The sequence below is a fragment of the Nuphar pumila genome, chromosome 13, assembly GCF_984573655.1.
Source record: "Nuphar pumila chromosome 13, dmNupPumi1.hap1.1, whole genome shotgun sequence".
Taxonomy (NCBI): domain Eukaryota; kingdom Viridiplantae; phylum Streptophyta; class Magnoliopsida; order Nymphaeales; family Nymphaeaceae; genus Nuphar; species Nuphar pumila.
Window position 1 is genome coordinate 88,609,149 of NC_143261.1, and position 55,603 is coordinate 88,664,751.

General features: G+C 39.1%; 2 protein-coding genes across 2 annotated transcripts; one reads left to right on the plus strand and one right to left on the minus strand.

The window, feature by feature from the left end:
- The first annotated feature begins 1,228 nt into the window (after positions 1 to 1,228).
- LOC149819059 (acyl-CoA-binding protein-like) lies at positions 1,229 to 20,265 on the plus strand. The gene is made up of 4 exons (XM_089984572.1): positions 1,229 to 1,348; positions 17,392 to 17,509; positions 19,262 to 19,324; positions 19,889 to 20,265. Exons 1-4 carry the CDS (start codon positions 1,337 to 1,339, stop codon positions 19,963 to 19,965), a joined length of 270 nt encoding a protein of 89 aa, XP_089840698.1. The 5' UTR covers positions 1,229 to 1,336; the 3' UTR covers positions 19,966 to 20,265.
- Positions 20,266 to 23,054: 2,789 nt separating this feature from the next.
- Positions 23,055 to 27,940, minus strand: LOC149819060 (uncharacterized). The gene is made up of 4 exons (XM_089984671.1): positions 26,165 to 27,940; positions 24,409 to 24,464; positions 23,673 to 23,865; positions 23,055 to 23,466 (listed from the first exon to the last, which is right to left on the minus strand). Exons 1-4 carry the CDS (start codon positions 27,938 to 27,940, stop codon positions 23,113 to 23,115), a joined length of 2,379 nt encoding a protein of 792 aa, XP_089840797.1. The 3' UTR covers positions 23,055 to 23,112.
- Between the last annotated feature and the right edge of the window lie 27,663 nt (positions 27,941 to 55,603).

Genomic DNA, 55,603 nt, shown 5'->3' on the forward strand with positions numbered 1-55,603 from the left:
TTCTTGTTGATAAAGTGGTTCATAGGGTTTGCAAACTTATGAATCAATTTTTTTTTCTTAATAGAAAAATGGCAATCGTCCAAATTTCTGCTTTCTCAAAGCAAACATTTTGCTAAAGAAAAGGGAAATGACAAACATAATCCATGTCACAATCATCTCACCGTAGTTGTACTCATACCTATCGTTTTGGATACGATGTTACCGAACTTTTTGATCAAAATTAATATACCCAATAAAGTCTTGACACCTTATAATGGTCCCAAACTTTTTCCAACTTTAAGAAATGTCTTCATCTCCACCTTTAAGGTTTTGACACTTTTTTGGTGCACTTGAATCCAAATCTAACTAGCTAAACAGATTTATTTTATTTGTAATTAGGACGAACCATCTGTTGGATTCAATTTCAGTTCAGGCATAGATTTAGAGGAGCGCCTCAAGTGACCTTTGGCCAACTCCACCATTGCCGCCACCGGCGATAGAGGTGGAGGAGAGGGAGAGGGTGTTTTGGAAAAAAATTCACACAATCAAACAAACAAAATGTTTTTTTTTTTTTTTTTGTATTTTTTCAGACTATTTTTCTCATGCTACATAAACAAGAGAAAAATTTTCTTTTAAAAACATTATCATATCAAATCTTCTTATAGGCAAAAATATTTTTTTTTCGTGAGATCTTTTCTTGCTTCCAAACGTGCCGTGTAAATCATTTTATACCTCCCCACTACAATAGCTTTCTTGTGATAAGCCTTTTCATGGAAATTGTGTGCCCTTGTGGCAAAAAAGCATATTCCAGGTCCGATGCGGACCTGTTTGGTAAGTACCCAGCTCATTCACAGCCTTATCCAACTTAGACGTGTTGTGCATTGTGGACCAGTCACTTTTCCTTTCTTTCTTTGGTAGTATTTCTTTGTGATAGGCTGCAGGGTATTCTCTAGAGCGATTCGAACCAGAGATCACACAGATAAAGAAGATGGGAACCACGGAATTTTGGGAGAGACGCAAACAGGTTGGACCCACATGGATCCCAATCCGGACCAAAGTCAGGACATGCCTTAACCCGAATCTGCCCTTGTTATAGGCGAAAAATCGGATCAGGGGCCAGACCCGAACCGTGGACCAGACAATCAAATGACGACAGTACAGTGTCAAAACACCCGCAGTCGCGGAAGACGAGAAAAGGGCGGGAAAATCTCTCCGCCCGTGCGAAACGTGGGTGCCGTACGCCACACGTGCCAAGTTCAACAGCAGTTGGTATAAATAGTCGGTCTCTCTCAGCCTCATCGTCGCGGAGGGAAGAGTGAAAGCGAGAGGAGGAAGAAGAACGAGGAGCGCTGAGGAAATGGGTCTGGAGGTGAAATCTTTTTCCTTCTTTTTTGTTTTTTTATTCCCCTAACGCTAACCCAACTTTGCAAAACGCTAGATGATTTGTCCTCCGTATTTTGTGGATTTGTCCTCCGTATTTTGTGGATTTGGTCTCAGCGATCGGTCCGTGAGATCTGATCTCTTCTCCTGCAATCAGATTTTGAATCTTCGATCTTTGTAGGAGAAGAAATCGATCTGGGATATTAGTTCTTCTTGTTGGACATTATGGGTTACGGGTCCAACCCGCAGTCTGACCCGGTTTGACACCCTCTTAGTGGGTCACGTAACTGCCCAATTCCTCCATTATATAAAGGGCTTAGGGGTTACTAAGATGATGAGAATTCGTAACATTTCTCTGCCAAAATACGGTTCCGCATTCAGACTCTGCGGAAAGGGTCCTGCTCACCATCGACATAAGGCTTGGGCTCATTGTGGGCGTCGACCAGTTGAGGAGAACGCCGAACTACCTACACGGACAATGACGAATCCAGGTACGCTCCCTGTCATGTTGTTTTTACAGGGTTTCGCCCAACATTGGGTTATGGGCCCACGGCCACGCATTTCTGCTGCGCGCGGCCGTGTAGGCCGTTTCGGCGATTCGGCGTCGATGGAGTCACCGTGGATCGACAACCACCGATTAGCTGCAGATTGTCACCGTGGGGCGACAGTCTTCACCGGCTACTGTTGTAAAGGGCAACATTATATTCCTGGTTCAGGCAAACCTCATAAAAAAAATATGATCGTTTTATACCTGTGGCCGTTGGGCTATAAGGAGGTTTTTTCCGTCGCCGGGAGCATCGCCGGAGCTGTCACCTGAAATCCCCTGCACCGTCGGGTTGCAGGGTGGTCGGCATAAACCGGAGGTGTTGCCGGGGTTGAACGTCGGATGGCCGGCGTCTGGGGTTTGATAAAAAAACCCTTTTCTCGGCCCGAAGTTCCATCAGCCCGCCATGGAGTTGCTGTCGCCGGGACGTCTGCAGGCGATTCCAGCCTGTAGCCGGTGCCGGCAATAGGACGTCGCCGTAGGGCGCCGTCAGTCACCGATGGCCTTGCTGGCGCCACTGGGATGTCGCCGGCGGATTTAGGGCATCCGAAAATGGCAGCCGCCGTCTGGAACTATTGGAGCAGGGGCGTGGGGTTGTCGCCGGACCGGCGTCACCGTGCGGTGACGCAGGTCGCCAGGGTCCGGCACCGGTCGCCGTTACGGTGACGTGGGTCGCCGTGGAACCGAAAAGGGTGCGGAAATGGCAGCCGCCGTCTGGAACTATTGGAGCAGGGGCGTGGGGTTGTCGCCGGACCGGCGTCACCGTGCGGTGACGCAGGTCGCCAGGGTCCGGCACCGGTCGCCGTTACGGTGACGTGGGTCGCCGTGGAACCGAAAAGGGCGAAAACCCTTTTCGGTTTCCCTGAAATTTCAAACAGAAACCCGATGGGTTTCTGTTTAATTTCTAACAGGGGACCGAATCGGGTCCCGAGTGAAGACCCGATATCAGGGCCCGATCCAAACCCTAAATGGATCGAGCCTACTATTATTTTTGGATCTGACCCAGACCCATAATGGGATCGGGTCTGGGTCTGATTCGAAAAAGATCGGGTCTCCATTTAGATCAGGTCCGATCCGGATCCATTATGGAACGGGTCCGATCCGGACCCATTAAGGGTCGGGTCGTACCCGGGTCCGGTTTTGACCGGGTCAGACCCGGATCCCATTTAAAACTGGGTTGGATCCATAAAAGTAGGATCCAAACACTATTGAGACTGAATCGGATCAGGAACCTGATCCGACCCCTTCTGGAACCGGTTCGGAGTCATTTTTGACCGGTTCTTTTCAGTTTTTTCACCGGTTCCGAGATGCTGAGACCCTGTTTTCATAAATACGAAGAAATACAAGGATTTTGGCATATGGTTATAGGGTTTTATGAACTTTTGTTCATATTAAGTATCGGTTTATAAGGTTCTGAACCGGTTCGGACCCTTAAATGACCGGTTCGGGGCGGTTTCAGACCGGTTCAAAGTGTTTTTAGACCGGTTCCTACTTAAGGACCCTGGGTTTTACCTATATGAGCATGCTTTTGTTATTTTTCATGCTTTATAAAGTATTTATTTTGAATAATGCATGACTTATGCATATTAATTCATGTATTTAGTCTTGGTTAAGTTGTGTATGATAATTTTAAGCATGAATTGTAACTGAATTCATGAAAAATAGTTTATACATATTTGTTGAAGTATGAACTGATATTATGTCATGAATATACATGCATTAAAATGTGTGCATGAGCGTACTCCATAATACGAATAGGTTTTTCGGTAAAAGATTTTGATTGACCGATTCATGTAATCACCAAAGTGATCTGAATCGTGTTAATTAAGGATTCTTTGGACCGTATTAAGATTCGTAATTATGATTGTGTGTGAATTTATGAAACATCGATTCTACCCAAAGGTAGGTCGTTGTGTTCCAAATTTACACAGGGTGTGATAGTAGATGTGTATTCCAGCCCATAAAGCATATTCGTACCCAAAGGTACAATGTTGAATTGCCTCTGGATTCATGATCTACTAGTTTCATCAACTGAAGTCAATTCCTTTAGAATTAAAGAGACGGAGCAATTATGAGTATTGTAGTTTTCACCAAAGTGAAACGATAATGGCTCAACTATGCTTGTCTCAGAAAAGGTGAAAATAAAGGGTCTCACTTTTACCTTTTCAACACGAGTCTCGTCTAAGCAATAATAGTAATGTCTTTCCGTTTTTTCGTTCCTTTGATTTATCAGGTTCATTCCATATCGACGATTCAAGTAGTATCCCTATCTTAGACGGATCAAATTTTTCTGATTGAAAAGAAATCATGTTATTCACTTTGGGCTATATGGATTTAGATCTGACCCTTAGAATTAACGAACCTCCCGCTCTTACAGAGCAGAGTACAACCGATCAGAAGGCTGCCTCTAAGAAGTGGGAGCGCTCGAACAGACTTAGCCTGTTGCTTTTGCAATCTCGGGTGGCTAAGAATATTCGAGGCGTCATTCCTCATTGTAGGACGATTAAGGAATTTTTGGGAGCCATTGAGGCTCAATTCGTCACTTCTAATAAGGCAAGGGGCCAGTACCCTCATGTTCAAATTAGTATCTATGAAATATGCTGGTGACAGTCACATCCGACAACACATTTTGGAAATGAGGAATATTGCGACTCAACTGAATGACATGAAGTTCGCCATCTCTGACTTCTTTTTAGTCCATCTGATCTTAACCTCGTTACCTACTGAGTATGGACCCTTTAAAATCTCCTACAACACACATAATGATGAGTGGTCTTTTAATGACCTCTTGAGTAAGTGTGTTGAGGAAGAGGAGAGATTGAAGGGTGAGAGGGTGTCAAGTGCACATATGGCCTCTCATAAGGATAAACAGAGGTCGAGGCCAAAGAAAAGCTCCTTCAAAAAGAAGAATCAGAAGAGAGCCACTGGGGAGAGTTCAAACTCTCAGGCGAAAGCCAAATCCCAGTTAGATGGCCCTTCTATAAAATGTTTCTTCTGCAAAAAGAAAGGGCATAAGAAGGTGGATTGTTTGAAGTTCAAGAAGTGGCTCGAAAATAAAGGTAATAACTCATTCGTTTCTCATGAGTGCAATCTAATTCATGTTCCATTGCATAGTTGGTGGATTGATTATGGTGCCACGGTGCACATTGCCAACTCTCTGCATGCATTTCTGAACAAAAGGGAACCAACGGAGCATGAAAGATGCATCTTCTCAGGAAATAAGATGCGTTCGCATGTCAAGAGCGTTGGAACCTGCAGAATTGTGTTGGAGTCGGGATTTGTATTGGATTTGGTCGATACATTTTATGTTCTATCTTATAGTCGAAACCTAATTTCAATTTCAAGACTTGACAAGTTTGGTTTTGCTTTTAAATTTGAAAAATCTGAACTTATTGTTATGAAAAATTCAATGAATATAGGTTCTGCATATATGTGTGATGGTTTGTATCGATTAAGAACCAAACTCCAAATTCAGGAATCTCACTCCATTGAGAACACAAAGATTGACAATAAACGTGGTCTAAAGGATGATCAATCCTATTTACTTTGGCATCGGAGGTTAGGACATATCTCGAAAGAGAGAGTCCAAAGATTCGTGAAAGAGGGAATCCTTGGATCCTTTGATTTTACGAATATAGAGCCATGTGTTGACTGCATAAAGGCTAAGCAGTCTAACACATATAAGAAAGATGCCAAACGTAGCAATGAAAAGTTAGAAATAGTGCATACGGATGTCTGCGGCTTTTTTTCACCGTGTTATACGGGTGAAAAATATTTTGTCACCTTTATAAACGATTACTCACGGTATATGTATCTTTACTTATTATCTGAAAAATCTGAAGTCTTTCAGGTTTTTAAGGACTTCAAGAAGGAAGTAGAGAAACAAACTGGTGAAGTTATCAAGGTTGTCAGGTCAGATAGAGGTGGCGAATATTATGGTCGTTTCACTAAGATGTGACAAAAGGAAGGTCCATTAGCGCGGTTTCTAAAAGAAGAAGGCATTGTACCTCAATATACCATGCCTGGTAGTGCTTACCAGAATGGTGTAGCTGAAAGGAGAAACCGTACGCTTAAAGAAATGGTTCGAACGATGTTGAATCACTCAAACCTCCCTTTGACCTTGTGGGGTGAAGCTCTTAGGACAGCAATGCATATTTTGAATAAGGTTCCTACGAAGGTTGTTCAAAAGACTCTTTACGAGTTATGGACAGGTAGAAAACCTTCTTTGTCATATATGCACATATGGGGATGTCCAACAGAAGCTAAATTGTATAACCCACATATAAAAGTTTTTGATCCTAGGACAACTAGTGGTTTCTTCATTGGTTATCCAGAAAGATCGAAAGGCTTTAGGTTTTATTGTTCATCTTATACACCACAGATAGTGGAAACTGATAAAGCAAGATTTCTTGAAAATGGTTCTGTTGGGATAGATGCGTCTCAAAATATTGATTTTGAGGAAATGCAGGATTCAGGTTCTACACCTGCTGAGGATAATGACCCAATTTTCTCTATCATTATTCTTTCGAGTAATGTAAGAGAAAGTCCAGTCAATGAACATCAATCCCAACTAGATCCGGTTGTTGATGAGGATATACAACAACAACAGGATACAAAGGCTCATTTTGAACCACCTGTATGAAGGTCCACCAGAATTAGGAAATCTGCTATCCATCCGGACTATGTGGTGTATTTACAAGAGTCAAATGATTTCATAGACATTGATGAAGATCTCTTCACATTTGCAGAAGCCATTGAAAGTGAAAGATCAACACATTGGATCAATGCCATGAAAGAAGAGCTTGACTCTATGGCAAAGAACCAAGTGTGGGATCTTGTACCTCGACCTGATGGAGTTAGACCTGTTGGTTGTAAATGAGTTTACAAAACCAAAACAGACTCTAAAGGTCATGTGGAGAGGTGCAAGGCTAGGTTTGTTGCAAAAGGTTTCACACAGATAGAGGGCATTGATTATAATGAGACTTTTTCTCCTGTCTCAACTAAAGAATCATTAAGGATAATCATGGCCCTCGTAGCTCATTTTGATTTAGAGCTACATCAGATGGATGTGAAAACTGCCTTCCTGAATGGGGATCTGGATGAGGAGGTATACATGCAACAACCTCCTGGTTTCAGTAAAGATGACTCGAATAACTTAGTTTGCAAGTTGAATAAGTCAATTTATGGACTTAAACAAGCCTCCCACCAGTGGTATAAGAAGTTCAATCAGGTAATAATGAACTTTGGATTTACTGAAAACATTGTTGATCAGTGTATTTACATTAAGACTAGTGGGAGTAAGTTCATAATTTTGGTTTTATATGTTGACGATATTCTTCTTGCAACTAATGATTTGAGTCTTTTACATGAAACAAAAGACTTTCTTTCCTCTTATTTCGATATGAAAGACATGGGTGAGGCCACTTATGTCCTTGGAATCGAGATCCGTCGTAACAGAACTAAGGGTGTCCTTGGCCTATCTCAGAAATCCTATATCCTTAAGGTTCTTAAAAGATATGGGATGAAGAATTGTTCTTCTAGTTCGGCACCTATAGTGAAAGGGGATAAATTGAGTTTGAAGGACTGTCCTCAGGATGATATTGCGAAGGCTCAGATGTATGCTGTCCCATATGCTTCAGCAGTTGGGAGTTTACAGTACGCGCAGACCTGCACTCGACTTGATATAGCATTTGCTGTGGGAATGCTTGGTAGATATCAGTCAAATCCAGGCATTGCGCATTGGAAGGAAGCGAAGGTCATGCACTATTTACAAGGAACGAAAGACTATATGTTGATCTACAGGAAAGTTGATCACCTAGAGGTCGTTGGATACTCTGATGCGGACTTAGGAGAGTGTATTGACAGTAGAAAATCCACTACTGGATACATTTTCCTTCTAGCGGGTGGTGCTGTCTCATGGAGAAGCGGAAAGCAGTCTACCACTGCTGCTCATACCATGGAGGCAGAATTTATTGCTCTATACGAGACTTCGTCACAGGCCATTTGGATAAGGAACTTCATTATGGGTCTTGGTATAGTGGACTCTATTGAGAGACCACTAAAAATCTTTTGTGACAATGAAGCAGCCGTGTCCTTTTCAAATAACAACAGGAGCTCAACATCGTGTCGACACATGAAGTTAAAATATTTTGTTGTTAAAGAAAGGACTGAGAATCATCTGGTATGTATTGATACAATTGGGACGAAGGAAATGACTGCGGATCCCCTTACTAAAGGGCTAGCACCGGGATTGTATTCCTAACATGTAAAGGGGATGTGTCTTTTTTATTCCTTCTGATGTATGACAATACATTATGTAATCACATTTGTGTTTATGTTTTGATTCTCTGAGGTTTTGTGTTATTGTTGATTTTGCATAAATAATCTCTCATATGGGTTAGAAAGAATAGCAGAATAACAATATTAAAGGACCAATAAAATGGGTGAGAGACCAACCTATTCATAAAGGTAATTTTTTTTACATGCCTAAACACTGAAGGTGAATTGTAGTGTAGTACAAGGAAATATGACATTTCATAAAGGGGTATTCATATCCTTGACTCATACGATTCATCATTGTAATAAAGGGTGGCATGTGAACCCACATGAAGAATTAAATCGAGATAACGGTATACACCTTGATTTAGTACACTTTTGGTGTCAATGGGTCAAGTGGGAGAATGTTGGACATTATGGGTTACGGGTCCAACCCGCAGTCTGACCCGGTTTGACACCCTCTTAGTGGGTCACGTAAGTGGCTGAATAATGGAGATAGTGGGTGGGAGTTACGTGAATGTGGAGAGACCACATTCACATAACTGCCCAATTCCTCCATTATATAAAGGGCTTAGGGGTTTACGAAGATGATGAGAATTCGTAACATTTCCCTGCCAAAATACGGTTCCGCATTCAGACTCTGCGGAAAGGGTCCTGCTCACCGTCGACATAAGGCCTGGGCTCATTGTGAGCGTCGACCGGCTGAGGAGAATGCCGAACTACCTACACGGACAATGGCGAATCCAGGTACGCTCCCTGTCATGTTGTTTTTACAGGGTTTCGCCCAACACTTCTTTCCTCTTTTTCTTTTTCGAAACTTTGCTTTTCCGTGTTCCTCTTCTGTGTTTTACACCCCTTTTATGGATTGCTCGTCATTTCTTTGGCATGCATACACTGATTATTGTTGTTGCTGTTATTAGTATTTATTCAGTTTTATGTTTGATCTGGCACGGTTAGATCCTCTTGCAGAGAGATCGTGAAAAGGTATTAATTTTTGGAAGTGAGAATCATCTGTTACTGAATCTTGTGGTATGTCGTCTTTGTAGAATGATTTCCTTTCTGGAAAATCGAAGTAATGATCAGGCCGTAGTGGATAATATTGTTTTTTACTCGGGAATAGTCTCTACAGACTTGTTCTGGGTCAGATAAGTGACTTTTAGTTTAGTAAACGCTCTATCAAAGTCCAGTAGCCAGGCCAGGGTTTAAGTTTCAGTTGTTGGTTTATCCAGATAAGTGAGGATAGGGTTCTGATGGCATGGTTTTGGTTTAGTCCTAACTGTCTAACACGATCAGCTGTCTCTGGTTCCAGGCCACATTTATGTCGGATATACAGCCAAACAGAATTTGTCTTCACTCGGTAGGATGGGTTCATAGAAGATCTGTGTATAATATTGCCGTTCTGAATAAAATTAGTCCTTTTTAGTTGGGTGTCTAGATCCTATAAGTCTCAGTGAGATTAGCGAGATAGTCCATTGAATTCAGTTGGGAGCACACAACTGATGTGTAAGTACCTATCCAACTCTGGATTTGATGATGCTAATCTGAACAGGTCAGATTCAATTAGGGCTTGATGAAAACTGAAATTACTTGGGAGTCTAGATCCTGTAAGACTCCATGAGATTAGAGAGATAGTCCATTGGATTCAGTTGGGAGCACATAACTGAAGTGCAAGTACCTATCCAACTCTGGATTTGATACTGCTAATCTGAATAGGTCAGATTCAATTAGGGCTAGATGAAAACTGAACCATCTGACCAGGCTTCTTGTTTGCATCCATGTAAACAATTCTTGGCTGGGATTCAGCTATATATTCACACGAGCTTTGACACTTCTGTTACATGCAATATTTGTTATAGTTATCTTGGTGGCTTTACCATCTATTTTATTTTTAGATTATATTTTAAAAGGGGATGCTTGATGAATATGAATCAATATGTAAATTTATGCTATTAAAGTATTAATTACTCATGCTTTTTTGTACTTCACAACAATCTTGACCTGCGTCACATAGGCACTTCGCTTAGCATGCATGTCTTGTGTTGACAAAAAAACCTATGAAAATCTAGATACATACCAGCAAACATATTTGGTTGGTAAACATATTCCAGTTTATATATATATATATATATATATATATATATATATATATATATATATATATATATATATATATATATATATATATATATATTTGGTGCTATTGAAGGCATGAAACTATTGAGCTGAAAATCATAGGTTCAAGATTTACTGACTCAATCTGAACGCATAGATGTGTTCAACAATGTATGTTTGCTAATGATCAAACCTTCAGTTGTTGTTTCGATTGAAAAATATGATGTTTTGTCTCATGAAATTTTAGTTGCATTGTGGTCTGTTGAGGTTTGAAGCCTTTGAAAAAACATGCTTACATGTCTCAATCACATGACTCAAACTCATTTTCACTAAACAAACCTTGTTGATCACATTCATAAGGTTCGATATACCAAGAAATCTAAAAAATATGAATAGAAGGTTATTTGTACACCACAGTTAGGTATATATATATATATATATATATATATATATATATATATATATATATATATATATGTCACATGGGTGCGGGGATGCGGCACTTCCAAAAACCCCAGGTGCGGGGGTGCGGCAGGGGCAAAAATATAAAAAAAAATTATATATATATATATATATAATTTTGAAGTTTTAACAGTTTAACATTTAACAGTAAACATTGTCATAAACTCATAATATGATTCATCATGCATGCAATATATCAACCTAAATATCAAATTATCAATCAAATAAGTAAAGCAATTACATAAATCGACCTAAATATCAATCAAATAAGTATTGTATAAAAGAACTAAATTACATACCAAAGTATATCCTGATGAAGTAATGGATGTTAATAATTTTCTTCATCATCATCAAATGCATCATTAGAAGGAATATTGGGCTCAGCTAAATCCATGTTTGTTACGTTGAATTCATGTTCTCCCTCGAAGTCACACTCTTTTGGGTTTACATCCCCAAATTTGGATGTTCCTTGTCTGCGTTATAAACCCAATTTGAAAATGATAAATACAATACAAGTATATTTAAATGAAAACTAAGAAATAATCAAATAACTAAGAGAGCAAATTAGTACCTGTATTCATCATTGCTTCGCGAAAGTAATGGAAGATTTGAATGAACATATACTAATCCTCTGCACGCTTGCTGGTGAGTTTGTTTCTCTTCGTGTTGTGGATTTGAGAATATGTGCTCCAATTTCTTTCACAACAAGATGAACTAGCAGACTGCGATAGCAATCTTAATGCAAGACGTTGCAGAAGAGGTGTTTCTGATCCAAATGTTGACCACCATGTGATAGGATCTATATTATCTTCTTCTCTCGCGAATAATGCCGGTGCATATAATCTCGAAGATGAAAATTTTCCAAACTCTTGTGTGACTTGATGTAGAAGATATGCTTCTGGAAAAAGTCTTGTCATACACATATTTTTATGTCTTGATAGCTCTGAGTCTAAATTTGGAGGGACACTACCAATACCACCAGCCCGCCACTTATTTGCATAATATTTTGGATTAAGAGAATGTGCCATGCAATGTAAAGGAGTGTTGTTCTTATCCCATCTTCTGACTAAAATTGAATGAATATGATTAAAAAAATCTGAATCAATGCAGGATTTTTTTCTTCATGCATGAAAACTATAGCTTGTATTTTTTCAATCATATTATCCCACATTTCATAAACTCTGTGAAGCATGGGTTCATCCTTATCAACTTCTCTTAACATTTCCCAAATAGGTTGCGTAAATTGAAGGAAGTATACCAATCTGTCCCAAAACTCATCATCAAGAATGAATTTCTTAATTTCTTGAGCCTTGATATCATCATCAGCATGATAGAATGTCCAATTTTCATCAGTCACCATGTTAATCAAAGCATTCTTCACTCTTTTAATCCTCTTCATCATCACAATGATGGACGCAAAACGTGTTTCAACGACCTTCAACAATTTCAAATCAGAATGCCTATTAAATATAGCATTAGCACGATGGTGGTTACCAACAAAATTCCTAACGCTTTTGACATTTCTTTCTAAATCTTCAATCTATGAACATAAAGCATATGTTTGTGAATTTTCTTCTTCTTTGGGGTTGCAGATGCTCTTTAGGGCTAGATTTAAGCTGTGTGCTACACAGGGAGTCCAAAAATTATGAGGGTACTCACTCTCCAAACTCAACGCTGCACTTTTACAAACTGGAGCGTTGTCTGTAATGATTTGTACCACTTTCTGATCACCCACTTCTTTTATCACTTCTATAAACAATCCCTTCAAATACTCTGCATTTTTATATTCCCCAGATGCATCAACTGCTTTCAAGAATATTGGGCCACTAAGTGAACAAACAATGAAATTGATTAATGGACGCCTTTGAATATCTGTCCATCCATCAGACACAATAGAAACTTCATTTTGCTCCCATGAATATTTTTTAATCTCTAGCAACCTCTCCACATTTGCCCTCTCTTCTGCAAGAAGTGTGGTTCGTATTTTTTCTGAACTTGAAGGCACATAACCACTCAAATTACAATTTGCCAAGGATGTTACTAAATCCTTCCAATAAGGATTTCTAGTCGCATTAAATGGGAGTGCACCAGAATAAAAATACCTCCCAACTTTTCTATCCAATTCTTCTCTTCCATATGTATTGAATGCTGCTTGTATCATTCCTCTACCTCCTACATTGACTTTTCTTTTTTTTTCAGCATCTTCTTGGTGGCTTGCAAATGGCACACTGACTGCAGAAGAATCAGCCATTGCCTTTCTCTTCTCATATTCTTCTTGTATTTTCTTGTATTGTCTTCGCATTGCCTCATCAACTTTCCTGCAAGCTGAAATGCCATGTCCTGGTATCTTCAACAAATGAGCCTTCACTCTTGTGTAAGACCCAACAAAATCTCTTTCGCAGAGTTTGCATCAAAATCTCTTGTTTCCACCACCTCCTCCAGTTTTTGCAAGTTTATCTACATGTACCCATAGTGGCCCCACATCATCGATTCCACTGCAACTATCAGCAAAACTAGCAGCAGAACTCACATGTTGGGATGAGGATGACGCAAGTCCTTTCCCTTTATCCGTCATTTTTATCTTGAAATCACAAAAAAAATACATTAAAATTTTCAAATCAATTTGAAAACACAGGGAGAAGGGGGGCCCAGCCCCTCCCCTGCCAACCCAACAAGAGAGCGAGAGCGAGGGGGGCTCGGACCCTCCCCTGCTGAAAACAGAGAGAGCCAGATGGGGGAGGGGCTCGGCCCCTCCCCTGTCGACCCAAAAAAAATCCAGATGGGGGAGGGGCTCTTGTCGACCCAAAAAAAGAGCCAGATGGGGGAGGGGCTCGGCCCCTCCCCTGTCGACCCAAAAAAAAAACAGACAGATGGGGGAGGGGCTTGGCCCCTCCCCTGTCGACCCAAAGAAAAAAACAGATAGGGGAGGGGCTCGGCCCCTCCCCTGTCGACCCAAAAAAAATCCAGATGGGGGAGGGGCTCGGCCCCTCCCCTGTCGACCCCCAAAAAAAAACAGATGGGGGAGGGGCTCGGCCCCTCCCCTGTTGACCCAAAAAAAAAAACAGATGGGGGAGGGGCTCGGCCCCTCCCTTGTCGACCCAAAAAAGAAAACAGATAGGGGAGTGGCTCGGCCCCTCCCATGTCGACCCAATAAAAGAGCTAGATGGGGGAGGGGCTCGGCCCCTCCTGTGCCGAAAAACGAGGGAGCAGGGGGGGCTCAACCCCTCCCCTGCTGACCCAACAAGAGACCGAGAGGGGGGGGGGGGAGTGCTCGGCCCCTCCCCAGCCGACCCAAGAAGAGAGTGAGAGACATACCTGCGAAAGGAGAGGAGGAGCCGAGAGGAGGAGCCGAGAGGAGGAGCCTGGGAGGCGGAGCTGGGGCGGCGATCGGAGAGCTCGAGCTCAGGGGGAGAGAGAGGAGAGATTAGGGCAAATTTTTTTTTTTGCCCTAATCCTCCTTTTCATCGGCGATTTTTTTTTTACACCCAAATTATGGACAAAAATGACCCTGGGTGCGTTGACCGCACCCAGGGTCGTGTTGACCGCACCCGGTGCCACACCCGCACACGCACCCGCGTCGCGTCGATGCGGGTGCGACACCTGTTTTGCCGAGTCCCTGTGACATATATATATATATATATATATATACAAGAATGCAGATTGTGCTCCCCTCTTTTATTTGTTAGGTGACTATAGGTTCCTCCAAAAATCATAGTTTTAGGTATTTTATGTTACGTCCGTTACATGTGTTTATCATTGTTTATTCAATAGAAAACATGTTTATGATTAAGCATCTTTATGTGCAGATGTGCATTTTGAAGAGGTAAAAAATCAATGTTGATATTGTACTGAAATTTGATGATAAAGTATTTGCATTTTCACATCAAATCAATTTGAAACAAAGTTTGATTCTTAATAAATAAACAATGATAAACACATCTAACAATTCAGATCTAGCATAAAACACCTAAAACTATGATTTTTGGAGGGTCCTAACGTGACCTAGCAAAAAAAGGGGGAGAACAATTACCATTCTCTCTCTATCTATGTATATATATATATATATACATATATGTATATGTATGTGGGTGCTTCTATGGTGTTAGTACACACTTGATTACATGGATCTAAGCTTCAAATGCAAAATCTAACCTTTGGATCATGTTGAACATGATCTATTACTATGTCCACGTGTTAAAGTTAATTGAAATATGATGTTTTATTACCATTTCTAGACCATCCTTATTTTCATGAATTGTGAGCCATTTATTTTTATTGTCTCAAAAATAGGATCTTATGATGTATAAGTCATGATAAAACCTTCTAACATAGTAAATAAACCATGCTAAACACAACTGTACGATTAGATATACCATTTGGCGAATAGATCCATACAAACAATAGTGTGTACCACTGTATTGTATCATGGTACATAACCACTTTACATTTTCCATATGTATAGGGATTGTGTTGCCCCCTTTTTTCCTTAGGTCACGTTAGGCCCTCCAAAAATCATAGTTTTAGGTATTTGATGCTAGATCTGAGCTGTTAGATGTGTTTATCATTGTTTATTCAACATAAAACATGTTTTTGCTTAAGCATCTTTATGCTCAGATCTGTATTTTAAAGAGGTAAAAAAAATCAATGGTTGATATTGTACTAAAATTTGATGATAAAATATACCCATTTTTACATAAAATCAATTCAAAACAAAGCTTGTTTCTTAATTACTAAGCAATGCTAAACACAACTGTTCAAAACAAAGCTTGTTTTTTAATTACTAAGCAATGATAAACACAACTGTTCAGATCTATCCTATGTAACATAGACACAATACTTTTGTTGTTGTACCTGTTTTGACACATGATGACATGGGTGCGGGTACGCCATTGGTTAGGTCCCACAATGCTCCGGGTTGGGTCTAACCCAAACCCGACCCAAACTAAATTTTTTAGGGTTTTGACAACACGGTACCCATTTTTTTTTTACCTCTGGTGAAAGGCATGGAAGAAGAGAGAGAGAGAGAGAGAGAGAGAGAGAGAGAGAGAGAGAGAGAGAGAGAGAGACCTTTCCTTTTTATCAGACCCCTTTCCTGTTTCACTCTTATGTTTTTTTTTCAAATATTCATTTTTTACCTACACTCCCTCCTTTATTCAAAATGCCATCCACAACTCCTTCATTTACTGAAAACTGCATTGGATTTATAAACCATTATATGGATCTTGCATTGGACCCACACAATATATATATATATATATATATATATATATATAGAGAGAGAGAGAGAGAGAGAGAGATGTCCATGTACCCTTATTTTTTGAAATTTCCGTGTTGTACCCTCCGTGCCCACACCTATACCCGTACCCATGTGACATATGACCTATCATAAAACACCTAAAACTATAATTATGAAGGTTCCTAACTTAACCTAACTAAAAAAGAGGCACCACAATCCCCATTCTCTCTCTCTCTATATATATATATAAATAGTGATGAGTAGCTCATAAACAGTTTATGTCCTATACCATCCTAAATGCCTCTAAAAAACATAGTTGCACATGTTTTTTGTTTAACCCTTACCTGTAGATGCGTTCGTCATTGCATATTCACTGAAAATCATGCTTTGCATCGAGTTGTCTCGATGAGAAACCTCGAATTCTATTTCGCCAAGTTCTGGTGCAATACAAGGCGTCAGTTTTTTATCAGTCTAAATGCACATCTAAAGATGAAAAATGACTTATCTAATATATGTTTTCTACTAAGCTACATAGAATACGTCTCTGAGTTCGGATTAAGCAAACACCCAAAACTTTGTCCCTTTGAAGCTGTTTAGGACGGTTTAGGAGATGAGGCTGCTTTAGGAGCTTCTCTCTCTCTGTGTGTGTGTGTGTGTGTGTGTGTGTGTGCGTGTGTGTGTGTGTGTGTGTTTACCCATCTTTATGCCTGTGTGACATAGGCATTAAGTTCTACTTTGGGCTCAAACCATGAATTCTAACAACTGGATTTACATTTGTGTTTTTGACTGGATGATAGATCTCCATGAACTTTATATTTGCAAAGACTAAACAAATAAAGCTTCAAGAGAGAAACCAGATGCAGTTTTGGCGCCTATGTCACATAGGTGCGGGTGCGGATGCTGCGATGCGGCACTTTAAAAAAACTTGGGTGCGGGGGTGCGGGAGGGTATATGTATATGTGTGTGTGTGTGTGTGTGTATAAATTTTAACAGTTTTAAGTTAACACTGTGTATGTCTGTGCATTTATGTATTTATATATATATAATATAGATAAAAATGGACTTGATTAGTGTTAACTGAATCTACTTTTGGATAGAAATGGGCCTCAATGTGGTTGACTTCACCTAACACAAAGGAAGCTGTGTCCAAGTGTCGCACCCGCCTGGATGCGGGTGCGACGCAGGTGCGGTACCCTGTTAGAAGAGTCCATGTGACATAGTTTGGCACTGTGCTGTGCCAACAGGGGATGTGTGTATGTGTACTCAAGGCATTGATACATTTTGTAACTCACAACTTCGTGATATCTGCATCCATTTTTCCACCTAAAATCATCTGGCATTACTTTTATAGTTTTGTGCAATCTCATGATCATTGTAATAAGTGTGGTGGGTTTCCTTGCAGGAAGAGTTCAAGGAATATGCTGAAAAAGCCAAAACTCTCCCAGAAAAAACAACAGATCAAAGCAAACTTATTCTTTATGGGCTTTACAAGCAAGCGACAGTTGGTCCAGTGAATACTAGTGTGTATTTTATGCTAAACTTCTATTATGATGCATATTGTTTTCTTCTAATAAATTGTTTGATCTATATTGACATGGCATTGGCAAACTTTTCTCTTTTCCAACTGATACTCGTTGTCTGTGGTGAATGATCTTTTGGAAATCTTGCTTCTATGCTAACCAGTTATGTTGTAATTAATTCAAGAATTCACATGATTTGGATTGTTTACACATATGGTGTAACTCTAGGTGAGTTCCTCAAATCAATTGGATCATACACCTCTATAATCGAGAGATGGACTTGGGCCCAAGCAATGAACTACCAGAGTTCCAAGGACTTTATATGGTTATCAAAGGCAGGCCACCGGGCCAGGGCTTAGTCAAGAACTTATCCTCGCTCGTGCTTGTGTGTGTGTATCATCATTGCAGTATATAACACACACATGCATGCATATTTTAGATAATATGATATAGATTAATATCTTATGTTTTATGATGTGTCTTGTAATTTAATTATTCATTGTGACAAAGTAAGCAATGATGCTCTAAATAATAAATGCAATTATCTGGTTTGTATAGTATGAGAACCTTATCATGGATACTTGAGGACTGACCTAACTTTGCTTGGGTGGTTGCATTGGCAGTGGTTGCAACCCAAGTCTGGTCAACCATACCTGCTGTCTACCCCTGCATATCAATTTACATGATATACACTGTAGTCTTCAGAATGTTTCAACTCTCTCACTCTGATTTGATGTTATAAGGGGACAACATGGGGAGTAAATTGGAGTGTCCCTGTGACATATTAGTAGAAAGTCTGAGATAGCCTGAGTTCAGAAGACTCGAGCATTATAGTTTGGCCTTTGAATGTTTTTAATGATGAAGTTTCTTCCATAGGGATTTGGCCGAGGATTATCAATAGATCATATTTGATTTTGCAATCTCCCCAATGTGGATCACGTTAGTGGACAATGCATCTGACCAAGAAGCAGGCTGATCATAGGGCTGGGCAGTTCCAGATTTGTCTAGCATCAGCTTCTCCTTGTGCGCTTAGTACATGATTTGGCACAACTGGGCCTAGTCCTACTTATTGAGTATGCATGGGGAATGAGACCTCAATACATAAGATAATTGTACCTTTCTATTTAACATATAGGCAATGCCTCCACATGCATCTTTATCAATATGTGTAGCAAGGCTTCCTGATCAATTGCCGTGAATGTGATCATTCTAACCTGATTTGAGTCCAAACTAGTTCCCAGCAATACTTGGTTTGGATAAGGACTGATGCTGGCAAGATTTCAGTCCTGACTAATTGACATCTCTGATTGAATGTGCTTCAGATGATGCTGAAGACAGAGATGCCTAACTGAAGCGGAACATAGTCAAGGAAGCAGAAGCCCCTATTGGTGGGAAAGATCCAATTCTATTTACGGCATGACCTCTTGGGGTATGCCCCTTCATACAGAGCACTCAATGAAAAGAAAGATTTCATACCCCCTCATAGTGCTTTTGATAGTGTTGGGAGAGGTTCAATGGGAGGAGTGTTTTACTGTGCCGGTTCACCTTCAAAAGTATTTTTTCCATGTTCTGTTCTTGCTGCTAAAGTTTGCTCTCTTTCTACAACTTTTTGACCACTTCAGAGAATGATATGCTTTATTTATGAGTGGGGCTACTTATGTGGTTGGCCTGCTCCCTTGTTGAGCACCAAAATGATGTATGAAAATAATACCTTTGTTAGATTAGTCTCTGAAGCTGTTAATCTTGCTACAGGCCGTCCTGGAATATTTAATCTACGGGACAGGGCAAAGTGGGATGCATGGAAGGCTGTAGAAGGTAAGAACATATTCTCTCTCACTTTCTCAATGAAATCTGCATAGGTATATTTACCATTTGGAAAGCAAGTGACCATCCTCTTTATTGGAGCATATATATCTTGTCAAAGTTCATGAAATGCAGCTTTTTCACCAGCGTAGTAGTCGATAATGAACTTGACATTTCAAATTGTGGTTACTACCTGAATTTAGAGGCGTCACTGCATGATGCATCAACTTTTGGGAAATACCATAAAACATGTGTTTTTTATCTCAGATCAGAAATTAGAATGTTTAGATGTAAAGCTGAGGAAGTTTGGGATGATAATCCAAACAAAAACTTGTTCCCAGTTAATCAAGATATGGATACACAATAGGTTTAAAAGTGCTCTAGTGACAAAATGTAGAATTAAGGAATTTCTAGACTAAAAGATTTGATCACCTTTTCACCTTCGGGGAATTGGATGCTTCAAGTTTCTTCAGAGTAGCACTTTTTCGATGAACCAGGGTGTAGCACGTTTCATCCCACATGACAAAATGCTCAAATCTTTTTCTCGTTTCTCATTAAGAATGTATTAACTTACAGGGAAATCGAAGGAGGAAGCCATGAATGACTACATCACCAAGGTAAAGCAACTGCTGGAAGAGGCTGCTGCTGCATGATTTTCTCATCATTGTTGTTAGGAGATGAATGGTTCCTATCCACTACCAAACTCGACTATCAGCAGTTAAGTTTATGACATCGTTATCTATTTGAGCTAAATGTTGCTATCTGACATCGTTATGTATTTATTCTCTCTCTCTCTCTCTCTCTCTCTCTCTCTCTCTCCCCAATTGCTCCACAAGTTGATGATTGTCGGTTATGACTAAACATTAATCAACTTCAGCTATTACGCCTGGATGTTTGGAAATTGTAAATCTAGAACCCAAACTGAAAATCACTTCGTTTCTGATTGTCATTAACACGATTAGACTTGGACCAAATTTGGACCAATCTCGTATTTGTTGGATGCTTACCTGAAACGGCTACATCATCCTGGTGTTGTAGCTGCACTTTTTTCTACATTTCCCTCCTGTTCTCATTAAATGCATCAAACGTTATACACAATCAAGCTTTCTGACTTCGTAAACACGGGCTGGGTTGAGGATGCTGTCGTTTGATCTCGCACTGATTATGTTAGTCGCATAATGTTTGAACTATTGCAAGATCAAAAAGACCTACGGTCAGCCATGGAATTAAAGACAGGGAAAGTTGAAACCTATGTGACCTGTAGTATTTGGGGCATATGTGAGATGTCTACCCGCCGTAGTATTTGTGGGGGTGTGGTGATCAAACAGGCCTACTCAGGTCCAAGGCCCCAGGACACGATTCAAAACACATAGCAACAAAGTTCAATGCGTCCGTTGAGCAAACACATGCCAATGCCATCCCTAGTTTCTAAACCTCGTAACTTGTTCATCCTTGTAATCACTTTTAGTTGCAGAGGATCAGGAACAAGGTTGTTAAACGTGGATATTGTTGGGCTCGTTGGATTCATCCCACTTATCAGGGGGATTGTTGGAATCATTCCATAAGTGAATATTCTTATCCTTTTATCATGATCGTGCTCCATATCTTATGGGCAGTTGTTATATTTGTGTTGTAGTAACTGCCATTGTGATGATTATCAAGATTTTAAGATTGTGCTCATCTTTATCACAGAAATGTGGCGGAGCCTGTGTATGAATGAAAATAATCAATTCTATCATGTAACACGCTTTTCTTAATATGGTATCAAAGCAAGGTTGATAACCATTTTTTTATGACCTTTTCATCACGACGGATGGAAGTGCTCGATCGTGAATTTGACAGTTATGAACTAAAATCAATTATCGGTAAGTTGAATGATAATCTATATTTTTTACATCATTTAGATAACTCGGGACAAATATTGGTCACCTGTCCTTTCCTATGCGCTATGGAATTGTGCCATGATCATAGCCCTGTCAGTCAAAAATAAATTGGGCTTCATTGTGAAATCAAACATATCTTAATCCACATTTACCCAATGAACCCGATGCAACAACATGGTTCTCTCATGGGTATTGAATTCGTTATCAAGGGATTCGACATAGAGTGTGATTTATGGAGAAACGACAATCGAGATATAGAAAGAACTTCATTAACGTTTTTCTCAAACCAATGAACTACGGATTTTTCAGATTTATCGCTCCATTGTGACCCTTCATCAAGAAAAACTATTTATCTCTAATTATTATACAAAGATGAAAACTCTATGGGACTAGTTGTCAATACAATTGGCTATCTTTACATGTATTTGCGAAGCTTTCAAATTTCTCTCGAATTTACTTCAATAAGAGAGACTTATAAATTTTTTAATGGGTCTAAATGAATCTAAATCATGGATTCATTGCCAAATATTAATAAAGCCTACAACTTGTTATTGCAAGAAGAAAAACATAAAGAACTTATAATAATGCCAATAGTCGAGAATAATGTGACTGCTATTGTTTATCATGGTGGACGGCAAAATCGATTCTCACCAAACAACCTTCGCTCCAAGAGTAAAGGGCAAAGAGAATGACCAAAATGTGATCATTGTGAAAACTTGAGGCACACTAAGGATCACTGCTATCACATTCACGTGTTTCCAACAAAATTCGTCAGCTTCAATAATCAATGTGTTGGGACCTCAAATGCGAAAAGTTGCCACTTTCAAACCTTTGCAGTGCAAGTTCAATTCGAACCAGCACATTCGACCAATAGCCTTACCTCTTAACTCACCATAGATCAATACAACAAATTCTTATTTCTCATATAAGAAGGTAAAGAACTAATGGTGAACATAACATGTAATCACTTTGCCAACTCAACTCATTGCCTTTTTAGTGTGGATTCTTGATTCTTAAGTTAGCAATCATATATGTTGCTCACTAAATACACTCTCTTTTGTCCAACCTCATTGTTCACAACCCGTTAGACTTTCAAATGGTACACTTTCTTATGTGTCTCATATTGAAAAAGCTATCATTTCTCCAAACATTGCATTAGATCATGTCCTTCGCATACTATCTTTTAAATTCAATTTAATATCCGTTAGTAAGCTTACTGAATCCTTAAATTGTAAGGTTCATTTCTTTTATACTCATTGTGAAATCCTGAACTATTGATCGAAGATGATGATTGATACCTAGAGATGGAGCCACGTCATACTGCTGCAACCTCCACTGACCAAATAAAATCCTTGGCATTGACGATTAAGTTATCAATCATCTCAACGCCATAGGCAAGGCATTTATCTCAACACAATGAATTGATTCTCTCTAACAATTGCCAATGCAATATATGCCCGTTAGCAAAACAAACCCGTTTACCTTTCTTTGAAAGTGACTCACATTCTTCTTTGTTTGATTTAATTCACGTTGATAACTGAGGAGGATACCCCCATTCCTTTCATTACTAGTGCATATTATTTTTTCACTATTGTGAATGATTTTTCACGCGCCACTTTGTTATTTTTGATGTGTTTTAAATCTTGAACTAAGAAATTACTTCAGATATTCATCAATATGATTAAAGTGTAGTTTAACTTACAAGTTAGCATTAGGTCTGATAATGGTTCTGAATTTTTTTCTCATAACATGCACGATTTTCTTTCCACTAATGACATTTTGCAACAATTCAAATTATTTCAACACTCCAATAAAATAGAGTAGTTGAACGCAAACAGACACCTAATGGAAGTTGCAAGAGCCTTAAGATTTCAAACAAACTTATCTATCAATAGGTGAATGTATTCTCACCACAACTTATTTAATAAAGGGATGCCTTGATATATAGTAATCTCTAACATGGGACACACCATCTCTAGCTAGTATACCCTCAATATCCCCCATTATCCTGGCCAACCATATCTCCAAACTCCTCTGTATCTCCTTCATATTGTTCTTGATCGCATCCAATGAACGCCTTGTATTCATCTTCGCCGCCCCTGAGAATTCCTCGCTCAGTCGGTGTGATGACAACTCTGCCTGTATCACACTCAGTTTCTGCCCTGTTTCGGCTGCACGCTGCTGCAGACGAAATGTTTCAAGCAGGAACTCTGTTTGCCTATGTGTTCTGTATTCAGAGTTTATAGTTTGTTCGCATGGATCGTTCACTTGCTGAAATGTGGAAAAGTTTCATCGTCAGTTGATGACAAAATACTGGGAAGTTTTACTGCAGAAACTATGACCCTCTTGTTTTGGTGTGCATCGAAAGAGTTTCGAATAACACTCGTTATCATGATACAAAACTTGGATTGAGCTTGCAGTTTTTCCAATGCATGGGAAATGCCTTAATAAGGGAAGAAAAATATGAATTAACATACCATTCTTCTGCACAGGTCATCAATCTTCCCAGCCAGAGTTTGGTATCTCTTGGCTTGCTTCCTCATCAGCGTGGGAACCTTAGCAAGTTCTCCTTTTCCAATCCGCTCCAGATTCACTAATTCCTGCTCCAGAAATTTCATCTTTGAAGAAACCCCCATAGATTCAGCATCAACTTTCCAAGGAGATTTCCTTCTGAACAGGAAACAGTCGTTATTTTTACATGCTAATGATGACGGTGATCATGAAGAATGATGGAAACAACCATACGGCATTCCAGCTTAATAAAGATCCAGGTTAAACCAGTGTAGATCCTAACACATTTTGTGGTCTGACAACAGGGGCAAGATATAAATGAAGGTTTTATCCTAAGGTAAGGCATGACAAAATAATGTAGCCTTCATCAAAACTCAAAAAATCTACAGCCCATACGTGAAGCATAAAATTATCGGTTATACAATAGAACAAGGGCACCAATCATTTTCTCTGTTATGATTAGTAATGCAAAAGCACAAGTCCCAGTTGAACCATCCATTTAGGAGATCTACTGCCTGAATTGAACGGATTCGAATTCAGTAAGAAGCAGTGAACATGGATCCCCACGCATATATAATGCTATACTAGGGTGTATAGTGATGTTAATACCCTAGGATTTGAGATTACAGGGCCACTACCATCAATATCACTAAAGTAACGATGATCAGTTTTTTTGTTCCGATAGTCAACGCTGATCTTTACCTTGCCACAAGATGTTTCATGTGATGGAGTGCATCAAAGGACTCTGGCTGATCATCCTGCAACAGAGGATACCAATGAGAATAAGAGGATTTGGAGAGAAATTTGCTTGGAATAAGTTTTAAATCTTTGGAGCAACATTTCCTTGGCCACTTCACTGCAGTTTCATGTCATTTCGTTACTATGGTGACAAATATAAGAACAAAACAGTAGTCTGCACAACAATTTTCTTATTTTGTTCTGATTTCAGCATAGAAATTTGTCATCCAGCGAATCCATCTTCAAAATGAACACGGCTTTCCATCTTCAAAATGTTTTATAGGGTGGGTAGTGTATCAAGAAATGTGCATCACTATAAAGTGCAAATCAGGGCTAAGAGTAGGGATTGCTAAGAGAAGACTGACTAACAACTAGAGTAAGAAGCATCATGCAAAGTCTTCGATGAGAAAAAGAAGCATCACAAAGAAGAAGAGGAAGCTTTTTGAAAAGAAAAATGTTAAAGACTCGGCTCGCCATGGAGCTGGAGAGAGCTTTTCCATATTCTTTCCTTATCATGGTGAGGCTAAAAGCTAAGACCAGAGGTGACAGCCCAAAAACAAGATCTTATGGTTGACAAACAATACTCTCTCAAAGAACAACACCCATTGATAAGTGATGCCATTTTCAGCATTTGGCCAACTCCAAGTAGTTCAACGAAAGAACGAGTCACCAATGAACAACGTAAAATAAACCATGTTTTGAGCTTCAGGTCCGGTCCATGTTGGAACTCTTCGGTTCGGCTCGAGTCAATCTTAGCGTACAAAAATGGAGTTTTCATAGGCTCCACCATCTTCGACCCCCGTTTTGCGGGGACGTGTCTAGCCCTCACGTGAAGTTGATTATTTCGGACACGTTTCACGTGATGCAGACGTACCAGTTAGTACATCCAAACTTGTCTTAACTACCACAGATTCACAACCAAACAAAAAACTAAAATTTAAAGGTACATGACATAACAACCAATAAAGTTGTCATTCCGCCTCCTCAAGACGAGAAGCATTGGTGTTTGTTCACATACCCAGTTCTGAAAAATCAACACAAAATCTATACATGACACCAATCCCTTCTGATGACAGTCACAAGAGTCTCGTCAACAATTAGGACTCACGAGTCTAGCCTCTCTTAAGCAATGAAGGACTTTAAGGTTCTGTTCAGAGGGAATTGCATGGAGTTGAGTTGAGAGAAGTACAACTATTCGATTTCAAAAGAAATAGATTTGGGAGGAGTTGTGGATTCCTTTTGTTTGGAAGCATAAACAACTCTTTCAGAATTCAGGCTTTTCCTGATTCTTCACCGGAATCCTTGTGAATCCAATAAATACTGTGAATCCAATTTTTAAGGGACTAGTCGGAATCCTTGTGAATCCAGTAATCGCAAATACTTTCTTTTAAGGGGTGTTCAAATATGCATTTTGAAGGAGTTGGAGCAAAAAATCTAGCTTCCCTCCAACTCCTCACAGACATCAGCCAAATCCTTCAGTGCCTAGTCACATAACTGTCTCCTGTTACATGCCAACTCCGGTGCCCTGCTCCAAACAGAGCTTAAAGGAATTGAACTCATAAAAAGCAAAAAGGAATTAAATTGTTTAAAAACCCGAAAAGTAAGAAAAACTGAAACGTCACATCATCAAAATCTAAAACAGAAGTCTAGAACCTAAAGAATCAGACAAAGGATAACATCAAGAACAAGAAAGAGCAAGAACGAGGAGGAAGAGGCACACCTGCTGCCATGATCTATCCATCAAAGCTTTAGTTGCCGAAGAAGCCGTCCATAAGACTTCCGAAGGGTCGGACCCCCTGCCTCTCCCCGGAAAATCAACTCCCGGCGAATAGACCGGAAACTCCCCACCAAATGCAGTCGCCCGAAAACCTGACTCCTGCACTATCTTATCTTCGCTCTGTGGAGCCCCTGCTCCTGGCGAATAAACTGGAAACTCTGTGGTGGTTTCGGCTGAACTTGAAGTAGGAAACACTGACTCCGGCAGAATTCTCCTTTCTATCGGTGAATTTCGGACCGCGGATTCATGTAAACCACCCGACGTTCTCGGAAACGAGGCCTTGAGTTCCCTGGTGGTTTCCCTGTTTCTTACAGCAAGGAGCTCGGAATCCGGTGGAACCCTCCGCTCTTCGTCTGCAACGATTCCGATCTCCGGCCAACGGTGCTCATTCGGAACCCAAAATTTGCTCCGACTGTTCTTACTCGGATCCGTTACTGCCGACTCTAGGCCTCCGGAAACCCGAACTCTGTTGTTTTGAGGGAGATCGTTTGCAGTCTCTGCATAAACTGAATCAGTGAAACCCAAAGATGCCACCTGAATTCTTCGTTCCTTCTGGAGAAGCTCGATCGAGGGCACATTGGTGGAACCTTCACAAACACCGATCTTTTGGTTCCAGAAGGGATTCCTTGCTCTTACTCCTGCTCCATAGCTTCTCAGGTTCTCCACCGGAAATTGTCCTGCTTTCTCCGGATTCCCTTCCAAAGGCCTAATATTCCCTAAGTTTTGGAAATCTGGCACGTAGTCGCCGTATGCTCGCACATATTCTTGTAGAATCGCCTCCTCTTTCCTGAAATTTAGCCTTGTCCGTTGATCGAGTTCTTCTAAAATCCTACTCTTTCCGGTACCGGAGAGGTCTCCGTCCAATTGTCTTCCCTCACCATCTCCTGCCACGATTCTGCTTCCCTTCCCTAAATTCTGCATCCTCCACGAATCCACGCTTTTCGAATGCTTAAACTTCTCCGATCTCACAAAATGTGATCCTCTTTCACCTATTTCTGCATTCTCTGATGGAATTCTACCTCCTTTATCCAAACTCCGCAACCTCGACGCGTCAAAATCCTTCAAAACCTTGACATTCTCCGTGATCGACAGATCTCCGACATGATTTCCTCCAAATCCCTCTCCCAGAACGCTTCCCGCCTTCTTCTTCGCGTTCCCGTCCTTCCACTCGCACGCCCCGCCTTCCAAGACACTTCCGTCCGCTTCCCTCACGAAATCCACCTCACTGTCCCCCACTTCTGCATCGAGACCGTCTCCTTGCAGCGCCTTCCTCGAGAAGAAGCCGATGAACTCCTCCTTCTCCTCGATCTCCCTCTGCAACCTCTCTGCGAAGAACCGGAGCTCCGCGACCCTCTTCCGGAGCGCGGCCATCTCCTCGGCGGAGTCGTCGATCTCCCGGCGGAGCCGCCTCTCCTCTTGGAGCCAGCCGATGCGGTGGGTGGAGAAAATCTCCACCACCTTGGCGTTGGCCTTGGCGTCCTCGGCCAGCCGGTCCTTCATCTGCCGGAGTTTCTCCTCCGCCTGGTACAGCTTCACGGCGAGCCCCCGGTTCTGCGACTGCAGGGACGGCACGAACGGCAGCTGAGCCCTCGGCAGCAGCCCTATGAACACCGCGAAACTCAGGCCCAAGTAGGATGAGAGACGCGCGCTCCATTCTCCTCCTCCTACTCCTTCCCCTTCTCCTCCTTCAGAGTTTATGGTTTCTGCTCTCTTTTTCATCCCGAGCTGCCGCTGCTTCTTCTTCCTCCTTTGCTGTAATGGCGGTCGGTGAGCCCCTGTGCTTGCCTTCGGATATATGCTGCAAGTTTACGGAACTGCTATCACTTAAATAGCCCCCACTTTTGGGGGAGGTTGGGAGTTTATTGTGGTGGATCGATGGTGGAGTATTCCGGCTCCCCGAATCCATTTTCACCCTTACGGTCCATTGAAAACGGATTGGATCACGTATTTCTGGAACTGGTCTTGCATTCGATCATTATTACGAGAACAGGAACAGTTATTTAGAAATTTATAGGGACAGGAGATGGTATTTTGAAAACCAACGTCCAAAGAGAAAAGGCGCTAGCATTTAATGCAGATCGGGCACAGCGCCCCACGACGACGACGACGTACGTGGCAGATCCACCTGGTTTTTACTTAAGCAGGTGGCCGAAGAAAATGACGAAAAAGCCTGTCTCACTTGTACCGTGTCGTGTGCGTGCTGAAACAGGACCGTAAACTTATTACAAGTAAAGCAGGACCCCTCGTTCCGCCTTATATAAAAGCAAGGATCTGTATACTACGCACTGGACACGACGGGAGGACGTGTTGTTGCACAATTTCCGAGGCAGTGGGGCCCGCCATAACCCTCATGCCTCGAGCTGCTCCGAATAGAAGGACTACGTGTCGATATTTGATTCGATTTTATCTTTTCCGTTGTACGGACCCATGGGGGGGGGCTTCCTTCGATCAACAACCGGTCCACCACGGTGAGACGATTTTGTCGTTTGACCTTTTTGATCCCACGGACCTACGGTGCAGGGCAAGTTCCAGTGGAAGGATTTGGGTCGGACATTTGAGCGGATCCGCATCCGTTTTGTTGGATTCGTTAGTGCAAGGCTCGGTTTTGGTATGCGGCTGTACATCATTCAAACGTGAACCCAAACCAAACCAATCCAATCCAATCCGACCTGATAACATGTGATATACACCTCTCTAGCACAAGAATCCGAGCTTCAATACAAACATGCATGATCCAATTGGGCCGGATTCAGTAATGCCCACGTCCGATCAAATCCGATATGTTTCCAGAACGTCGAGGGCATTGTTTGCTCGGCAGAACTAACTCCCAAGCCTTGGATGCATTCTAACTGCTCCACCCCAATGCTGGTAATTAGGGATGTAAATGGGTCAGATTTGGTTGGGATGTGAGGTTTATTGAACCCAAATTAATTGGACCTTGGCTGATCTGATTCGGTTGTGGATGGAAAAAAGGTAATACCGAATCCAGATCCTGCTATCATGAAATTGTTAATCGGGTAAATATTTATACATTCTCATTGGATTTGGATTCATACTCTCGGATGTAAATCCTTCATGAATCTGGATCTGATTGTTGATCAGATACTTTTTTCTTTATTGAATCTGACTAAACGGATTCAGATTCAGTCAGTTACCAACCCAAATAAGAGGTGTTGACACTTCACATTCCTACTCATAAATTATGTTGGTTGCATCAAAATCTAGGTCTATGGTGATCCAGACCCGGATTTGGATCCACTGCAATCAGGATTAGTTTACTCGTTGTCTCTTATGAATAAATGGCTGAAATACTCTGCTGTCAAGGGGGACGCCTTACATGATGCCCCAAAGCCTGACCAACATTATGAATGATTGGATTGGGATTTGGGTCCCAATTGAGGTATGTGTGTCTAGACCCGGACCCATGGAGACACTAAGTAAACCTTGGCATATAATTCCTTGTTTGTCCTCATCGTCTGGGCGAACAACTGTAGCAATAATAGGGAAGACGATCGTATTTCATGGACCTTAGATTGCCTCGGATCTTAGATTATGGGGCAATCTTTATTCTCTTCAATCAGAGATGTCTCAAACAATATGGGGCTGTGGCAACTATTCAATCAAATGATCACAAAATTCTTGGTTCTAAGAGAAGGAACTGACTAGAAATTCAGGATTTATGAGGTGTCTTAATAATCTGAAATCCCCCATATGCATGATGGGGTCTGATATGGAGCCAACCATGAATCCGGTATTCTAAAGCAGGTACTTACCCCTCCAACTTTCCTTCCAAAGTGCTTTCTTGTCAAAATAGGTACTTACCCCTCCAACTTTCCTTCCAAAGTGTTTTTTTCAATGAAAAATGATTTTCTATAAGGTACATTTGCTTGTCACAGAAAATGCCTGTTTTCTGTGCAAAGTTATAAAAAAAAAACATGTATTTTTCCATGGAGTTCCACGAACCAAACAAATGAGATTCTACAAAGGGGTAAAAATGAATGAATTTGATTCCCAACCACCCTCATTGGAAAATGAATTCACGCATAATATTTCTTCTATTTTCCTTTGCAACCCTATCTTCTCCTTTGTTGCTGAGCAAAATAGAGAAGTTCCCCACCAGCAAAGCAGAACCAAGTTGAAAACCCTCGCTAGGTTTACTCTCAAAACTCTCTATGCATCTTGATTTGAAAATCCACCTAAAACTAAAAGATCGATATATATGTTCATCGTTGAAAACCAAAACACAAACAAAAAGGCAATGCGAAAGCGTATCTAAATCTATTGGTGCTCCGATAAATCTTTAACGGGTATGATCTTACACAACCTGTATATGTTGCCCTATTACTTTCTCTAAACCTTACGAGAGTGACTGATTTCTCTTGATGATAATGGAAAGCCTCAAAGAGAAAGCCACTATATAAGGTTTGGGGATCATAACCTAATTTGAATTTAACTGAGAGTTTGTCTTCAATTCAGCCCATCATAGAGTTGAAGACTGACTAAACAAGTTTTTTCACATAATAAGACTGTATCATATGAGACATCATATGACCCAACCTGATTAGATTACGTAAACTGAGTCTGAACCATAAACAACCTATAACGTGTGATTGCATATATATGTAGGCCCACATGATTTTTTTCAACAATCTCCCACTTGGGCTACATATGTTACTTTATAATCACACATTATATCCTTACGAGCTCAAAAACGATATCTTATCAATTGATATATCTACCAATCTGGTCCATTGATTATGTCAACATAGAACCAAAGCGGTCTTTATTACAAATAACATAATTGGACCTATCAATGATCACGTATATCGACATAACCAAATGACATGAATCAAGTATGTATGTGAAGTATAAAAATTATACGTAATATGATCAAACATGCCTATTTCCAACTAGTCCTTCCTTAAACTTTAGTAAACTTTAGTGAGATCACAATAAATGAATACAAAATGTAACAAAAATATTAGCTTTATTTTGAAGTGGTAAAAAAAACTTTATTATATCATAGAACGTCCAAATATAAAGTCCCACTAAACCAGCATATCATAAAATAATAAAACATCCATTCGAGCAATATACTTGTGAAAGACCTTGGGTGACAAACCTTTGAAAAGCAGATCCACAATCATGGAGTTTGTGCCAATATGTTCTATCGATATCTGACAACTTTGCACTCTTTCTTTAACAACAAGGAACTTATGTCAATATGCTTTGACTTTGATGAACTCTTGTTATGATTGAAATATAGAACTGCTGAATTATTGTCATAAAATAACTTTAGTGGTCTTTCAATATTATCCAAAATCCGCAGTCGTTTAATAAAATTATGTAACCATATTCCATAATTGGATGCCTCATAACAAGCTATGAATTTTGCTGCCATGACACTCCTCTAGGAAATAATTCCCTCGGCCAGCAGAAAAATATAATCTAACTTGGATCTATGATTGTCTTGGCATTCCACAAAGTTAGAATCAGAATACCCAATGATTTTCAACTAATCTTACTTCCTGTATGTGAGTATATAAGCTTTTGTTCTCTGCAAATACCACATAACCCGTTTGGCTGCTTTCCAATGATCCATACCTGGGTTACTAAGATATATGCCTAACATCCCAACAATATACGCTAAATCTAGATGCGTGCACACTTGAGCATACATGAGACCCCCCACAATTGATGCATAGAGAATTGATTTCATATCCTTAATTTCAGTCTGGTGTTTGGGGCACTAAGCAAGACTAAACTTGTCTCCCTTAGCAACATGAGTATCACCTAGTTTACAATCCTAAATGCTAAATCTATCGAGAATCATTTCGATATAGCTCTTTCGCGATAATTCAAGAATACCTCACGAATGGTTTCGATGTATTTGAATCTCTAATACAAAAGAAACGCCACCATGATCTTTCATTTTAAATTTTTTTATCAGAAATCTCTTGGTTTCGTGCAATATGCCTATATCGTTATTGACAAGCAATATGTCATCAACATATAAAACCAAAAAAATATATTTACTCCTACAAAACTTATGGTATATACATTTATCAACCACATTCATCTCAAAACCAAATAAGGGGACAACTTGATGAAATTTATGATACCACTGACGGGAAGTCTGCTAAAGTCTATAGATGAATTTTTTAAATTTGTAAACCACTTTATTAGCATCACTTGAGACAAAATATTCTGGTTGGACCATATATATTGTCTCATTAATGTTACCATTAAGAAATGCAATCTTTACATCCATCTGATGTAGCTCCATATCATTATGAGCCACAAGTGCCATCATAATCCTAAAAGAGTCTTTCGTAGAAATTGAAGAGAAAGTCTTTGTGTAGTCAATGCCTTCCCTTTGAGTCAACCCTTTTGCAACAAACTGAGCCTTATACCTTTTCATATTACGTTTTGAATCTTTTTTGGTTTTAGATATCCATTTACAACCAATGAGTTTTATACCTTCAGGTAATGGGACAAGATCCCATATGTCATTGTCCCTCATAGATTTAATCTTCTCATACATTGCTTCAATCCACTTTTGAGAGTTAGAATTTTGTGTGACTTGATGAAAGTTGATTGGATCATCTTCCTTTAAGCCAGTATCACACTCATGTTCTTTTAAAAGACAATATAATTATCTAAAATTACCCTTCTCTCTCTAGTGGATTTCCTTAATGACACTAGTTCTTGAGTTTGTACTTTAGGAGTAAAATCTCAATTTTGTATAGAGAGATCTAAAACATTGCCTTGATCTAGATTTGTGGGGATGATGTCAGGAATGAAAATTTGAGACACAACTATAGAAAGAGAAAACAACTTTTTTTTAAAAGCAACATTTTTTACTTTATCACTCTTTCCAAACTCAGCACTCTCAAATAAATAAGCATTTCTCGTTTCGAAAAATGACTTTTCACATGGTTGTAAAACTTATAGCAATTGGATATTTCAGAATACCCAACAAAATAGCATCTAACCATTCTAGAATCCACTTTCTTTATCATGTGGTATGTAGGGCCTAGCTTCAACTGGACATCCCCAAATATGAAAATATTTCATACTAGACCTTTTGATTGTCCACAATTCATATGTGGTCTTTGTTACTGCTTTAGAGGGTACCTTTTTCAAAACATAAGCTGCAACCTTTAATGCCTCTTCCAAGAGGGACTCTGGTAAGGTAGAATGAGAAATCATACTCCTTACCATATCCTTAAGGGTCTTGTTTCATCTCTCAGCAACACCATTCATGCTGAAAGTACCTAGCATGGTATACTGATGGACGATCCCACATTCCTCTAAAAATTTGGCAAAGGGCCCTGAACATTGTTCACCTGATCTATCATATCTACTATAGTACTCACCACCATGGTGGATCTGACGACCTTAATTCTTTTGTCAAATTAGTTTTCAACTTCAGCCTTGAAAGATTTGAATACATTTAGGGATTGCGACTTTTTATGAATTAAATATAGGTATCTATAACGAGAATAGTCATTTATGAATGTAATAAAATATTGTTGATCATTCCACAAAGTCGTAGAGAAGAGCATAAATATCTGTATGAATTAGTTCTAAGACGTCTGTTCTCCTTTCGATATCTATTTTTTTTATGTTTGTTTATTTCTCTTTTATGCACTCAACACAAACCTGAAAGTCGGTGAAATCAAGAAAATCAAGAATCTCACTCGATACAAGCCTTTCAATTCTTTGTTTAAAAATATGACCTAAGCGTGTGTGCCATAATAAAGCATAATTCTCATTTGTTGATTTTTGTTTTGTACCACGAGAACTAAATGCACGGTTTTATTATATAAGGCAACAATGTTAAGCAAATAAAGGTTATCAACCATAGATAAATAACCAATCTCAATAAGATTTGAATCAAGAAACAATTTAAATTTATTATTTCTAAATAAACAAGAATAACCATATTTGTCTAAAGTGAAAATAGAAACCAAATTCTGCCTAAAAGACAACACAATAAATGTTTCTTTCAAATCTAAATAATTTTTAGAATTTAAAAGTAACCTAAATGTCCCTTTTGCCTCAACTTGGACTGATTTGCCATCACCCACATAGATAAATCTTTCAGTATCAATTGACAGTCGACAATTTAGGCAACCCTGCATAAACACACTTATGTGAATGGTAGCACTAGAATCCATCCACCAAGTGTGTTCAGGCACCAAAGTTAAATTAACTTTAGAACAAACCAAAGTAAGAAGCACACCTTTCTTTTCACACCAAGCATTATACTTGATACAATCCTTTTTCATGTAACCCCCCCTTGTAAAAGAAACAACTAAACTTTGGGTCTTGATATTTTTTCTGTTTCTTCTGCGATTGAGAGTCAACTGCAGCTTCCTTAGTCATTTTCTTTTTCTTAAACTTGTTCTTAGCAGTCGCTGCCAAATGAACACTATTAGTCTTCTCTTGTTTTATCCTATCATTTTCTTGCACATAGTGTGAAATGAGCTCATTAAGAGTCTATTTTTTCTTTTGGCAGTTATAACTGACCTTAAACTGACTATATTGTGTAGGAAATGATATCAAAACCAAGTACATGAGTAACTTCTCAGACAACTCTAACTTTAGTGCTTTTAGTTTTGAAGCAAGATGAGACATTTTCATAATATACTCCCTAATGTTCTCTTTTCCTTTATGTCTCATTAAGACAAGGCTCGAAAGAAGAGTACTTATCTCAGTTTTTTCATTTTTTGCAAAATGCTTTTCGATTTCTTGAAGGAAACCTTTGGCATTAACCTCTTCGAACATAATGCCCCTGAAGGATTTAAGAATTGCACATTTCATGATCATGAGACTCATGCGATTAGATCGATCCCACCACTCGGAGTTCCTTTTATTCTCAGCGAAACTCCTATTCGTAAGAGCAGGTGGCCGATCCTCTCGTAGTGCAAGATCCAAATCCATATATCCAAGAACGATCATAACATTTTCTTTTTAGTTTTTAAAATTAGAATCACTTAAAACATTGATTGAATTGATATTTGCAGATATCGTAGAAACAAAGGTATTAACTGAATCAAGAACATAACAAGTTCACAATCAACATACATTTTCAAATGCATTAACAAAAATAATATTTAAATTGTGGTAAACCTCATCACAAAATATCCAACACAACATTGACATTTAGTCTTTGAACACAAATGTCAACATATAAGTGATACTCTCAAAATAGTAATCAAACATTAACAATTAGTACTGTCAAACAACGAGCCTTTCTTTAAACCGACTCATTATTCACATGAAAAATCATATAATTGTCTCATATTATATATATATATATATTTAGGTTCAACCAAATAGTAATCTTTCTTTGGGCCAATCACTATTCGCATGAACCACAAACATATAAACATCACAATATTCTAAAATGTGAGGTTACTTTGACAACATATTGATTTAATTCAGAATATCAAAGCCATAATTTAAAAAATACCATGGTTCAAATATATTGATTTATGCACATGAACATAAAAAAAATACAATTATAATATCTAAAGGTAAAAAAATAACCGAAAATCGCCTTCTAAAGTGACCTCACAATGCATGCCAAACAACCTTATAATAAAATTCTTGATTTTTTTTATTATTATTACAAGGCTTGTGCACGGGTCCAGCCAATTAGATTAGTCCGGACTCACCTGTGGGCCCCAAAATTAGTCTGACTCGGATCAAGTCAGACTCAACAACAATAGGTGGCTGGGTGTTAGCCCATGATATTGGCTCAGGTCTGATGAAGCTCGACCGACACTAAAGCATGGTGGCTGAATCGGTCACTGGCCCCACCTGATTCGGTTCAGCCCCCTCAATTGAATGGAGATGAACTGGGTCAACAGGCCAGTAACCCCAAAATGATACTTAGGCTGACTTGTCCCAAGATTGGGGGCCGAACTGGTCCTCAGTACAAACGCCCATAGCAAGTAGAAAGCAGGACCGAACCAACCCGTTTTTGTTGGTTGAAGGCCGAACCATCCTGGACAAAAAAAGGCCGAATCGGCTCGAGTGACTGAACCAGTCTCACGTCAAAACATCCCAGGTAAGATGAATTGGCTTAAGGTCGAATCGGCCATGCGCATACCTGGGTTGCCGAATCGTCCCAGAATGAATGGCCAAATTGGCTTGGGGATGCTGAAGAAGTCGAATCTTGAATCATCCCTGAGCCATTAAGTCAACACAGACCCCTGAAGGTTGAACCAAACGAAGAATCCCACCGGGTAATGGTTGAGCAAAATGTTGATCCTCGTTGGTGAAAAACCAAACCAGACCTTTGCATGTGTCGGTCCTCAAAAGATGACGGTGATAGCAAGAAAATGGCTCCGCTCCCTGGCAAGCCGAATATTTTTGACGATGGTCGAGTTTGATGCCTGATGCCAGCGAAGATCAGTAATGGGTCGGAGAGGCCATCGGACCTAGGTGAGCCGAATCTTTTCGGTGATGGTCGAGTTCAACCCCTGATGCTAGCGAAGATTAGTAACGGGTCAGAGTGGCCGTCAGACCCACTTGCGCCTGGACTGAACAATTGCTTGCCTCGGTCTGTCTGGCGATCTGAGAAGGCGATTGCCTGACCGATGCACTGAGAAGGTGACACCTCATCGGTGATCAAAAGACGGGAAACCCCCTGCTGTCCAAAGATCTGAAGAGGGAAAATCCCCTGTCGTACGCCATCCGACCGGGCAAAGGTAAATTGGAGAAGGGCCGGATGACCCTTTCGTCCGATCACTAGCAACAGAGAAGGGCCCGATGACCCTTCCGGTCTGTGCAATTCAGTATTCCTAAAGAGAAAGGGTCAAATGGCCTTTTCTACCCAACTGGGTTGCCACAAAAATGCCTAGCCACTGATCGCATCGGATCGGCACCGCCACTAAAAGTATTTATGCAATAAAATTATATTTTCTACAATTCAACAAGAACATGTGCTCTGATACCAATTGTTGGATTTGAAAATCCATCAAAAACTAAATGATCGATATACATATTTGTGCGAAATCGTTGAAAACCAAAACACAAACAAAATCTTAATGTGAAAGTGTACCAGAATCCATCGGTGCTCTGGTAGATCTTTAACGAGCATGATTTTCTAGAATCTGTATATGTGACCTTATTTATTTCTTTAAACCTTATGAGAGAGACTGATTTCTCTTGATGATAATGGGGAGGCTTAAAGAAAATGCCACTATATAAGGTTTGAGGACCATAACCTAATTTGAATCCAAATGAGAGTCTGTTTCCAATTCAACCCATCATAGAGTTGGAGACTGAAAGAATAGGTCTCTTCACATAATAAGACCATATCATATGAGACATCATATGACTCAACCTGATCATATCACGTAAGTTGGGCCTGAACCATAGACTGCCTATAACGTGTGATTGCATATATATGTAGGCCCTTACAATTTTTTCCAACAGTCTCACCTCTCCTCTGAAATTTGTTAAAAGAGTTGTAATGGGTGAGATATCTCAAGAACTACCAGTTGAAGGGGTTCACCTACCATAGATGACACAAGTTGATGCCAATGCACGAGAGATTGATGCAAATCATATGAAGCAGGAGGAATGGCACACAAATAGTGAGATCAATGCAACTCTGATACCATGTTAAATTGATTTCACACACTCACATGCACATAGAAATATCATGTTTAACGTGGTTCGACCAATGTGGTCTACGTCCATAAATAGTCTCTTTATCTCCTCTCTATACGCCCAACATATATGAGAGGTTCCCTTTAAATAAAGTATTATTTACAAGGATTTGGGAGACTGAGTCTCCTTAATGAGTTAAAATCATGCTCATCTTGAAACCTTTTAGCATAGGGCATCCCATCCTTGGGAGGAGCTTCTTCAAGTAAGAGTCTATCATTCTTGGTCTCATTAGGATTGCCTTCTTCAGGTAGGAGTCTATCCACCCTAACTTTGTCTCTATTAGCTACCTCACAAAGTCCATTAGTTTTGAGAGTCTTGTCTTCTTGGGAGTCTTGAGTAGTTGGATTCACTGTCACCCTAAGTCATTGAATCTATTTGAATATGATGTAAATCTATTTGGATCTGACATGGATCCATATTCACCTTAACAATAAATATTCTGAAATTACAGAATAAGGTTTTTCTCTAATAGTTTTTCTAACATAAACGTTGATGCCTTTATATGGATGGGAAGGTCACATAACAAAACCTTGTCTCTACTTTGATTCTTTGATTGTGAATTTGGGTTCTTCTGTTTTTGTTGTTTGGTTGATTTGAAAAGGTGTTGACTTCATGAATATTTGATTGTTGGGCTTCTTAGTCTTGAAAAGAGAAAATGGTTCTAGGGCTTTATTGGTTCTCAATGAGACCCTCATGGACATTTATATTGGGTTTTCTTTCTTGATGAAACATTGTTAGTTGATTATGGTTTCTAAACTTGACATTCTTACATCTTTGATGTTTGATGCTTGATGGCTGTTATTTATAATTTTTACCAAAATTGATGCCCTTAACAATAGAAAATAATGATCACTCAAATATTATTAGTAGTTCACAAACATATACATCTTGAATTAACAAGTAGATGGTTGGGTTGCTCTACCTCTCAAACTGTCAGGCACAAATTCCAAATATTCTATGAAAATTTGAATATCTAGAATAAAATGATATGATACAAGACAAAGCTGCACACAAAATATAAATACTCTGTAGCAATATGAAAATCTTGGGTGTACTTGATATGAACTTTAGCCAAAGCTATTACAAATTTTTAAATCAAGATATGCTATAAGTTAGCTTTTGTTAATTAATTGGGCATCCAATGACGATACTGTATGTGAATATTCAATTTCATCTACAGAGTCTACATAAATGGTGATTAGTTATGATTTGATTGAGATATAGTCGTCCACAACATGCATCTAAGATGATGATCTATGTTGATGATTTGCAGAGCTTATAAAACTATATTGAAAAGGATATCATGTCCTATTCATAGTTCAACATAGATGAAATAACAAGGGATCCAACAATAATCAAATCCATGTCTATGTGAGTTGAATTTGGATATTTAAAGATTCAACTTTGAGTCTCAACTTTTCTATGGTGCAGTTGTAAAAACTAAAAAGTTCATCCATGCAACTTTTCCTCTCCAAGGAACAAACATGGTATTTAAATTATTGTTGAAAGCAAATGAAAGAAACCAAAATCCTTGAAGATATGCTTTATTTGACAAGCAATCGGGCCCTTAGGAGGAGTTTGTGTCACAGAAGAAAGGTCCATGGTACAATTTATCGTGGAGCTATCTTCTGCGGAAGATGAGTCTGGCCCTCACCACCCAACACGCATGGGAACCGTTACCGTAGAAATGAGGGGTCTAACAGTGAATTTTTGGGGTCCTTTTTTCTCTAGGAAAGGGACCCCCGTGTTTGTGTTTCCACGGTGCCCCCCCCCCCGAAAATGCATTAAAACTTTTGCATTTCTGTAGAAAGCCCAACTTTCCATGGCATGAAAAGGTGCCCTTAAGCAATATGAACTTTCTGAACTAGGATAATTTATACATGATTCATCAGCTAATGCATCGGTGTACTGAGATGAGGATCATGTGTTGTAATGACCCGAACCAGGGCCTCTCGAGCTTGAGTTCATGGACGTTAATTTTCAGAGAAAAATTACCAAAACAACCTTGAAAACCATGCTACTTTTTTTTATATAACAAGGTCTATTCATCCATCATTAATACTAACAATTTAGGTTTAACAAAAGTAAAATATTTAGATTACATGTTCAAAAATAAAAGTGAATAAATAAAAGCAAAGTACTTCCATCACATTAAAGTCCACCAGTAGCTTGTCCATGAGTCACGTCCTCCTGTCTGCTGCTGCTTCTAAACCTACAGTTGTAACCAAGCAGAAGTAAGTCTAAAACTCAGTAAGTTTTCATTTACAAATAAGACACGACCGTTACAACCATAGTGTACATTCCTATTCTTAATTTAGTTCGCTAACTAAGCACACATGTTGTTTATGTATTTTATTCCCCCTTTACCGATTCTCTTTCCTTATTCTCAAAGTAGACATTCTCAATGTCGTACTCTATACTAATCAACTATTCTAGAAATAGTTTTCTAGGGCGTAGCAACCAATGTAGATAACTTCAGAGTCTATAGTATTGGCCAGACACATGAACCACTCACAACAACATAGTCCAAATCGGCTTAAACTATGAACTCACAATCGATGCAGCTTTGCTCACCGGTTGCAAGCTGAGAGCCCAAAATGCCCATAAATAGTTAGCCGAAGAGTTCGAGAAGCAATGCCTACCTCCAAAGTTTATGGTTTATATTACATCCTACATGTGTCTAGTAGGCAATGTTTTTAAACCCTAAGGGTTACCCAAGAATTTTTGAACAAATCTTAAGGTACAAATACCTCAAACAAAACCATAAACCATGTCTTTCCTAGTAGAGTTTTTTTTATCATTCTCTGTATTGTTACCCAAAATGCATTATTTTCTTTCTTTTTCATTTTTTCAGCGTTAATACATTATACAACATCAAATGTATGTTTACTAACTACGTTTAGCATATAATCATAAATACACACCTTAGTTCTAAGGATAACAATCTATTAAAGAGTCACATCATCAATTCAACATGTCACAACACTTATACTACCCCTCTCAAGGTATAAGCATGAGATCCTCAGAATAAATCATATTCTGAGAACCTTAGAACTCTACTTTCATTTCTTAAAGTTAAGCATTCTTTTTTGCAACATATTACATGTGTCAAATATCATTCTTATTTCCATAATAGAGTACATTCATGATATGAGTCATATAATCATATGACATTTATATAACATGATCAAGAACTAAAAATAAACATGTTATATGTGTCACAATCTTTATGCATCTTACTGAAAACATCAAAAATATAAATTCCTAAGCATGACATTCAGTTTATTTACTCAAAGCATGAAATCACTAACATACTTATAACACATGAAATCACACAACAAGATGCATACATGAATAAGCATGTATCTTATTTATCTAGAAAAAAGTTTACAAATGTTCACTTACCTGAATCACTCAAATCTCTAACTAAGGAACAACCTTAGTCTTCCTGCAATTCTTGATATGAAATGAGCAGAAAACCCAACAATTATCAAAATATCATTAAAATAGTTGCTTGTATAAAATTACAAAAATACTCTTAAGCTTCTCTGTCAAATTCTAATATCAAATTCTCAAAGTTTACTCTCTTGCTCTATGTTAGTGGATTCTTCTCAAAGAGAGAAGTTCGGAGGTACAAAAATGACCTAAATCTGATGTTGGACTGAAAAGTTATGTCTGATTTACTAAATGAGCATAACAAGAACAAAACTATCTTTTCACCTTTCAAACAGATCAGAATCCGGGTTACAAGATTCTTGATAGATTTAGACTACCCTTCTTATCTGATTCTCAAATTCTGGATCAGATCTAACTTGGATCTGAATCCTAAATATCCAACCTGAAACAAGTATATATGTATTTTGTTTGAACTCTTTTACCAACCAAACCAGATTAGCTTACTAGTAAGGAGTGGTTTCCTGCTCATAAGAGGTTTAAGGGTTTAAACTTGAACCCCTCTCTTTCATACCTTTTATCCTTTTAGACACATCTTTGATTCATTGAACCTAGCCGAGACCCAACCTGACTTGGGCTTTGTCCCAAACTGAACCTACCTAATACTAAACCTAACCCAAACCCATTCTGAGTTGAGTTATGTCCTATCCTCACATAAAACCTAACCCAGACTCAGCCTGGTCTAGGTTTAATCTAAACCAGATTTTTCTAGTTTGATTCTCTATCCAGATCCAAATCCATTTTAATGTGGATCTCAAAGTAGACAAAGATCCAGTTTCTGATTTCTTACACTGGATTCAAATCCAAATCTTTTCTAGTTTGGATCCCTCATGGGCAGAGATCTAATCATTGATTCTTATATTGCATCCAGATCTTGTATGACATATCTGGACCCGGTTCCTTCTAGGCTTGGTGCGATATGAAACCCACACACAATCTAGTTTTGTTTTGGTCTCAAACTGGACCAAACTTAATCCACTTAGGTTTGGTTCTATGGGATCCAAACCTGTTTAGATTTGATTTGGTTCCATTGGATCCAAACCTTATCCATTCTGGTTTAGTTCACTAGATCCGTTCTAACTTTTGTCTAATTGGATCCAAACCCATATCCGGTTCATGATGGGAGATCGAGGCCATCCTTGTCTCAGTTTTTCCTCCCATATATTTATAATTATATTATATTATATTATATTATATTATATTATATTATATTATATATATATATATATTCCAAACCCCTTGACCTGACTCAGTATGGGTCACACCCAAAGCGAGTCAGTCTAGTACAAACCCGACCCAGTCTGAAGTGCACCCAGTCAGTCTAGAACTGACTGACATGACTCAGACGGGTTCAGCCCCAGACCAAGTCGGTCCAATGGTTTTCTACAAAACAACCGAGACAGAGCCATATGTTTTCCTCTCTTTTTTTGACCTGACTTGGTCTGATTCACTCCAGACTGAGTCAGTCTGGGTGCAATCACACAGTCCGAGTGGGTTGTCTGACTCGATCCAGTTCAGTTCCCAAACCGAATTAGTTATGTCCCTTAAGAAAATGAGACAGAGGCTCGAGGCCCCTCTCCCTCTTTCTTTGTCTGGTTGCCACTCACAATCCCTGTCGACGGCTGAGGCAGGGGTGCCCCATGCCTCCCTCCTCTCTCACATAATGGCGCCACTGGGGTAGAGGGAGGCGTCTCCCTCTACTCTCCTTCCATGAGGGCGGCTGGGATAGGGGTGACTCTCCTTGTCTCTCGTTTTTCCTACAGGTGGCAGCTTGTCCTACCATTTGCCTCACAGGGGACGGTAGGGACATAGGCATCTGCTCCCTCACTCCTTGCCGTGGTGGTGGCAGAAGCAGAGTCACCCTCAGACCCTTCTTTTTTTTGTACAGAACATAAAACTAATGGGAGAAGGGCTTACACAGTGATCAACCTCTCTCTTGAGCTCTCCTTCTTCCTCCTATCTTCGCTGCTCTCTTTCTCACTGTTCTCTCTTTCGTATGAATAGAGAGGAGAGAGTTGCTCATGGGTTTATATAACCCATGAGTGAGTGGTGATTACAATCCCCCGCTCACCCCCCTCGTTAAAGAGGAAGCTCTCGTACGAGGAAACAGGGAAAGCCCTTTTTAATGGAGTCTTTTCTACTCACTCACTTTCCACATAAATGGTGAAAAGTTGGGGGTAAGGAAGGGATTCCCCTACTGTAACCTAGTCAAGCTAGGTGGCTCGAGCCCACCTAACTGGGCTAGGTACAGGTTTTACGTGTGCTGCTCCAAATTTTGTCCTTTCAAGATCTGGATGTTGTCAGTCATTCATCATCCGCCAATGAATAACTCACAAGAGATTCCCCACAAAACTCTAAGTGGCATGATTTAGCTCTTTGTAGAATCCGTCCCTTTCCTCTGATTGGCTTGCAGTGATCTGTCAAAATTTCACTGATTTGAATGCTTGCTTAGTCTTGGTACTAGTGCTAGAAAATGAGACGAGCTGCCCATGGGTCGGCTTGTGGGGTCGTAGAACTCATGAAATAGGCTCGGCATGCCCAACATGAACAACGGGTGCTCAGCTCAGCTCATATACTCTCGGGTAACTAGTAACTAAACATGTTTTACATATATTTATATCATAAAGTATAGATGGTTAAAGTGATTGGTTTGAATGCGGTAACCAACGGGGGGCTCCAGTTGTCTAGTATTTGCAAGTTCAAATCCCAATGGTATGGTTGTATAACTGGTGAAGTCTGCGCCTATAAAAAAAATGAAAGAAATCAGCAAGTTTAGAGTTCAAATCCTATTGCTTGCAGTTATGAAATAATGTATTTATTTTGTAAATTAATGAACCAATTTGAACTTGCTCAGTAAGTTTAGAGTACAAATTCTATTGCAGTCAATTTTGAAAAATGTACTTACAAAAAAGCCATCTTAAGCTTGACATGTTTAATTCGGGATCACCATGAACTCAAGCTTGGTCAGCTCACCACAAGAATGAGCCCATCTTGAACACCTCTTTTTGGTTCGTTCAGCCCTTTTTGGTACAAAGTCTCCCTTTGATTACTCTTTCCCATGGATGAGCGCAATCTTTTAGACATGAATACGCAAAACAATGTTAGTCATGTTAAGTTGGTCAACCCAATTTGTAGATCCTAACATGCATACTCTTTTTAGATCATCCGAGTGTTCATAGCAGCATATCCCACACATTTCAATGGAGATACCACCGGCTTCAATCATGTCTTGCTTTGTCCAGTGTTGCTTGAGAGAGAGACCTTTCTTTTTGGAAGGCAAGCTAAGGCTAGTCCGATCCCTACCGGTTATATAACTATACCATTGGGTTTTGAACCTGCAACGTCCCCAACACAAGGTGACGTGCATTAGCAGCTCCTACCAGACAAGCGAAACCCCATTGATGAGAGAGAGATACTTTGTTTTCATGAATTGATTTATATGCAAACAAATTAATCATACTAGCTCGTATCAATAGTTATTGTTTTTATAAATAACGTGGAGAAACCATGGTTATGGTTCAGATGTCCTGTTATGGTCCAAGTGATGACACATTAACCGTGGCCCTATTTTGGTGCCCGTGGTATAAAAACTATAGTACACTCCCCTTACCCACTAGGGATAGTTTTTCATTGCAGCAAGGAACACATATCTTGGGTTTCAACAATGTTGTCAGTATCAGTATGGGCACTGAATCGTTTGGCCATACCAATACTCAAGTGAATCACTCTGTATCAGCCAAAAAAAAAACATTAAGATATGTTTGATGGCTTGTCCAGGGTTGGACGAAACTAACAAAAAAAACAGAACATTGTTTGAACCGTACTCATAAACTATGTTGCAAATGTCCGTTGTTTGATGTCTGATGGTGATGTGTCAACACAAACACACGAATCTCGCTATCATGATTGGAATCCTCCTTGCTTTCAGCAATTGGAGGGGCTCCCGACGATTGGCGTCCACAGCGGCGTTGGGCTGAGCGGCCGAGATCCTAGCGACTGATTAATGTCCACTCCTGATTCCAGCAAAAGCGAAAGTCTGGGATTGAATTCCAATAGTGCCTTCGCTTTCTAGGGAATCCTAGCGGGTCGGGGATTGCATTCCAATAGAGCCTTCGCTTCCTGAAAGTCTCTATCTCGGGGTGAAAACCAGACGTTCTCTCGACGTGGAGCATCCAAAGGAATTGCCCATCATGCTTTATTCAATTCCCTTCAAACCCCAACACAGATCGAATAGAAACCAAGAAAACAGGTGCAAGAAACCCAGATTTCTTGCCACCGAACAATCCAAAACCAACATAATCCCATCGTTCCCGCCTTTAATTCGTCAAAACCCACCCGATTCCTCGATATGGCCCCATATAAGAAAATAAACATCACAAACCCATTATTTTCACCCACAATCCACCAAAATCTCTATGACCCAACCGCTCAAAATTGAAACTCAAGAGGGTTTCATCCTCTTAGGTATCCACCTTTCTTTTTTCCAAATTGTTTCGCTTTTGCCGGAATCCTCCTTCCGCTGCATGCCTCGCCCCCTGTCCTCCTCCTCCTCTTGGCAGTGCCCCTTGTCCGTCGCATGTCCCGCTTCTCCCTCGTTTGATCTTGTTGTTGGATATTTCGAGTTTGGGTCCAACCCTTATATAACCCGGTTTGACACTACAAGTAATGTGCTAGTGGCTAATAGTGGAGAGTTAATAGCTTTAAGTGAGTGGAGGTTACGTGAATGATCACATTCACCTAAGAGAGAGAGAGGGGACTGTACGTATGATGAGAGCAATCAGCCTCCTAACCTCATACAATGCCCTCATTCTGGTATTTACTGGGTTCAGGGTCCTGCTCACCGTCGACCTAAGGCTTGGGCTCATCATGGGTGTCGACCAGCTGAGGAGAATGTCGAGCATCAACAGGTCTTATCCATAGTGTCTATAGGTACGCAATTACCATCTCTGAAACATTGGATTATGGGCCCACCCTCACGCACATTCCGCTGCGCGTGAGGGTGCATCAGGAGCATTCTGTTTACCCTTGCAGTCTCATGCAGCCAGCCGACTGTTACAGTCACCAGGCGGGTAGCAGAATCGGGGCCGGTATGAGTGTATGCCCATTCTGCTATTGGTGAACGACGACATTCTTGATTCAATTCTTTTATTTGTCGAATGAGTGTCGTCGGGGTGGCATGTGGAGGCTAGTGGCCGTCAGCGACTTCGTCGACGCCGCTGGCTGTAGGTAGCAACACCAGACTGTCGATTGAACCCTGAAGCCAATAATAAAGTACCCGACAAATGGTAACCAGTAGCGACAATAATAAAAAAAAAACAAAGGATCAGACTACTTTACTTGCACTGTTGGGTTGCAAGGTGGTCGATAGACGTCAGGGTCACCGTGGAACACTATCGGTGGGGGGGGGGGGGGGGGGGGAGATGTTTTTGTCGGATCGCTGGCATCCGACGATGTGCAAAAACCAGGGATTTTGAAAACCCCCATTTTCTTTCCCTATTTTTCTTCAACCGTCGGATTGGGGTTTTGGACGATGGCCATTGTCGGGGAGCCAAAAGCCTTGATTGTCACCGTGAAATGGCTAGCCGTCGGTGTTTGTCATCGTGCTGCGATGTGGGTTGCCACTGAACGACAACATGGATTGTCGTGGGGTGAAATGCAGAGATGGGAGGTCGTCGGTCGTTGGCGATTTCACCAGCATTGATGTCAGAAGGACGGTCGCCGGTAACGTTTGCTGACGAGCAGCGGCCATGGCTCCATGGTGCCTTGTCGGTGGTCGCTGACTCCGGTGAGGCTGTTCATCACCTCTCTCTAAATGCAAGCATTGATTTTCGGTTTCTCAGAAACCAAAAATCGCTTCTGTGTTTTTTAACCCTAACAGGTTTTATGTTTTGGACCAGATCGTACTGGGTATTCCAGCTCGATAATGGGCCTAATCCAGACCCATATGGGTGTATCGGATTTGCCCAGAACCGGGCCCAACTGATCCCCGAACCAGACCCAGAACCATTTAATTACCGGGTTTGGGTCTGATCCGGTGTGGCCTCAGGTCCCGTTCGGACCAGGATAGACCTGGGTTCCTGTATGAACCGTGTCTGACCTGGGTCCTGTGTGGATCATGCCGACCAGAGTCCAATTTGGATCGGGTCAGACCCGAGTCTAGTTTTACCGGGTCAGACTCATGTTTCTATTCAGACCAGGTCAGACCCGGATCCTGTTTGGATCAGATTGGATCCATAACAGGATCCAAGCACTTTTTGATACTGAATCACATCTGTGATCGATACAGCCCTTTTCAGGACCGGTTCAGAACCATTTTTGATGAATTCCTTATGATTTTTCACCGGTTTTAAGATGTAGACCCACTTTTCATGAATCTATGAAAATACAAGGATTTTCTCATTCAGTTATAGGGTTTTATGAGCATTTGTTCATGTTTTTGCATTGGTTTATTAGGTTCAGAACTGGTTCATACCCGCGAATGACCGGTTCAGAGCTGTTTCAGATCGATTTGGGTATTTTCACACCGATTCCAACTTGAGAACCCCGAGTTTTACCCATATAAGTTTGCTTTTGTTATTTTTTATGCTTTATATGTATTTATTGTTAAGAAAGCATGACTTATGTATATTAATTTATGTATTTTATATTGGTTAAGTTATGCATGATGGTTTTAAGCATGAATTATGACTAAATTCATGACATTTTATCATCAAAATTAGTTTATGCGTATAAGTTAAAGCATAAACTTGTATTTTGATGATATAAAGTATATTTTGTCATGAATATACATGCATTAACATGTGTGCATGGGCATGCTCCATAATACAAATATATTTTCGGTAAAAGATCATGATTGACTGATTTATGTAATCACCAAAGTGATCTGAGTTGTGTTGATTGAGGATTCTTTAGACCGTATTAAGATTCATTATTATGATTGTGTGTGACTTTATGAAATAATGATTCTACCCAAAGGTAGGTTGTTGTGTTCCAAATTCATACAAGGTGTAATATTAGATGTGTTTTTCAGCCCATGAAGCATGTTCGTACCCAAAGGTACAATGTTGAATTACCTCTGGTTACATGATCTGCTAGTTTCACCAATTGAAGTCAATTTCTTGTGAATTAAAGAAACAATGAAACTATGAGTATTATTGTTTCCACAAAAATGGAACAATAATGACTCAACTATGCTTGTCTCAGAAAAGGTAAAAATAAAGAGTCTCACTTTTACCTTTTCATCACAAGTCTCGTCTGAGCAATAATAAAGTTTTATCTTTCGTTCCTTGTTGTATCAGGATCTTTTCTTATCGACAGTTCTAATAACATTCCCCTTTTAGACAGATCTAACTTTTCAGATTGAAAAGAAATAGTGTTGTTCACTCTGGGTTATATGGACCTCGAATTGACCCTTAGAACTGACGAACCTCTTGCTCTTATAGAACAGAGCACAATCGAACAAAAGGCTGCCTCTGAGAAGTGAGAGCGTTCGAATAAACTTAGCTTATTGATTTTGCAATCAAAAGTAGCTTAGAATATTCAAGGCACTATTCTTCACTGCAGGACAATGAAGGAATTTTTTAAAGCCATTGAGGCCCAGTTTGTTAGTTCTAATAAGGCTAGAGCTAATACATTGATGTCCAAACTGGTATCTATGAAATATATCGATGACAGTACATTCTGGAAATAAAGAATATTGTATCTCAATTGAATGACATGAAGTTCTTCATTTCTAACTCTTTTTTGGTCTATCTAATTTTGATTTCATTGCCTTCTGAATATAGATCCTTTAAAATCTCCTACAACACACATAACAATGAGTGATCTTTCAATAACCTATTATCGAAGTGTTGAAGAAGAGGAAAGACTGAAGGGAGATAGGGTTATGACCTCTTATAAGGAAAAATAAAGTCTGAGGCTAAAGAAAAACTCTTTCAAGAGGAAAAATCAGAAGAAAGTTGTTGGAGAGAGTTTAAACTCTCAAGCGAAAGCTAAATCCCAATCAGGAGGCTCTTCTATAAAGTGTTTCTTCTGCAAGAAGAAGGGGCATAAGAAGGTGAACTGCTTGAAGTATATTAAATGACTCGAAAATAAAAGTAATAAGTCATTCATTTCTCATGAGTGTAATTTGATTCATATTCCAATGCATAGTTGGTGGATTGATTCTGGTGACATGGTGCACATTGCCAACTATTTGCAGGCATTCTTAACAAAAAGAAACCAACAGAGCATGAAAGAAGCATCTTCTTAGGAAATAAGATACGTTCACATGTCAAGAACATTAAGACCTGCAGAGTAGTGTTGGAATTGAGATTCATTTTGGATTTGGTCGATACATTTTATGTTTCATCCTATTGTCAAAACCTGATTTCAATTTAAAAACTTGATAAAATTTGGTTTCAATTTTAAATTTGAAAATTTTAAGCTTGCTATTGTAAAATTTTTTGTCAATGTGTGTTCTGCATATGTGTGTGATGGTTTGGATTGATTAAAAACCAAAGTCCAAATTCAAGAATCCCATTATCTTGAGAACACATTGATTGACTATAAACATGGCTTAAAGGAAGATCAATCATATTTGCTTTGGCATCGAAGGTTAGGACATATCTCAAAAGAAAGAGTTCAAAGACTCCTGAAAGAGAAAATTTTTGGATCCCTTGATTTCACGAATATAGAGTCATGTGTTGACTGCATAAAGGCTAAGCAGTCTAATACATATAAAAAAGATGTCAAACACAATAATGAAAAGTTAGAGATAATGTATACGGATGTGTGCGACCATTTTTCACTATGTTATACATGTGAAAAGTATTTTGTTATTTTTATAAACGATTACTCACGGTATATGTATCTTTATTTATTATTTGGAAAATCAGAAGTCTTTCAGATTTTTAAGAACTTCAAGAAAAAAGTAGAGAAACAAACTAGTAAAGTTATTGAGGTTGTCAGGTCCGATAGAGGTGGTGAATATTATGATCGTTTCACTAAGATGAGACAAAAGAAAGGGCCATTAGCGCAATTTTTAAAAGATGAAGGCATTGTACCCCAGTATACTATGCCTGGTAGTACTTACCTGAATGATGTAGCTGAAAGAAGAAATTGTACGCTTAAATAAATGGTTTGAGTGATGTTGAATCACTCAAACTTTCCCTTGACCTTGTGGGGTGAAGCTCTTAGAACAACAATGCATATTTTGAATAAGGTTCCTATGAAGGTTGTTCAGAAAACTTCTTACGAGTTATGGATAAATAGAAAACCTTCTTTGTCATATATGCGCATATGGAGATGTCCAGCTAAAGCCAAGTTGTATAACCAACATATAAAAGCCTTTGATCATAGGACGACTAGTGAAATTTTTATTGGTTATCCAGAAAGGTCAAAGGGATTTAGGTTTTATTGTCCATCTCATATACCACAGATAGTGAAAACAGATAATGCAAGATTTCTTGAAATTGGGATTGATGCATCTCAAAATATTAATTTTGAGAAAATACAGGATTTAGGTTTTATACCTACTAAAGATAAAGACATAGTTTTTTCTGTCATTGTCCCTTTGGATAATGTGAGGGAAAGTCCGGTCAATGAACATCAATCCTAAATAGCGCCAGTTGTTGATGAAGATATATAACAACAACAGGATACATAAATTTATTTTGAACCACCTGTAGCACTTGTATGGAGATTCACGAAGACCAGAAAATCTGCTATCCATTCTGACTATGTGATGTATTTGCAAGAGTCAAATAATTTCATAGATATTGAAGATGATCCTTTCACCTTTGCAGAAGCCATTGAAAGTGAAAGATCAATACATTTGATTAATGCCATGAAAGAAGAGTTTGACTTTATGGTAAAAAATCAAGTATGGCATCTTGTACCTTAACCTAATAGATTTAGACATGTTGGTTGTAAATGGGTCTATAAGACCAAAACAAACTCCAAAGATTATGTGAAGAGGTAAAAGACTAGGCTTGTTGCAAAAGGTTTCACACAGATAGAGGACATTGATTATAATGAGACTTTTTATCCTGTCTTAACTAAGGAATCATTGAGAATAATCATAGCCCTCGTAGCTCATTTTGATTTAGAGCTACATCAGATGGATGTAAAAACTGCTAAAGAAGATAGAAAACCATCAAAAGATACATATCTATAAGAGATTTACGTTAGATCATGATCTAATAAATAGAGAAACACCATTAGAAGTTCAAATATAGCATTTTTCACAGTGAGCATGAGTTAAAAATATAAAATAACCGTTGAAAATCCAAGTACAATATTTTTAACCATGAACATGAAGTAAAAATGTAAAGTCACCCTTAAAAATTCAAGAACAACATTTATAACCATGAACATAAAGTAAAAAATGTAAAGCCACCGTTAAAAATCCAAGAACGATATTTTTAACCATGAAAATGAAGTAAAAATGTAAAGTCACCATTAAAAGTCCAAGAACAATATTTGTAACCATGAAAAAAACTAAAAATGTAAAGTCACCATTAAAAGTCCAAGAACAACATTTGTAACCATGAAAAAAAGTAAAAATGTAAAGTCACCACTAAAAATCCAAAAACAACATTTTTAACAATGAACATGAAGTAAAAATGTAAAGTCACTACTAAAAATCTAAGAATAACATTTTTAACCATGAACATGAAGTAAAAATGTAAAATCACCATTAAAAGTCAAAGAACGACATTTTTAATCATGAACATGAAGTAAAAATGTAAAGTCACCACTAAAAATCCAAAAACAATACTTTTAACCATGAACATGAAGTAAAAATGTAAAGTCACTACTAAAAATCCAAGAATGACATTTTTAACCATGAACATGAAATAAAAATGTAAAGTCACCATTAAAAGTCAAAGAACGACATTTTTAATCATGAACATGAAATAAAAATGTAAAGTCTGCATTAAAAATCTAAGAACAACATTTTTAACCATGAATATTAGCAACTAGAACTAATCAATATATTAATTTATTAGATTTTTATTTTAAATTTCATTATTCCTTTATTTATTATTTCTTAAAAATCCCTAACATAAGTCAATTTTATATTGGATCCAAATCCAATTGGGTCTGATCCAATCCAAAGCCTAATTATTTTAATTTATTCAATAGTTCGTATTTATTTTTCATTAACCATAGTTTAATTAACTTACATACTTAATTATTATTTATCAAGGTAATTAGTTATTAACTTAGCAATTTAATAATTACCTTAAATTGCTAATTTAATTATCAATGTAGACATTAATTGTCAACATTACCTAAGAAAAACCTAGAACTGAGGTATTTAACACAAATCAAACATATAAATCAATTAGTCAGGAAAAATGAGATATTTCTCATTGAACATTAAAAATCTCTTATTTGAATTACTGAATTTTTGTGGGTCTTACAGAAAAGAACACAAAATTCATGAAAAATCGTGTTCTCCCACATTAGTTCTCATATTCTAGTGACTCCCTTCAAAGATAACTAGGAGCAAAGCCCATGGTTATGTCAACCATAATCAGATGGATTATACTAACAATTCCTGTCATTGATTGATCCTATAAACAAACCTCTTTGATCGTACCAAGTGGTAAATAAAAATAGATGTGGGTGTCAACTTGAGTAATTTACAATGTTGATCAAGATTAGTGATTGCTTCTAACTGCATATTCAATTACCGATGTGGATATATAGTTAAGTGACTGATTTCACTCGAAAATTGATGTGGAAACTATCATATATTTGGTAAGATCCAAAAATTATCCAACAATTACATGGTAAATGATATGAACGCCCAATTTGAACACATGCTTACCCTTATTAAGCACATCAAATAAACTAGTCCTAGAAAAGGTTAACATGGTATTATTATTTTACAAGTGCAACTTGAGGACACTAGGAACAATTATTCAAGACTGGGTTTAAAATGTCTCATAAGATTCTTATGAATGAAGAATACTAATATATCAAAAGCTTGCAACTTGGCCAGTCTGGACACTTATGTCAACCTTGTCCAGTAATTTAAAGCCCAGCACCTCAATGATATATGCATAGTGGCAAATGATTAATCGATATCAGAAGTATTATCAAAAGCTGAAGCCCATAGATTTCTATCTCTTAAAAGCTTCTCAAATGGATAGTTTTTTTATTCTTTTGAGTCTGATTCTTTTTTTAACCTGGATAAATAGTCAAAGACTATTTGTCTGAGCACTGATCAAATGGGCTTTATTTGGCGGCTGTTTAGGGGTAAGTTAGGGGCTTTTTTGCCTATTGGAAAAAAGTTAGGGGCTTTTTTGTAAATTATAATATTTTTTTTATTTTTCTCATGTAAACCAATGTTATCAGTATCGGTACCGGCACTGAATCGTTGGGCCACCGATTCAGCTGTATCCGATACTCAAGTGAATCGTTTTGTATGAGCCAGAAAATAATAAAAAAATATTATGTGTCAATCATAACGTGAGAATGCCCTACCCGATACAGGCCGATACGCATTAAAATAATATTATGTGTTAAAATCATTAAAATAATATTAAAATAATAAAACAACTTAATTTATAGTATTTTTTGCATTTATTTAAAAATAGCCGATTCAAGGGGAAGTGTATCCATTTTCTGCCGATACGATGCCCTGCCCGATATAGGCGGATACGCACCGATACTGATAACATTGGTGTAAACAGTTAAAAAAATATGAGGACCACGAAGATTGTTCATTCCAAACATGGTCGGTTCCCTTTATCCTGATTGTAGCTTGCTAAATTTGGCAAGCCTAATGTCATTTTTTGCAAGTCTTTAAATGATTCAAAAAAAAAAACTACGAACCCTTAGGTAAGGGGTGGTTCCCTTCAATGCTGACCTTGGCTTGCTAAATTTGGCAAGCCTAATAACAACGCCCGTCATACTAAACTTTTGTTTACTCTATGATCTCTTGACTAATATTTTTGAGGGCTCTAAGAATTGGTATGAGTTTCTAGAAAATTGATACAAAGTGCATTTTTTTAAAATATACCAACAAATTAAAATAGTTAAAAAATGTGTAAATCAAACAATAAGGTTTTGTAAAATGCAATATTTAAAAATCTTAATAGTGTCTTTATAAAATGAAATTGTTGTTTTTGTGCATAATTAAATGAACTTGATAATCATTCATAATGTAATAGAAATGTGTTTTTAAGTAAGATGGTACGTGTTTCTTCGTTTAAATGAGACTAGTTATTTGGTACCGATAGGCCTGATACTAAGGTGAATCGAGTACCAATGCAACTGTGGTCCTACTATTGTCCTTGGCTTTCCTTATATTAAAACCTACCCTCTAACTACCTGCCTATGAGCTTATTAATTAAACCTTGTTAAAATAAAATGACTAATCTAATCCCCATTGTTATGGTTCTTCAAGACTTTTTCCAATTATCCACTTTAATGGTTGAGGACTGGGCCCTACCTTGAGGGGTTGTTTGATGGGATGCTTTGCGCATCACGCGGGATACCGCAGCCGCACAGAACACTGCATCGAACAAACAAGGGACATGGCGAATGTGCTAAACACATCCGCCACATCCTTTTTATCATGTTATTTTTGTTTCAACCCCCTATTGAGGGGCATGTTATATGTTCTCCCCCCAACACACACTGTAGCTATAGTGCGTGTTTGGAGTCTCGACTGAGCGCCGTGTGGCACTCAGTTGGGTGTACGGGACCCCGTACACCCGTAGGCGAGTGTACAACAGTGTATGGGTCCCGTACAATCGACTGAGCGTCACGCTCGGGACATGAACATGCATTGTAGCTACAATGCGTGTTAGGAGGAGAAGACACAACACTCTCTCCCTTATTACGGTTAGAACAAGGTTTGGGGAATATTTAAAAAAAAAAGTTGGGGAAGGGGTTCCTCGACACACACACACTCTCTCTCTCTCTCTCTCTTACCATCGATGGGGTGAGGTTGATGGGGTTGAGGCGGCATTGGGTGAAGTCATTGTGGGTAAGGGTGACGGGGTGAGGCCGATGATGGGTGAGGCTGACGGGCGGTGAGGTGGCATTGGGTGAGGCTAGTGATGAGTGACGCTGGCAGGAGTGAGGACGACGGGGGGGGGGTAGGGGAGGCTAGTGGGGGTAAGGCCGACCGAGGTCGATGATGGGTGAGACCGACTGGGGGGTAGGCGACGTTGGGTGACACTGGTGTTGGTGGTGAGGCTGGCGACGAGGCGCCAACAACTGCTTTGTTCCTTTCTC

Excerpts from the sequence above, each read along its gene's own strand:
- LOC149819059 (XM_089984572.1), top strand. Across the intron at positions 17,510-19,261 it reads AGTTGGTCCAGTGAATACTA|GCCGTCCTGGAATATTTAAT; the intron begins GTGTGTATTTTA and ends ATCTTGCTACAG. Across the intron at positions 19,325-19,888 it reads TGCATGGAAGGCTGTAGAAG|GGAAATCGAAGGAGGAAGCC; the intron begins GTAAGAACATAT and ends ATTAACTTACAG.
- LOC149819060 (XM_089984671.1), bottom strand. The coding sequence starts at position 27,940 with ATGAAAAAGAGAGCAGAAACCATAAACTCTGAAGGAGGAGAAGGGGAA. Across the intron at positions 23,866-24,408 it reads ATGAAACATCTTGTGGCAAG|AAGGAAATCTCCTTGGAAAG; the intron begins GTAAAGATCAGC and ends TTTCCTGTTCAG. Across the intron at positions 23,467-23,672 it reads ATGACCTGTGCAGAAGAATG|CAAGTGAACGATCCATGCGA; the intron begins GTATGTTAATTC and ends TCCACATTTCAG.